At 48.4% G+C, this 61,259-nt stretch overlaps 3 protein-coding genes across 3 annotated transcripts; 2 read left to right on the top strand and 1 right to left on the bottom strand.

Annotated features, from left to right (window-relative positions):
* Window positions 1-2,065: 2,065 nt before the first annotated feature.
* Window positions 2,066-10,312, top strand: ZYX (zyxin). Its single transcript, XM_008153949.3, has 10 exons — window positions 2,066-2,147; window positions 2,267-2,486; window positions 2,918-3,117; window positions 3,257-3,349; window positions 3,447-3,977; window positions 7,474-7,594; window positions 7,725-7,894; window positions 8,027-8,205; window positions 9,047-9,167; window positions 9,695-10,312. Exons 2-10 carry the CDS (start codon window positions 2,279-2,281, stop codon window positions 9,797-9,799), a joined length of 1,728 nt encoding a protein of 575 aa, XP_008152171.2. The 5' UTR covers window positions 2,066-2,147; window positions 2,267-2,278; the 3' UTR covers window positions 9,800-10,312.
* Window positions 9,459-25,284, bottom strand: EPHA1 (EPH receptor A1). Its single transcript, XM_054725961.1, has 20 exons — window positions 25,145-25,284; window positions 24,152-24,216; window positions 19,718-19,999; window positions 18,406-18,796; window positions 18,026-18,181; window positions 17,401-17,745; window positions 17,141-17,268; window positions 16,539-16,689; window positions 15,997-16,093; window positions 15,719-15,777; window positions 14,766-14,903; window positions 13,730-13,915; window positions 13,493-13,554; window positions 13,165-13,371; window positions 12,841-12,990; window positions 12,369-12,562; window positions 10,802-10,957; window positions 10,611-10,720; window positions 10,253-10,334; window positions 9,459-9,538 (listed from the first exon to the last, which is right to left on the bottom strand). The coding sequence occupies exons 1-18, from the start codon at window positions 25,236-25,238 to the stop codon at window positions 10,642-10,644; spliced, it is 2,940 nt and encodes a 979-aa protein (XP_054581936.1). The 5' UTR covers window positions 25,239-25,284; the 3' UTR covers window positions 9,459-9,538; window positions 10,253-10,334; window positions 10,611-10,641.
* Window positions 25,285-40,377: 15,093 nt separating this feature from the next.
* LOC114227195 (40S ribosomal protein S29-like) lies at window positions 40,378-40,654 on the top strand. Its single transcript, XM_054726416.1, has one exon. The coding sequence runs from the start codon at window positions 40,378-40,380 to the stop codon at window positions 40,618-40,620; it is 243 nt and encodes an 80-aa protein (XP_054582391.1). The 3' UTR covers window positions 40,621-40,654.
* The last annotated feature ends 20,605 nt before the right edge of the window (window positions 40,655-61,259 follow it).

Here is a 61,259-nt window from a genome sequence, read left to right as displayed (position 1 = left end):
TCACTTTTCCCCAACAAGTGGGTATATTTTGAAGGACTGGCAAGGAGACTTTTGGTCTGGAAAGCCCAAGACACCATTTCCAATCTGCACAGAAATCCAGCATCAAATCTCTAGCCTATTTTCATAAGGACAAGCCCAGGACCAGCTGATACCTGCACGACGGGCTTTATATCATACGTGGCCACACATGCTTACGGCAGTGTGAGACACCCGTGACCAAGACAGTGAGACACCAGAGAAAGGACAGATCAGTGGGTTCTGAGAAGGAGATGAAGATGTAGTGTTGGGCATAATTAAGTATTTGATAAGGTTGAAGGAAGAAGCAGGCATTGCATACCCTAAGGCCCACGAGAGATTGGCTTGTCACCTCAGAAGGGAACATACGGAATAACGCTCTTAGGTTAACCTGTCAGAATTTCCATTCTGGGCAGAACTGGGACATGAATAATAATATCAAGTATTATATAACACTTCAGATATTGAATTTCATTTACTTCCCCATTTAATGCAATGAAGTAAGTAGATTAAATATCACCACTCTTTTACGCACGGAGAAAATGAAGCGGAGAGAATGAAGAGACTTGCCACTTAGTTTGGACACTCAAGCTAGTCGCTGCACCCTGACCTCACTCTGCATTCCTGTCTCCAGTGATGCTTCATCTGACACCAGGGTGTAGGGGAGTGAGCTCTGCTGACTTTAGAGCCCTCAAGACAACAGTTCTAGCCTAGACTTTCCTTGGGGCTGACTGGGTGTGACCCCAGGCCCCTCTCTTAAGCTCCCCGCCTGATTTCTTCTGGTGAATGTCAGGGGTGGGTCTGGATGATCTCTCCAGCAGAGCCCAGATGCTCCTTGACAGTAGGCTGTAGCCGATTTGAAGGGCCAAGGAGCTGGAAACAGAGTAGGGCATGCGCAAGGGAACTGCCTTAGAAGGCAGAGAAAAGGCAGCGCCCGAGGGTGATATATTGGATTTACAGGCTGAGAGGCCAAATGACTCCATAGTTTGTAAGTAGTGAGTGTGCAAGAATTCAAGCGGCGGTTTGGTTAATTTCAGTGTTCAATGAACCCAGGTCTATCCTTTTTTCGTAGCCTTGGGCTCAGTCCAAGGCAGAGGAATCAGGTCGGACCAGTGGGGGGCTCCACCGAGCGCAGTCTCCGAATCTCCCGAGGGTCACCCGGCTGCCCAAAGGCTCCTCGAGGGGTCACTGCGGGCGCTGAAAAACTGTCGAAGACGTTTCGCCCGCGTCCACGCTCTTCCTCCCTAGCCGGTTACCCTCCCCCCCGCCCAACCCCGCCTCCGCTTCCCCCCACCCCCATTCCCGGGGTCCTTGGTCCCCGCCTCTCCCTCCCGCAAATCTTAAGAGAGATCTGCAGGCGGGGACATGGGTGATGCAAATTCCTAGAAGCCTCAAGGGGCTGCTCCATAAGGTGCGTACACACACACACACACACACACACACACACACCCGCGCACGCCCACCCACCCAGGTCACGGAAGGGCGTGGGAAGGGAGAACGCCCACTCACCCTCTCCGTCCACCCTGGAGCCCAGTTTTATCTTAGTCTTGCCAATCCGGGCGACCCGAGGGGGACTTAGGGTGCGGGGCTGGCAGCTGTGTGGGGAGGTGGCGGGCGCAGGTAGCGGGGGCCGGGAGAGGAGGGGGCTTGGTCGGGGTGGAGCGCAAAGGGGCTGCTTCGGCGCCTCGGAGACACCCGACTGACCTCGCCGGCACCTCCCGGAGTGGGGACGGTGAGTCAGATCTCGGGCACCGCGGGTCTGGCCTGGAGGGGGGCAAGTCAGGAAATGACATCAGAGACTTGTGCACGGGGAAGGGTGGTCCTCGGCGGGCCGAGCGGCGGGGGCGGGGGCCGGGGCGGGAGGACCTTGACGGAGGCTGTGGCCCAGGGGCAAGACCTGGGCCCCTTCCTGGGGGAGTTTCCTGCCGCGTCGGCCCTCCCGCTCTCCCCGCCCCCCTCTCGGGGCCGCTCCTTGTATGGTCTGGGCGCCGCGCTCTCCCCGCCCCTCTCTCCTCCCCCTGCTCCGCGTCCCTCCCCCGCCAGGATAGAGGCGGCTCGGGACCGGGGCGCAGAGTCCGCGGACCCGGCGCCCAGGCGGCCACTGAGACGCGGCGCGCACGCTCCGGCCCGCGGTGAGGAGCCGGGAGCCGCTCGCGGGGAGGGCACGCGGGGACGCCGCGGGGAGCCTGCCCGCCCGGGGCGTCCTCCGCCAGGCTTGGCGCCGCATAACCCGGCCCCCCACGCCCCGCAGCCCGGCCTGGCCATGGCGGCCCCCCGCCCGTCTCCCGCGATCTCGGTCTCGGTCTCGGCGCCGGCTTTTTACGCCCCGCAGAAGAAGTTCGCCCCGGTGGTGGCTCCAAAGCCCAAAGTGAATCCTTTCCGGCCCGGGGACAGCGAGCCTCTGCCGGCCGCCGGGGCCCAGCGCGCACAGATGGGCCGGGTGGGCGAGATCCCGCCGCCGCCCCCGGAAGGTATGCGGCCGGGCTGGGGGCTGGACCAGGGCGGGCGCCGCGCTGGGGGCAGTGGCGTAGGGGTTGGGGGTGTTTGGAAAGGTTGCCGCGGAGGGGGCTGGGCGCAGCCACCCTGTCCCGAGCAGATGTTCTTACCTCATCGCGGAGCTCATGGCTGGGAGCCAGGGCTCCTGGGACAGGTCCAAGTCCCCGCCTGGGGGTGGGAGGTGGGAATGTGGGGCACGAATCTTGCCTCCGGGTCCGTTTTCCGAAGTGTAACGGGAGCTGCACCACTCCTGCGCGGAGCCCCCATGCTCCCCCGTTTCCTTCCCGCACGCCCCGGGACCCTCGAGAGTTCTTGGGTGAGGGGTTAGGGCTGTGGAAGGAGGGGAACTTAGAGAATGGGGTAGAGGGGCGCCTGCTGACTGCTCTCTTTCTCCTTCCTACCCCAGACCTTCCCTTACCACCTCCTCCCCTCCTTGGGGATGGTGAGGACACGGAGGACACCCTGGGAGGTGCCTTCCCGCCTCCCCCTCCCCCGATTGAGGAGTCTTTTCCCCCTGCACCTCTGGAGGAGGAGATCTTCCCCTCCCCACCGCCTCCACTGGCGGAGGAGGGGGGCCCTGAAGCTCCCATCCCGCTCCCACCACAGGTACGGGGCCTGGGAGGGGCAGCTAAGCCGGGACACGCTGCAGGGAAGGAGAGGGGGGTCCTTTCTGACCTCCCCCGCACCTCTGCCCGGATGGGGGAATGGAGGACTGGGATGGGTGTTCTGACCCTTGACCTTCTAGCCCAGGGAGAAGGTGAGCAGTATTGATCTGGAGATAGACTCTTTGTCCTCACTGCTGGATGACATGACCAGGAATGATCCCTTCAAAGCCCGGGTAAGGAACTGGAGAGGAGGAAAGGAGTGGGGACAGAACTGGGGAGGGCTGCACCCTCCTTCAACCACACTTCTCTCCCCCGGCCCTCCCCTTGCAGGTATCATCTGGATATGTACCCCCACCTGTCTCCACTCCATTCATTTCCAAGACCAGTACTAAGCCTGCAGCTGCGGGCACAGCACCCCTGCCTCCTTGGAAGGCCCCTTCTAGCTCCCAGCCTGTGTCCCAGGCTCAGGCTCAGCCTCTGAGCCAGGCACAGTTCCATGTGCAGCCTCAACCCCAGCCCCAGGCCAAGCCTCAGGTCCAGCTCCATGTCCAGTCCCAGCCCCAGCCCCAGACTGTGCCTTTGGCTAACAGTCAGCCTCGAGGTCCCCCAGCCCCACCTCCAGCCCCTAAGTTTTCTCCAGTGACTCCCAAGTTTACTCCTGTGGCTTCCAAGTTCAGCCCTAGAGCCCCAGGTGGACCCGGGCCACAGCCGAATCCAAAGTTGGGGCCCCCTCAAGCTCCCTCTTCCACTGGCACAGGCTCCCCTCAGCCCCCCAGCTTCACCTATGCTCAGCAGCGGGAGAAGCCCCGAGTGCAGGAGAAGCAGCACCCAGTGCCCACACCGGCTCAAAACCAAAACCAGGTGAGGCGGGGTGGGAGGACCAGGCTGAGTGAGACCTGGGTGCTGGGGACAGGGGATAAGTCAGGAGCCAGAGAATGAGGGCAAAGATGAGTGGGTGGGGATGGTGGGATAGGAGTTTCCAGCCTCTAGGGTTGGACTGGTGGGACATGGTAAAGACAGCTCATCTGGAGCCGGGGCTGGCAGGGTCTGGGGCTTGGTGTGGCCTGCTTGGGAGTGGGAGCAGCACAGGCTCTGAATTAGGCGGAGGGTTTGGTGGACCATCCCTTCCCCCCTTCCCCAGTATGTTAGAGGGGAGGATGACCTCATCACCAGTCCAACCCTGGTCCTTCCCCCTTCTTGGATTCTTGAGTTAATCTCTCTTTCTCTGAGCACTCTCACTGCCTGAGGGTGATAAGAGTGGCTGCACTGGCTGAGCCAGCATCTGCTGAGTGCCAGGCACTGTGCTCTGTGCTCAGGATGGAAGAGATCTCTCAACGAGGTTAAGCCTGAGGGAGTCAGCTGGACCTGGGATAGAATTCCCAGCTCCCATCTCACAGGATCCTAGGCAAGTGAGGTGAACTTGGAGCCTGTTTCCGCCCTTGAAATAACATGATCCACCTCATACAATGATTGTGAAGCTCAAGGGAGCTAACGTGTAGAGAGTGCTGAGGGTCTTTACCTAGCACATGAGTGCCCCAAATTGAAAAACTCTCACTCCCACCTTTTAGTTCAGGAGCCGAGAGCTTCTGAGTTGAAGGGACCCCGATGGTCATCTAGTCCAACCAGCGACAGAGTAAACGGACAGCAGGAGCGTCTGTCTCTGTATGCGCAGGCATGAATGGGGCAGGAGGAGACGCCAAGTATCTGTGAGCTGTGCAGACTTCTGTTTTACGGAAGCTCCAAACAGGGAGTCAGCATGGGGCTGGCCAGTTGGGAAAGGCGTCCTGGTGCTGGTGTGCTCTGAGGGATGGCCGGACTTAAGAATCCAGAGAGGAGAGTGAAGGGCTCTGGGACTGGAATAGCATGAGCAAAGCCCAGGGGCACAAATACACCAGTGTTGGGAGACTAGAAAGTAGAAGGTTCCTCTGGGAAGTTATAGAGCCACCGAGAGGTAGGTGGGAGCTCGAGGGAGCCAGTCAGTTCTGGCACATCCTTCATCGCTTCCAAGTAGGTGTGTGAGTGGGTGGGAGGACCTGTGGCAGCCATGCTTTTGGAAGCTTTGGGGATAGTGTTTGCAGCAGACGTGTGTCCTAGAGGTTGGAGATTAGTGACAGATGAGGGGATAAGAGCTGTCAAAGCAAATGCCTCTAGGACCTGGTAACTGATAAGCAGTTGGGAGAGGAAGAGGAGGGGTAAAAAATGCCTGGGTGTGTGGGGGGAATGAGTGACAGAAATGCTGACAAAATAGAGAAGTCCAGAAGGGGAAATGCTTTGGACGGGAAGAGGAGGGGTCCAGCTGTCGGCGTATTGAGCAACAGGTTCCAGGAGGACTTTCGTTCAGCTGGAACTGTCACTCAGTTAGAAATGGAGGGCCAGGGTTTAGGAGAGGCCCAGGATTCAAGGTTGTCATCAGTGGTACTGAAGCAGCCCAGGGTGCTTGCACAGCAGGAGCTGTGGGCCTGGGAGGAACCTGGGTGATGCTCCCGCTGGTCAGGTGGGAGGGGGAACAATGGCAGAAGGAGGAGGAGCGTCATGTCAGGATGGAATCTTGGGGGACAGATGTGATGGCTGAGGAGCCCTTCGGTAGGGGTTTGAGGAGGATGAGGACTACAGGAAGGTCACAGATTTGACTATTTGGAAGTCACCTAAGGCTGTGGGATAGTCCATTTGTGCCCTTTGATGGGGACAGTGAAGGGAGTTGTGGACTGCATGGGTGGTGAGGAAACGGAGTTTCCAGAGTGGCCTGCTCTGGAGGGTTGGCAGAGATGGACTAGGGCAGGGCCTGTGTGTGTGTGTGGTTTTTCAAGTTAGGGGCCAGGGGCTCAGGTATGTGTGTGAACCAAGAGGAAGAAGCTGGTGCAGGGGGGTTACAGGTGCCTGCCTGAGAGTAGGGGCTGCTGCTCCATGGAGTCTGGAGGAGAAGAGGTGACGGCCCCCCTGCCGAGGCGTTCCCACAGAGCAAGGACAGAATCATCGCAGTGTTTCTGTGGAGAGGAGGAACACTGAGGGAGCTGGAGCTGGCCAGCTTCCATCTTCTCAGTCATGTAGGAGGTGAGGTAATTGGTGAGAGCGAGGGGCTTGAGGGGATGGAAATGTTTGAAACAATTGCTGTGGGGAAGGAAGGCCACTGGGAACCCGCAGGAGCCGAGAGCCAGACAGCCGAGCAGCTAGCTGCGAGCTGATGACGGGCTGAGGTCACCGAGGGCCCTGCTGTGTTTTGTGTTTTGTGAACTCACTCTGCAGCCTCTATGCCTACTTCTGTAGCCTGAAGGCAGAAACAGGAAGCGGGTGGTGTGGCCTGGGCTGAGATTGGGCCAGATAAGGGATGGTGGCCCAGGGTGGCTAGAGTGGCTGGGAAAGCCTTGTAAAACTAAGATGATCATGGGCCTTCTGTGTGTCTGCATCTCCAGGCAGGCACAGCTCTGGATGCAGAGGGGGTGAGGGTGGGGCCCAGGCTGAGGCGGAGGGGGAGAGGGGTGAAGGTGGCTGTGGGAGAAGGTAGGTAGCTGGGAGACTGAGGCTCCAGATGTTATGGGAATGAAGGCATGGGCAGGCAGAACCTTTAGTGACCACACGTGGACTTTTCCAGTAACGCAAGACCAACCAGCGTTCCTATCGGAGCGTCTCATGGTAACGCTGGTGGTGTCAGACAGTGCCTGTGGTGCTTCCTCCTGGTACTTGTCAGGGTCCTGCAGTGCCCCCTAACCTCATCCCACCCCCACCCCCAAGCTCTCTCAGGATCCCCTAAATAGTGGGATCCCCAGTTGTGGGCTGGCCTAAGATAGGCCCTTCTCTGAGGCCTCCAGGGGAGGAAGTGAGGTCAGGAGGGACCCTGGACCTCTGTGTGGAGGGCTGGGGGCTGGGCTGCCGCAGACAGCCCTGGGGGTTTAACTTGTGATTCCTGCCTGTGTTGTATCCTCACGCTGACAGAGCAGCTCAGCAGCAGGCGGGACGGGTAGGTGTGTGCGCACCTGGGTGCGCAGCCCATCGCGCCGACCTCTTCTGTGGGGGGCCATGTCCGAGCATGCTCTGTGGAGTTGATGCGTGGCCTGGTGTGTTCGGTGCTTCAGTGACCTGAGCTGCTGTGTGCGTGGCCTCCGTCCGCTCAGTCATTCTGGCCTGTCTGTGGCTGCCCAGGGGTGTTTGAGCAAAGTGGGTGGAAGGTCATCCCCTCCCCCTTATTCGTGTGGTGCTGGGGTCTGGGAGGGGTAGAGAGGAACTTTCAGGGTCAAATCTGAGCATCTGGGAAATGGGAGGAGAGTTAGTCCTTCCTGGAAGAAAGTGGGTAAGCTGGTTGGGGAATGTTCTTGGAGGGGGTGACCCTATAGAGGGTATAAAGAGAGTGTTGGGGTTTCAGGTGCGCTCCCCTGGGGCCCCAGGACCTCTGACTCTGAAGGAGGTGGAAGAGCTGGAGCAGCTGACCCAGCAGCTCATGCAGGACATGGAGCATCCTCAGAGGCAGAACATGGCCGTCAGTGGTGAGCCCACCGCCCCCTTGCTGGGTTGTCTGTCCCCCCCTTCATTACCGTGTTGGCCAGTCCTGTGGCTCCACTCCCTCTTCGAGGGATCAGCTGACTCCTATTTATTTATCTTCTTTGGCCTACGCAGAATCCTGTGGCCGGTGTCACCAGCCCCTGGCGCGTGCGCAGCCCGCAGTTCGCGCTCTGGGACAGCTGTTCCACATCACCTGCTTTACCTGCCACCAGTGTGAGCAGCAGCTGCAAGGACAGCAGTTCTACAGCGTGGAGGGGGCACCATATTGTGAGGGCTGCTACACTGTGAGTCAGGTTTGGGGCTGAGGGCCACTGTGGGGCTCAGCCAGGGGTTGGGGTGCGGACATGTGGAGACCTGCCTTGGCAGCTGACTGTTGGGTACAGTTCCCTGCCAATCTCCTACTGCTCCCTCCTCAGGACACCCTGGAGAAGTGCAACACCTGTGGGCAGCCCATCACTGACCGCATGCTGAGGGCCACGGGCAAAGCCTACCACCCTCAGTGCTTCACCTGCGTGGTCTGCGCCTGCCCCCTGGAGGGCACCTCCTTCATTGTGGACCAGGCCAACCGGCCCCACTGCGTCCCTGACTACCACAAGTGAGGACCCACCACTACTTCTGGGCTCTTCTCTGGGGCCAACCATGGTTTGTCTGGGAGCCAGGCTGCCCCTCTGATCCCAGGACAGCGCCAAACCCCTAGTCTGGTTTTCTGGCCGCACGTCCTATTAGATGGCAGGGACGAGTTCATGTGGACTAAGTTGTCCAGGAGCCTTAGATCTGGGTAGCAAGTCTTGCTCCTGGCCAGTCCCCTGGCCCTTGGCTCACTGAAGCTTCTGGTTGTGGTCTGGGGTTTGGCGACATGTGCTGGAGTGACTTCATTTCACACAGGCCAGGTTGTCGATGTGCCTTTGGAGGTCAGTTGTTAGGAACTCTGGTTCCCCCTAGAAAGTATTTATAAGGTGGCTACTTTCTCAGGCCAGCAGCAAAATCCTGTAAGGTATCTAGAGGGTGGGACAGGGACCCCACAGAATCTGGCTCCCACCTCTGAGGGGTGCGTTTTTAGGATTCCTTGGTGGCCAGGGCTGCCTGTCCCTCTGTACCTCCCAGCAGTCGGGCAGAGACACCTGCGTGGTGGGGGGTGGACTAGGGTCAGGGGTCCAGGGATGGGACCATCAGGGCTCCTCTGGGTGTGCTTTCTGCAGGATGGATGTGATGGGTGAGGACCTGGTGGTAGTGGGTTTGGGGTGGGTAGGGTTTTGGGAGAGCCAGGTGGCTGGTCTTAGGCCTTTCTGTTGGGCTTCCTCTACCTTGAGATGTGGGAAAGATGGGCAGAGAAGTCTGCCTGTTGCCATGCCACCACCGTCTGCTCTCCCTGTGCTCTGGTGAAAGCACGGTGCCTCTCCCCACATCCCGACTTGTACCGCCTTGCTGCCCTCCAGGCAGTACGCACCCCGGTGCTCTGTCTGTGCAGAGCCCATCATGCCTGAGCCTGGCCGGGAGGAGACGGTGCGAGTGGTTGCTCTGGACAAGAACTTCCACATGAAGTGCTACAAGTGTGAGGTCAGTGTCCCTGGGGCCTGAGGGCTGGGAGGTGTGGGGACATTATTCACTGGCCAGGTGGTGAGCAATGCCAGCCTGTAGTTTTGAGGGTGGTCAGTGGCAGTGTCCAGGCCCACCCAGCCCGGATGCTTTGGTCACTGCATGACGCGGGTAGTGGGGTTTCTGTGGGGTCACTTAGTTGCAGATAAACCAAGATAGGAGACTGAGCAGTGGTAGGGAAGGGTGCTATGCTTTGTGGTGACCAGGATGGTATCTCACTGAGACTCAGAAGAAAGGAGAGTGAGAATGGAGTTGAGACATGTGGGAATGGCCCCATATTCTTTATTGGGATGGGTGCAGCTCTATCCACTGCCCATCCTTGTACTGGATGCCTAGGGGACAAAAGTGAAAGTGGGGGATGAGTAGGGTTGTGGGGCACCATGAGGATATCAACTCTGAGCTATTAAGCACTTGGCCTTGCTAATGTAAAAGTGGGGGTGTGTGCACAGGGGCCCTTCCCATCAGGGAGTTCTTCCACTTTCTCCTAGGACTGTGGGAAGGCTCTGTCCATTGAGGCGGACGACAATGGCTGCTTCCCCCTGGATGGCCACGTGCTCTGCCGGAAGTGCCACACTGCCAGAACCCAGACCTGAGTGAGGACCGGCCCCTTCTTCACTGGGAGTTCATTCTCCATCAGTGGACCACCCACACTGAGACCACCCTGCTCCTCCACTGGCCCCGCCCCAGGTTATTTTTTGTCTAGCCCCTCCCTCCATTCCAAACACCACCCAGTATCCCAAATTCCCTGATCCAGGGTCCCAACAGAACCCAGGATGCAGAGTCCCGGTTCTGGGTTTCTAGTCCCCTCTCCCATCCTGCAGGGACCTCTCACCACCCTTCAGGTACCCCACCTGAGGGTCGCCAGGTTGAGCGCTGCTGCTTTCACTGCTGCACAAATGCCCTCAGCTGCGTGCGCCCCCCCTCTCCCCCCCACCTCTCCCCCAAGCCTCTACTCTGGTTGCTGAGGGCCGAGTCCCCTGAGCCCCGGGGAGGCTGGGCTGGGCTGGGCTGGGCTGGGCTGGGCTCACTGGCCTGGACGTTCCTACCTGCCCCCATGCTGCCAGGTTGTGGCTACAGCTACAAATAAAAAACCTTGTTTTCCAGAATTCTTAGCAGTTGACTCTTGTGCTACAGATGGAGGAGACGGAGGGATAAAAAAAACCAGGGGTCCAGGTGAAAACTCAGCTCCTGTTTACTTATAAAAATATATATGTGTATAACTATATATATATATTAAACCCTCCTCCCAGCACGGTGATTTTACTTATACCCCAACCTCCCTTTTGAAAACAAAGAGGCTCCCAGGCTCCAAAGGCAAGTTTCCCAGGGAAGGGTGGGCCAGAACAGCACCAAGGCCTGGTAGGCTGAGGGAAAGGACTTGAGTGACCCTGGCCCCATCCTTACTTCCTGAGGACAGGATGGGGGAGGGGAGGGCTCAGTCCTTGAATCCCTGAATACTGCAAAGAATGCGCTTCTGGTGTCCTGGCAGCGTGATCCCCATCTGCACCAGGTCCCTGTGGTCAAGGAAAGGGGTTCGTGAATGTGCAGGCTCAAACCCCAGCAACCCTCCCCTGCCGGGTCCCCAGGGTCCTCACTCGGCCGTCAGGTCCAGTACACACTCCATGGTGTCCAGCCCAGCTGAGCGGAAGTTCAGAATGTAGCGTTTCATGCGAATGGACTCCAGCCACTCAGGGACGCTTCGATAGGGGATCCCGTCTGAGCCGCTCAAGCTGGGCAGGCGAAGGGTTACCCTGTGGGATGGGACGGGGACTCTCTCAGTCATGTGAGGAGCGGGAAGGGCTGTCCTCTGCTCTCCTGAAACCTGGGCCTAGCCTGTGAGCATCTGGGGCCAGCATTCAAATTGGTGTCTGGGCACAGAGATTATCTAGACTTTGCGGATTAGCCAGGCCATTGTCTGTGAACCCATTTCCTGGCCTGTTTCCTGGTGCACTCACAGCAGAGGGCAGGCTGACAGTGCTGGGGGAGGTGGCAGCCCTGAAAAGTCCCCGACACAAGGTTACCATCAGCCCATCTCCGCTGGGGTGGCCAGTTCTGGGAACGGATCAACTATCCCAGCTGAGAAGAAGCGGAGGCAGGAGAGCAGAGGCCTGGACCTGGGTGTGGTCCTGCCTCCAGGGTGGCCCCTGGAGTTCGGGGAGCAGCCCTGATTGCCACCTCCAACCTTGGCTGTTACTCTTGCACTCTGACACCCACAATACAATGAGTGTTCCTGTACGAAGCCAGCCAGAGCCAAGAACCATTAGCAAAGTAAATCTACTGGGGGAAACATATCCAGCATTCCAGAAAGATTAGCACATGCAGTCTCCAGTGTACGAGGGAGTTGTGCTCCAAAAGATAGTTGCAGAAGTTGGAACTTGGAGCACATTTTCTCCCAGAAACAAGGTTATATATGGTGGTTTGATACAGAGGCCAGCACGCCAGGGCTGGTTTACCCGATAAAGCATGTGAAGTCCAGCCTTGCCAGTCTCCCCCTGGCCCCACCAGTTCCTTTTCTACATCCTGCCAATGTTTTTAGTAAAATGCAATTCTGACCATGTTCCTCTCATGGGCAGTTTTTTAAAAAACTGGTCAATAGTTCTCTGTGCTCAGGATAAAGTCCAAACTTCTCAGCAGAGCTTGTACTGACCCTCCTTGTATTGACCCTCCTACCTCTCCAGCTTCATCTCTGAACACTATTCCTGAACTGGGTGCTGTTGTCACCCTGCATTATTTGCAATCAGCCCACCCACAGCTCCCCACACCCATGCTGGGCACGTGATCTGGGAGCCTTTCCAGACCCCACAAGGCTGCCCTTTGCAGTCAGGAAACTCAGTCTACTGTCCATCACTTACCAGATTCTGTCTTCCCCACCCCAATCTAAGTGACCAAGCTCCCTGGAGCAGGTGTCAGGTGTAAGCCCTGCTTATATTTGCTTCCCATCTCACTGTTTGCTTCCTGTCTTCTATCAAACTACAGCTGTCTAGGGTGGGGCCAAATCTTCATCAAGGTGGCCACTCCCCCAGGTTGCACACTGCAGTTATGCCTCCTATGCTGGACTCTGTCCCGAGGTTTGCAGGCCCAGCACTTGGTGGGTGTGGCTGAATGCCCAGTTTCATTCTAGATCTGCCCTCCGGATCCCATTGTCCTCCCCAACGTAGTTACTTGGGATCAAAGTTGGCCATGGTCCGCAGGGTGTGAGGAGTGTTCAGCAATCGCTCCAACTGTGTCTTTAGCTGGTGGAAGTGGGGCCGATGGTCACGGTTGTAGGCCCAGCAGTTCTTCATTAGTTCATAGAGAGCAGCAGGGCAATCCACAGGAGGGGGCAGCCGGTACCCATCCTCGATGCTCTTCATTACCTGCGGCAAGCGAGAGGCGAGGGAAGCCCGAGGTAGGAAGCTAACCTGGCAGCCCATAAGAAATCTCTGTTCATGCAAGATCATTGCAAAGGAGCCTCTAACCTCCCTCATCCTCACCCCTGAGCACTAGTAAGAAGAACAGGGTGTGAGGCAAAGGGGACCAGAGGGAACAGAAGTGCAGAAAAACTGTGGGTGAGGAAGAAGAAATAAGGCTATGTGCAGGAAGAGCCATGGGAGGATTTGGAGAGCAGACCACTGTGGGGAGTACCCGGGCTCACCTCCTGATTGCTCATCTCCCCATAGGGCTTGTCCCCAAAGCTCAGCACCTCCCACATCACAATCCCAAAGCTCCACACGTCACTGGCCGTGGAGAAGGTCCGATCGGCAATGGCTTCAGGTGCTGTCCAACGGATGGGGATCTTTCCTCCCTAATAGGGCATGTAGGACAGAAAGGTGATGTGTTTCAGGGCATGGAGGATAGCCACCATGAAGTCATTGTGTCCACAGGAGCATGCGCCCTGTGTTTGTTGTAGAGGTGTGCCTGTATGCATGGCATGAAATAGCGTGTGCAATTGTGTACACGGTGAATAAAGGGCTCTCACCTGAGTTTCGTAGGTACCATCCTTGTTGTTCAGGAGACGGGTAAGGCCAAAGTCAGACACCTTGCAGCACAAGTTCTGACTCACTAAGATGTTCCTGGCTGCCAGGTCCCGGTGGACATAACTGTGGTCACTGAGGTAGGTCATACCAGATGCAATGCCCAGCAGCATGGCCACCAACTGCGCAGGGACCAGCTGGTCCTCCCGCTCCTGCAGCAGGGTGAAGGGGAGGGTTAGGGAATGGGCAGGGTTGCCTCTTCCCAGACCAGGAGTCAATACCCAGGACTTCATGGTGCACCCCCCTTCCCAGCAGGTCCTCTGCCCTCCTCACCCTCAGGAAGGCATCCAGGGCTCCGTTCTCCATAAACTCCGTGATGATCATGATGGGTTTTCCTGAGACACAAAGCAGGTCACCATGGAAGCCTTCATCCCATCTCCACCCAAAACCACCAGAACCAGATTTCCTACCCTTGGCAAAACAGCTTCCCTCCACTTCGTATGGTCTCAGCCTCTCCCCCCGCCATCCCACCCCCCTGCCCCACCCACTCATGGAGACCAATCCTCATACTCTTTGTCACAACGCCTTCGAGGTGCAGAATGTGCGGGTGGTTAAACTGGCCCATGATTGTTGCCTCTCGAAAGAAGTTCCACCACTGGCCATCTGGAGACGTGTCCTTCAAGGTCTTAATGGCCACAGTCTTGCAGTCCTGGCTGGGGATTCTCAGGGTCCCTTGATACACTTCCCCAAACTCTCCTGGGTGGAAAAAGAAACAGGATCGTGGCCCAGGGCACTATCAGGGGGCTGGATGACATCCTCTAGTCCCCCAGCTCTCTTCTCTTCTCTGGATCAGAAACCTGCTGTGCCCTTTCTGGGACAAGGGCTACACTATACTTCCTGGGGAAGGAGGCAGGAGTCCAGGACAGAAGTACATTTCTATAACCTGTTCAGCTAACCCACTGTCTCCTGGGTTAGCACGGTTCTTGGAGAACGGTAGGTGCCCAGTAAATGCTGGGTCAATGGGCGCTGTGCTGTTGTACTGGGGTGTGTTCATGAAGGGCAGAGCACAAGTGGCCAGAGAGGCTGACCATTGCCACTCTCTTCCACGAGTTCCTCTGGACAAGCTTGGCTGGCGTGGCCGCACAATCAGCAAGGACACTGCCAAGCTTTGTTCTCTGCTCAGTTCCATTTCCCCTGGTGACCCAAGGGATCAGGGCAGCCCAAGGACACTGGGCCCTGGTGGGGTAGAATGTGGAGTGAGGGAGGCTCTGAACCTCTCCCACGTTTGGGAACCATCTGAGAAGAGCCTGATCCTGGATACAGTGACCTTCCCCCCGCCCCCCCACATTGACAAGGATGATGTGTCTAATGCTCTTTATCAAAAGCTCCATAACCACAGAGGCAGGCTGTGTATGAGGTGGGAGCTATTCCAGGACACTCAATAGGGGGGCTGTAACGTGACCACAGCAGTTCAAGGAGACAGGGTCAGGCAGAGAGGAACTCATCTGGGAGCTCTGGGGCCAGAGCAGAGGCCAGCGGGGCTCCGCAGGGAAGGCCAGAAGGAAGTAGCTCTGTGCTGCCACCCAGAGGAAACAGCAGGGCTCACCTTCCCCTATGACAGTGTCCACAATCAGCCAGGCTGGATCCAGCTCTTGGGTGAAGTCCAGGGCCCCCAGGGCAGTGTCCTCGTCCACCACGGGTTCCGCCAGGAGGTCCACGTAAGGCTTCAGCCTCTGCTTGTCCCCTGCAGGGAGATCAGGGAAGGCTCGGCCACAGGAGCGCCAACTGCAGGGCTCAGGAGTAAGGGGGGAGGGGCTGGCAGCAGACCTCGAACTTCTCCTTCTTCTTGTTCCCTGAGGAGTCCTGTTTTGGTTGAAGTGGGAGAAAGTCTCTATCCTCAGCAATGAAGCCTCCACAGCCAGCTTTTCTTCCTCCTGTCTATGCGCAAAGCTCCTGTGTCCTCGCCCTCTGAGGCCCAGAGCAGCGGGCCAGAACCCAGACCCAAGAGTGTTCACGGCCTCAAGTGCCCCAGCCTTCCCCTGGCTCGTTGACCCAGGCTTCACATGCCTTCCCTCCTCCTCGCCTCTGCTTGCCATGCTCCTCCTGTCACTCACGCCTCAGTTCACATTCCCAGGCAGACCTCACTCCCGCCCCATTACTTGACTCCCCTATTTGGGGACACTTAATGAGGTGACCAGCAGGAAGCCCATATGCCTTGGAGGACTTCAGGGAGCCTGCCAAGCAATCCCCTTTCCGCCCAGCCTCAGCCCAGACCAGGGTGGGGGAGGCTGCCTAGAGCCCGGGTATTGGTACAGTGGCACCAACAGCTAACAGGTAATTGCACAGAGCCTCTGGGGCACCATCAGTACAAAGTTAATTAACCAAAGTTAATTAGGTAGCAAAACACAAGAAGCCTAAAGATGATAGAGCTCACTTGTGCCCTCAGAACTGAGTTCCTTGATTCTATCCCAGGGGCACCTCCCAACATATATGCAAGTGCACACACACACACACACACACACACACACACACACACATACACAGCTGCTCCTAGCTCACCTCTGTTCACATTGGTGACACGATCAAGCTGCCTCTGCTGCTGTCGCTGTCGACGTTTCCTGTGGGTGGGGATAGGGGTGCGACAATTTATTCAGGGTCGCAGTACCACATCAGGGGCCCAATGGCCTTGGCTGAGTTTTCCCCAGGGTGCAGGGTGAAGGTGGGGGCACAGTGGAGCTTTGGTATTAGGGGGTGGGAGGGTGGTTGGGGCTGCATTCAGGGCCTTCTGACCAGACAAGGGACCCAGGATGGTAGCTGGGGAGGGGCAGGAGTAGCACCTGGAACGGAAGACAAAGATCCCGAGCAGCAGCCCCACGCCCAGCAGCATCCCGAAGATGATGGCCACGATCTCGCCTCCAGTCAGGCCCCTGGAAACTGTGGCACACAGGTGAGGAAGTCTGGGGGTCAGAGCCCACGGGGACGAAGGAGACCAGAAGGGCAAGCCCGGGGAGACAGGTGTGTATGTTGTGTGTGTGTGTGTGTGTGTGTGTGAGAGAGAGAGAGAGAGAGAGAGAAACACGTGGAAAGGGCTGCCACAGGGGTGGCTTGGGCTGCCTGCGGCTGGGCACTCACTGAGCCTTTAGGAGATCTGAGGGTGCTGGTGTCAGAAGTATCCAGTATCGGAAGGTGTGTGTGAGATCACCATGGGAAGGGGCTGGTGTGAGTCTCCCCTGAAGCAGCTTCTGCATGAGTGTGGTGTTTGTGTGCATGTGTGCGTGTGTAGAGAGAGAGGGTCACTGACTGGAACAGGGTCTCAGAAGCCTCCCTGGGATGACAGGTGCCTGTGTGTTTGGGGCAGAACAAAAGATAAGCCACCCACCTGGTGGGCTGGTCCGAAACTCATGGTCAGGGGAGAATGGGCCGGGGCCCAGCGGGGTCAACATTCGGACCCTGATGATGTACGTGGTGTCTGGCTGCAGTTCAGTCAGCAGGACCCTGGGTTCTAGTACCATCTGGTACCATTCTTCATCCTGTGGGTGGGGGACTCATGTTGAGTGGGCTGGGTGGAGCCAGACCTGGTGGAGGTAAGGGGTGGTCTTGGGAGCACATGGGAAGGGGGAGGGTTGGCAAATAGTCATGGTAGGGCTCTGTGTAGGCCAGTGATGGGCAACCTTTTGAGCTTGGTGTGTCAAACTTCGCCAAAAAACTGAGCATAACTCGGGTAGTGTGTCACTTTGAGGAAAAAACATTATTTTGCAAATGTTTCATCCTCAGGAGCAGCAAATGTTTCATCCTCGGCATGCGGCCGCCTCAGCGGCTGCATGTCATCAGAAATGGCTACGCGTGTCAGTGCTGACACGCGTGTCATAGGTTCGCCATCACTGGTGTAGGCTTTTGTCCCAAGAGAGCCATCCTGCACCCCAGGCTAGAGTGTTGGGGTGTGCAGGGCATGGACATGGAGACTCTCAGCTGTGTCCTCACCTGGTTCAGCACGTGTAGTTCATAAGTCAGGTTCCCGCCAGGGCTTCGGGGTCGGGACCCCGCCCAGGTTAGCTCCAGCTGCCTGGGCTCCTTCCTCACCAGCCTCAGGGACAGGCCTAATGGTGACTCTGTAAGGCCAGAGGGTGCCAGCGCATTTGGAAGGAAAGAGGAAATAAGTTGAGGAGCTGTTCGATGGCTTCCTGCCCCTCCCTGTGCTCTTGCGGTTCCCTCCGGGGCCAACCCCTCCCCAGGCCCCTCACCTGTGTGCCCCATGTGGACGCTGAGCCAGGCGCTGGCGGGCTTGGAACTGCCCAACCCTGACACTCCATTGTGGGCTTCAACGTGAAAGGTGTAGTTGGCGTAGGGTTCAAGGCCCTCGACGCGCACAGCAGGCATGGTGAGCTCGCTGGCCCCGGGGGAGAAGTGCACATTTCCCGCACAGGGCTGGCAGGGGGCTTCACCTTGCGCTGCTCCCCGACACTGAGAACACCCCACGCTGTATCTCACATCCTGGCGCCCCCCCATATCTGCTGGGGCTGCCCAATGCAGGGAGAGCTGAGTCCCCGAAACAGAGAAGCTCAGGTTTTGAGGGACTGAGGGGGGACCTGTGGGAGAAGAGGGGCCATCAGTTAGGAGCCCAAGCTGCTGGCTCCCCACCACCCCGATTCTTGAAGTCCCTCAAAGGCCACCGGAAATTTTACTACTGCTGAGGAAATTTTACTATGTCTCTGCTTTCTCCCAGGGGGAGAAGGGGCAGGGGAGAGTCTTGAAGTGACTGGTTCAGTGCCCAATACCTGATCAGCTCTGGGCAATTCCAGCCTAACCCGGGCTGAGCAAGGGTCCCATACCTCCTCGCAGATGGCCAGGCCCTGCGCCAGGACTCACGTGTGCACGCCGCCTGCGGGCCCTCCCCGGGGGCTCGGTAATGGCCACTCTCACAGGTACAGAAGGTGGCCCCCTCAGACTCGGCCATGCTGTGTTGCGGGCACTTGAGACAATGGGGTGAGTCCACATTTGCCCGGTAGGAGCCGCTTGGGCAGGCTGGAGAGAGAATGAACAGAGCTGCGGTTGTCCCATGCTTTTACAGGTAGAATCGCATCCTCCCCTCATCCCTGTAGTGGAAACACCCCTGCATGTGTCTCTCTGGGGCCCTCAGACACTCACCCAGTTAAATAATCTCTTTCCCTCCCTCCCTTGGCAACTTGGACACTGTCTCCCTCCCCCAAGTCCCTGCAGGCTGTCACCACCTCCTTGAGTCTCCTTACCATGGCATCTCTCTCCGCCTTCCTCATAGCCAGGCTCACAGTGGCACCTCCCCACTGGTACCAACCACTCGCCTTCAGAGCTGCAGTGCATGCGGGGTGCTCCTGAGGGGCTGGCCTGGGCGTGGGGCAAGCAGGTCCCCGCCACTTCTACCAGCCCGTTAGGTCTAGGGAGAGTGTCGGGGAACTGGGCTAAGCCATGCACAGCCTCGGGGCAGCGCAGGTAGAACACCCTTACGGACACCAGGGCCACACAGGCCCCCGGGTTGTGGAAAGCGAGGTAGAGGCCGCGGCGGGTCAGGAGGCCCAGGGAGCAGCGCTCCGTGTTCATTTTCACCAAGCCTGACGCAAGGTCTCGAATGGTGAAGCTCTCGTCTGCAGCCACCGTGGTGACCTGGGAAGAAGGTGGGGGCAGAGGGGAGCAAGCACACAACAGAAACGATTGCTTGCTTAGTACTTTATAATTACACAACCATAAACCGGGGTCTTGTTACGTGTGAGTTACTGAGCTAAGCATTTTGTGTGCGTATGCTACCGAGTCCATGCAACGATCCTCTGAGGTGGGATGAACAGCCATCCCCGTCTAACCGCTGAGGAGACCAAGGCTAGGAGAGGTTCAAGACCTTGTCTGAGACCACACAGCTGGGTTTGGAACCTAGGCAGTGGGGCTACAGCTCATATAACTTCTGCTATTTGAAGTTGTGGTCCCGCCTCAGTGGCAATGGGGTGATCAGTTATAAAGTGTGTCATGATTAATTTAGTACTAATAACAAACTTTATAGCATCATCTCTTTGGGAAACAAATGTGAGCACATCCTATAATCATATGCTCCTAAGTCTCCAGCACTTCAGCATATTTTTTTGAGTAGGAAAGGAAGCGGTGATATGAGAGAGAGCCTGCAGAGGACTATCTTCCTACACAACTCTAACAATACTCCTGGGGATGGGGCGTGCAAGGACGTTGTGGATACTAATGGAAGAAGCTGAAACACCTCTCCCCTGCCTCCACCATGCTGTTATCTCAGTGGATGCCTGCAAAGCCTCTGCAGTCGACGAGGCACTATGATCACTATGCTAAGACAAGGAAACCAAAGCTCAGAGAAGTTAAGTACTGCACCCAAACCTGGGACACAGCAGAAAGGGCACTCAAATCCAGTTCCCCTGAACTCTAGTCCCACTGTCTTTTCAATATGTGACACCTAGACCCTCTTCCTGTTTCTGGCACCTTCTCTTTTTCTTAGCTGAGTGGGCACATGGAAAGGAGTGAGTCAGGGATCAGGGTTAGGACCGAAATGGCACTGAGGAGTAAAAGTACCTTCTGGAACATGAGCCGTCGGAGCTGAATGCCCACGTCCTGGTCACTCTCCATGTACAGAAGGTTGAAGGTCTCCTTGCAGCCCAGAGGCCCGGCTCCCCCAGGGAAACTCTTACAGTCCCGCACGGTGAACTGAAGCTCCACGTACACTTGAGAAGCCTCCTCCCCCCGGTAGATCCAATTGGAACGAAGCCAGTGGTCAGTGTCTCCTCCTCCTTGTACTGCGCAGTCTTGGTACATGTAGAGGGGTGTCCCATTCAGCATCTGCTGCATCCCGCTCCACTGCCAGAGGAAAGTCAAAGTCACATTCCCAGTTACCATCTATCATCTACTCCCCAAACCCCTATTTTCTAGATCTGACGGTGGGAAGGTCGGTGTCAAAGTCCCCCAGGTTCACACTATTTGTCCTGCCTGCTCCTCACCCCTCATCCCCAGGATAGTAGGTTAAGTGTTAGGGTCAGGGATTTATTTGGATATAGGACAGGCAATACTATACCCCCCCCCCACCTCCCTAGCCAGCCATTGTCCCTTCTGTTAGCCCAACCCAGGTGCAAGTGTCTGAGCACCAATGTTGACCTATATCATCAGTAGAGCTGTAAAGTACCACAAGGACAGACTTTTATAGCAAAAGCTTATTCACAAAGCCTTTCTGCCTACTTGGTGAGCAAGAGGCAGCAAAGAACTCTTCTGTATAAGGGACTCTCTGTCCTCGCTGGTGTGGCTCAGTTGGTTGAGCATCCTCCAATTTACTGAAGAGTCACCGGTTCGATTCCCAGTCAGGGCACATGCCCATGTTGCAGCTCGATCCCTGCTGGGGGATGTGCAGGAGGCAGCTGATCTGTTTCTCTCTCACATCGATGTCTCTCTCCCTCTTCCTCTCTCTCTGAAGAAAAAAAAAATCAAAAACATATTTTAAAAAACAATAATAAGGGAATTTCACCCTCTCTAACATGTGTTCCAGGAATGGTCACCAGTGAAATCAGCAACTCCAAGACATCCTCCCCCCTTAATTTCTTTTACATTAAAATAATTTTTAAACTTTGTTAATAATGGCTAGTTCTAATATCATGCTTCCCATGGGCTAGTCACAGTTGTAAGCACTTCCAATGAGGAAACTGAGTCACAGCCAAGTTATATGACTTGCCCAAGGCACTCAGCTATTATGAGGCAGAGCTGGGATGTGGACCCAGGCCCTCTAGGCTCCTGAGTTTATGCTATTAATTATTATGTTTTTATGTGATTATTATAAAAAGTCAAAGGACAAAAATTTGCATATATTAAAAAGTGAAAGTTCTCCCATCCATCCACTCCACTGCCAGAGGAAGCCACTCTTAACAATTTGGAGTAAAACTTACAATTTTCAGTACCTCGCAAGCATGTCCAACTCTTGGCCGGCGGGTTTGAATGCTTGCGTCTAAATGTTTTACTATGTGTGTATGTGTTCAACATAAATGTGTTTTTTTAAACATACATGTGTTATTCTGTAAGCTACCTTTTGTTTTTTGAAAGATGTCCACATGAGTATATATAGATCTATCTAATTCTTTTCAGTAATCCATAAAATACTTGTCCATTGTATAGATGTACCAGAATTTATTTAATCATTCGCCTATGGTTGCACATTTAAGTAGCTTCTAGGGTTTTGTTTTGTTTTTTTAGTAACCATGTACGGATTTCTATCAAAACTCTATAGAACTGCTGTATCAAAGAGTAAACGTATTACACATTTCATAAGATAGTGCCAAATTGTCCTCCAAAAAGGCTTTATCAGTTTATACTTCCACCGACAATGCCTGAGAGCTCATTTTCTCCAAAGCTCATCAACACTAGATATTAATAATTTTCTTACTTTTGGCCAGTCTTATGGACAGGACATAGCTTCTTGCCATTTTAATTTACATTTCTTTGAGAGGAGGTTGTATGTTTCTTTTATTCACTGGCTATTTGTATTTTTAAGCAATTACCTGTTGTCTGATATTCTACTGTTTTATTTATTTATTTATTTATAATGGAATTCACTGGGGTGATCTATTGTTATCTTTTGATTGTTCATTTGGATGAATTAAAAAAATATTATAGACATTAATCATTTGCTTCAAATGAATGTTTCAAATATTTTCTCCCTGTCACACCACTTTATTTTGCGAATATCTCTGATGTTGACATTATTTAACATTTTCCTATAATAACATCTATAATCTTTCCCTTTATAATTTTGGAGTTGTGTGTTTTGTTTGGGAAGCTCTCCCATCCCAAACTTATAAAGATATTCTATATTTTCTCCTAATATTTTTGTAGGGTTGGTTTTTAGGTCTAGATTTTAATCTCCCTAGAATCTATTTTTTTTTTTTTTTGTATAGTGTGGAGATGTAATTTTGCCTTTTTTATTTAATTATAGGCATCCAATTTTATACTTTCCACATTGATTTACAATTCCAGTGTTATCACATACTAAAATCTCATATATGTGGACTTGTTTTTTGAACTTTCTATTCTGTTCCATTGACCTGAGTATTCTTGTGCAATGACACATGCTTTCATTATAGTTGCTGTATAGTATGTTCTGGTGTATGGGCAAGTCTCCCATTTTATTATTCTTTCTTTAAAATAAATATTAGCTATTTGTAAGTATTTCCCCTGCTGTATGAACATAAGAAACTCCAAAATTCTATATTTTGGTTGAAACCCCCTTATTTTATAAAGAAGAGACGACGAGGCCCTTACCTGAGAAAGTTCACTTTCCCAAGGGCTTTCACTCCAGTATAAAGCAAGGGCATTCATGGCTACTCTCAGCTCTGGGAAAAGGAATTTGGGATGGCGTGGGGCAGGAGCAGAGTTTTGCATTATGCTAGGTAATTCACAGACTGGGCAAGGGGTGTGGAAGCACTGAAGCTGGGAGGATAGAAGGCACCCAGCGCCTGTTTGTAAGAGGCAGCTGTGATGAGGAAGCCAAGCGTAAGGCATGCATGCGGTGGAGGGCAGGTGGGAGGGTGGTGGGTGGTTAATGTGCAGCTCATTAGCTCGCCTGCAGCTGGAGCCAGGAGAAGCAGATGTTCCCAGCTGTAACTCGCCTCTCCTAGTTCCAGCGGTGAGCTGAGCAAGACGGAGAAACAGCTGCCCAGGATCAGCCACAAGGATCCTTTCCCTTATCACTCAGGCGCTGCTGGCTGCTACGTGTGTACATTCTGGGGAGCCTGGACCTGAGTGTGTGTTTTGAAAACATGATGAGGAGGAGAGAGGACAAGCAAGACAGTGGGAGTGTGTAACTGCTGCTGTCTTCTGGTCCTCCTAGTGTTGTTTAGCCTGAGCTTCGAAAGGCACCTGGCTTCCACTCTGGCCCAATTAGGGAAGAGTTATTTGGGTGGAGGTGGCAGGGGCACAGCGAAGGCCCGTGGGAGCCAGCAGGTGGACCTGTAGCCCTCATTGTGGAGTGATTAGCTGGTTTATGAGATGAGGCGCCTATTAGGGTTGGCCTTATCCAGGATTTTCCAAGCAGCCCCTCCTGTAGGATACATTATGGTTTAGACTATTAATTCTAATTACAGGCTACTCTGTGGGAGAGCTGAGATTGAGCCAGGACCCTAGGACCCAGAGGGAAAGAATGCAAGTCACACCAACCCCAGAAATAGAGGCCGATTCCTGCTGGACTAGAAAAGGGAAAAGGGGGTACCCAGAGAACAGGGTTTAGGACCAGAGGGAAGAGAGACCTAAGGTGAGAGTCCTGGAGGCTGAGGCAACTGGGCTGGCTTCCCATGGTTCCTGGACAGGTTTGCAGAGAGGCCAACGTGTTCTGTGGGACTCACAAGATCCTACCTCTGCTCACTGGGTTTTAGGAACACCCAAGGGACTTGGAGCAGACTTAAACAGCTGGAATGCATGGTGTGCCTGCACTGGGGAGGATGGAGGAAGTACCACGGGCTCCGGGACTTTTACTGAGGCAGCTTCTAATTTTGGGGAGTCACAGACCCATTGAAGAATTTAATGAAAACTCTGGTTCTCCTCTCCAGAAAAAAAAAAACGTCCACACACACAATTTTACCACTTGTAACCTATTTGTGCAATTCCATGGGGATGAATGGACCTCAGATTGAGGATACTTCTCTGTTTTGTCTTAAACTTCAGCCATCCCCAAGATGGTCCAGTCTCTCCCCAGATGGTCCTCAGAGGTATTCAGTCCCCTCCTGCCCCGCCTCACTGGGGCAGAAAGGGGAGGAGCCAGGCATTGAAGCATTCTCCATGGGGTGAAGCCTGACCCCCCCCCCCCATCATGTCCCATTCAAAAGGCTCTCTGAGTCATCTCCCCTCCCCCTCCCAGAGGAGACACTTCCAGTTTTTCCTGCTCTTTTCTCTGTTCCTCCACCCACCTCTCCACCCCATTTCCCACTGGCCCTCAGCCTTGAGCCATCCTAAGGCCTTCCCTCCCCTGACACTTACCCCATCCTCCGGATCCAGCAGCCAGCCCAACTCGCCCTGTGCGGTGCTTGTGTCCATCAGAGTGACTGAAGGTGGGGAGGAAAGAGGCCTGTCACCTCGGGGGAGGAGGCCCCAGAGGTGCAGCACACATTCCTCATTCTGGGCCCCCAGCCCCCCAGGCTCCCACACCCTGTTTCTAACAGTTTGGACTTCCTGAGGCTTAGGGGAGTGAAGCGCTCCAGGGAGAATAGCCCGTTGTCCTCGAGAGTGTGACCGGAGGAAGGCAAAGCGGGACAAGGGTTGGAGGGCTGGATCTTTGACCCAAGGCAGGAAGCATTAGGAAGAACTGCTACGGAAGACTTGCACCCTCTCACTCAGCGGGGGAGCCATCAGCTGCAGATGGAAGGGTGCATGGGTGAGACAGTTGCTCAGCCCCTGGGGGTCCTCAGCGGTGGTTCCTGGGTAGGAGGCTCCCACCACTGGCAAAGGGTCTGCTCTGCTTGTGACTGGGGTTGTGGAGTGGGGTACAAGGCACAGCTCTGAGTCTAGGAAGTTGGGGTAGCAGGGCTGGGAGACTTGGCCTCCTACACCCCGAATTCCAACCCTTCCCCCAGAGGCAGGTCTCTCTGTCACCCGGCTTAGGTTGACAATAAGGCGCCTTCCCACCTCGGACTTCAGAGTGTTCCGATCTCTGGGTTGGGCACCTGAGGCTGGGACTATCTGGGCACAACCCCCCGACCCCCCGCATTGCTGAGGTGGGGGTCTGGACGCTGCTGCTCGCACCCCACCCCCAGGCGTAAACTGCTGCCCAGCAGGGGCGGGGATGACTGGCCCGTGAAAGCAGCTGTTTGGGGTCAAAGACCAAAGATTGGCCTGGCCAGTCGATGCCCTGGCGACGGATGAAACGGGAGCGCTGGAGAGGGGCGCGCGGAGGGGCCTCCTCAGGAATGCCGGCTCCAGGAGGAGGGTGCCAGCCCGGCCAGGGGAGGGGGGATCGGGAGCTGGGGTCTGTACCTTCCTTGGCGCGCGCCCCCGGGGGCAGCGGGGTGCAGAGCAGCAGCAGCAGCAGCAGCAGCAGCCCGAGCCCCAGGGGCCAGCGCCACTCCATGGCGCGGGGCCGGGACCCGGGACAGTGGCCCGCACGGCTGGCCCAGGTCGCGAGGACTGAGCGAGCCAAACAGGCCTAGTGGGGGCGGGGGGCGGGGTCGGCGCTGGGGGCGGGGCCCCGGCCTCACCTGGATCACCTTCTTAAAGGGACAGTAGGGCAGGAAGGAAACTTGTTAGACAGGTAATAAACTTCAAAAACCGGAGGCGTCTTGACTGGAATGAGACTGCCGGCGCCGCCTAGTGGGTGGGATTAGGATGGACTAACCCATACCTAGTTCTAACCCTACCACCCCAGTCTTGATCCAGCCTTTACCCTGATTCTACCTCGAACTTGAACTACACCCCTGTAACCCTCCCTCTCCCTTTCTTCAGGGCCCTGCAGTGCAATAGACACCGAGGAAGGCAGGGGAGGCTTAGATAACCACAATGCAGAGCGGGATCCGCCCTCAGAGAAGCACCTGGAAGGCTGGAAGAGGGAACCAACTCAGCTGGCAGGCACTTTACCTGAGTCTTCAGGAAGTGGGGGTTGTGACTTGGGTTTTGCGTGGCAGAGATTGGGAAAGGCATGAGCAAGGGCCCGAAGGCAGGGAGCCTCAAGGTGCGTTCTGGGAGTGGTGAAGGGACCAGTTTGACTGCTGGGGCACAGGATTTGTCTTGGGAGCCAGGCAGAAAGGCAGGTGTGGGCCAGAGCAGGGAAGGTCTTGGTAAACACGTTCAGGAGTTTGAACTTACCTTGCACTTTACAGAGCAGACAAGAGGAGCGCCTGCTTTAGCCCTACCTGGTGGTGTCAACCCACAGACCTCCCAACTGCACGGAGAGAGCCTTATATTATATTTAATAGCTGCTTATTCAGTTTCTACTTTCCATGCATTAAGCCTGAAAACATCAAAGAAGAGTAAGATAGTCCTTGCCTTGCCCTAAACAAGTAATTAGTTTGAGGAGTGTTGGGGGCTAGGGCATAAGCAAGCACACTCAGGGATTAAAATGTCATGCAGGAGTGGACCCCAGGGGAGGTGCAAAACAGGGGTGACAGTGGCTCAAAGGTGAGGGATGCATTCACTGAGAATGGGCAGCGGCCTCCACTCTCGGGGCCCTTGCCTTCTACGCCCCTCCCTGGCTCCCTCTGTTTGGGTGAATCATTCATAGTTCTTCTATTATTTAAGTTGTTGCATGTTTCGGTCGCTGTGGAGGAATGGAGGAGCACTCTAGGTGCTTATTTCATTTTTGAAAGTTAATACTTTTCAGAGGTTCTTTTAAAATCTTATTTTAAATACAGATAAATATAAGAAGAAAAGGTCTCATAATGGCCCAACCCAGACTATCCCCACTGACATAAAAAAATTAAATGTAATGCATGTATATTGGTTGGAAAATTTACGTGGAACAGAAAAGAAACAGAAGGGAAAGTCAAATTCTCCCTCTTCCCATCCTCCAATTCCTGTCCCCAAAGTTTCGCCCCATCAACTGTTCCTGTGATTCTCCCGGGACTTTCCCCCCCTATATACACACCATCATGTTTCTCCCCCACACACACACACAGCGAGGCCATGGGATCCAACCGCTCTGCACCAGAGGCCTCCTAACAGAGGACTTTGGGGAAGGAGGCGGAGGCCCCTGCAGGCTCACTGGGGTCAGAGCTTGGTGATTTCAGCGGGGAGGAATGGGTGAAGGGTGCACAGCCAACAGAAGGGGGAAATGGAGCAAGCTTTGGACAATTGCTGCTAGGAAAGCAGCCAGACTGTGGTGAGGTAATGCATGTGTGCATTGCTGTAGTTGTTAGTTACAAGACTCTGGGGACCCGAGGGGGTGGGGTGGGGGCTGCTCCTGGCAGGCAGAGGTGGAGTCAGAGGAGCCTAGCTTTTGTTTAAGATTGCTTCTCTGTCCCGGTTGGTGGTTGGTCGGTTGGTCGGGGAGTATTGCTGGAGGGGAGTGAAAGGTGAAAGCCCACCTTCTAGCTGCATTCAGCCAGATCCCAGCTGACAATTCCTCATTCCGGTTGCTGTGGGAGGAGGCACGCCTTCCATCTGGCCTCTGTCCTTAACTAGCAGCGCAGCTCTTGTCAAGTTATTTTACATGCTCTGGACCTGAGTTCCCTTAGACCTGGGTGATCTGTGAGGCCACTTCCAGGAAAGATGGTGGGATTCGGAGTCAGAAGGCTTGGGCGTGCTCTTTCAGCCAGGTCGTGCCTCTGTTTCCTTAGCTGTAAAATAGGATTCATTGTGCCCACCTCCTCGGGTGGGGGTGATGATTCAAAGAGGAGAAAGTGCTTTGCTAACTGTAAGTACTGGACAGATGTTAATGTCCTGGGAGAATGATGGGGCTGAGGGGGACCAGCGTTTCACCACCCTAAACTATGCCTTTTGGGAATTTGATTTTAAGCTGGTTATTAAGAAACAAAAGACTCAGAAAGTATCTTTGAACCCTAGCCGGTTTGGCTCAGTGGATAGAGTGTTGACCTGTGGACTGAAGAGTCCGGGGTTCGATTCCAGTCAAGGGCATATGCCCAGGTTGCGGGCTTGATCCCCAGTAGGGGGCGTGCAGGAGGCAGCTGATCAATGATTCTTTCTCATCACTGATGCTACTATCTCTCTCCCTCTCCCTTCCTCTCTGAAGTCAATAAAAAAATATTTTTAAAAAGGGAAGTATCTTTGATCTTTCCTTCTTACCTACCTCAAGGACTTCGGATAGAAAACCTGCGTAAAGGAAGAGAGCATCACGGTAGCCTCACAATCCGTGTAAACAGACTGGCAGACAGGGGAAGTCTGGCAGAGACTGCTTGCTGAGCCCTCTGTGTCCCTCTGATTTTGGGTGGTCCTGTAAGAATTTCTTATTGTCACATTTGCTCTTTCTCATCTACCTGTGAATTGCCTGCTACCCTTTAAAATTTCTGCCACCCCCCAACCTTTGTCCAAAATTGCATATAAACCTCAACTGCCCAGTGGGTCTTTGGGTCTCATATCTTATGGCACTCTCCCCCCGTTCCCTCCCCCATCCCCAATGTGCATCTGTAATAAATTTTGCACATTTTCTCCTGTTAATCTGTTTCATGGTAATTTGATTTTTAGCCCAGCTAGAACTCAGAAGGTGGGAGAAGAGTTATTTTTTGTGCCCCCACAAGACTACAGACGACTTACTGAGTTGCTCCTTACTGAGGCCTCCCTGGTCACTCCCAAAGTGACACAACCTCTGTGACTAAGACATCCATCATTTTATTTTTTCTTTTAAAAGCAATTATATTACAGGATAATTTGCATAAAATAAATTGTACCCATTCCAAGTGTACAGTTCAATGGGTTCTGACAAATGCATATGCCCTGATAACCATCACCCCCATCAAGTTAGAGAACACTTTCATCACCCAGAAAGTTCCCTCATACTCTTTGCAGGCATCCCCACCTCTGGCCCCAGGCTTCCTGTCGGTCTAGATACCTTTTCCCTGGTCCAAGGCTTGTCTGGCGTTGTCCCTTCAGCATAAGCCCTAAGGCCCGTCCACATTGTGGGCATCAGCAGTTCGCTCCCTCTGCTTGTTGACCAGTAATCCCTCTGGGGGGTGCCCTAGACTTCCCTGGCTCCTTGCCGACCAGGGCTAAGGTAGATTACATCCTGCCTGGGTCAAGGCCTTGTATGTCCATAGGCTCTGGTGAAAACCCTGCTTAACCAGGAGGGTAAATCCAGTAAGCTGCCGGCACCCAGGAGGAGAGCATCAGTACAAACTAGTTTATCCGACTAGCCTCATGATAAACTAAAGGGCCTGCATGAATGGGACCAAAGCGAGTTTGTTTGGGTTTCAGGCGGGCTGGCCTGCGCTTGTAGGCAGCAGTATTCAGGAGACCTTGTGGGCGGTGGGGAGGGGAGAAACGGCCCTCTCCATAGAGCATTCGGTGGACTCTGCATATCATCCGGCTAGCTTGGTCCTCCCGTTTGCTTCTGCCTCACTCTTTCCTTTCTGTTCTCTGACCCTGCTCTGCCATGAGCAGCAGGGGAGGGATGCTCACAACTGCCATTTATTACAGCGCCTACACAGGCTGCTGGGCACTTCACATGCATGTTTCATTGACTTCTCACACCAACACTTTAAGGAAGGTATCATTAGCCTCATTTTATAGATGGAAAAACCCGAGGCACAAGGAGTTGAAGCTACTTGTTCAAAATCACTCAGTTGCAGAAGCAAGGTTTGAACCCAGTTCTGTCTGACTCTGAGGCCTGTGGCCCCATCAGGGTCTCGAGAGTCCAAGAAGGTAGTGAATGCCTCATTGTTGTCTTACTCCCTGTTTCTGCCCCTCCACCCGCCCTACCCAAGGGTAACCAGTATTTTGCTTTAAAACACCACGGACAGAATTAAAAAAATAAAAATAAAACACCATGGATTAGGTTTCCCCATTCCTGAACTTTATAAAATGCAATCATCTGATATGTGTCCTTGGTGTCTGAGTTCTTTCATTTACTTATGTTTGGGAGATTTATTCATGTGGTTGGTGCTGATTCATTCTCATTGCTATATGCTCTTCCATTGTATAAAGAACACCTTATTTTTTAAAGACCTCTTGCCTTGTGGTTAGGCATTCTCCACTGGGCAACTCCCTTGGTTTATCCGGCTAGTCTGGGTGTCTCTGAAGGAGGCTTAATCTTCCCAGAAGGCACTTCCGTTTTTAAAGGAGACTTTTTGTTAGCCCCATGGCTCCTTAATTGCTTAAATACATGCAGAGATGGCTGTGAGCAATGCCACCGGGTCGCTGTGATCCCCCTCCACCTCCCTCCCTTCCTCCACATAGTCCCTTTGCCAAGAGGAAAACAGCTGATATTGTTAGGCAGCTGCAACTCTTCCTAGCAGATATAGGACTATTTTGAGATAGAAGCAGTTCGAAATTTTCTCTGGGATGTCAAGAGCAAAGGTTCTAATGTTGTCACTTCATAGCCATGCAATCCTTGGGCAAATCATCTAACTTTTTTGAGCTTCAGCCTCATCTGCTAAATGGGGGAAATGGTGATAAATACCTACCTCACAGTATATGAGGCAATTATAAATATGAGAAGGTTTCAAGCAAAAATTCCTAGTATTGCCATACAATCTGTGTCCTCCTGTACAGGGTTATTCGCAAACGAGGTCTGAAGAATAAAAGGAAGTGTTTGCTGAAGAAGGAGACTGAATAGCATCAGCCCCTGAATTAAAAGAGATGCTTGGTTGAAGCTTGGATCTCAAGAAGAGGCAAAAGAAGAATGAAGAAAGAGCTAAGAGAAATCACTCATAGATGATGAGGCATTGTGGGGATAAATGCCACTGTTTAAAGTATTACGTATAGTAGTACATATTTGGGACATATTGCAACTCTTCCTGCATTTGCTCTTTAAAAAAATATGTCTTTATATTTGCCATATTAAAATCCTCCAAAACATTCTGTTTGTTTTAGGGGCAAGAAGGCAGCGGAGAAGCTGTGAGCCTGCATTGCATTCTAGCATGGACTCCAGTGTAGGGGAGACCCAAGTTGAAGAATGGACAGTAAGTAGTAGCCACAAAGGAGGAGATGGGATGGTTCCTGGTGCTGATGGGAGGGATTAAGAGGGCGACACGGGAATTCACTTGGGATTATGCATTACATCCAAATGTGTATTTAGGTACCTCAACACCTTCTGCACCCCCATTCTTAACTGATTTTACTCTAAAGTATAAATAAAACCAATTCACAATCCTATGATTTCATTTGATTTCTGGAGTGGAGACATGAAAACATGGAGGGTGTCAGTTACATGAAGGGGCCAGAACCCAAAATTTCTCATATTAATATATTTGTGTGTGTCTCAGCAGAAACCATTGTGTGTGTGTTTTTTTTTCATTTTTTTAAATTTATTTTTTATTGTTTAAAGTATTATGTATAGTAGTACATATATCTCCTTTTTTTCCCCATTGACCTTCCCCCATCCTCCCCTACCCCCTGTCACATATCCTAAACACGCCCCCCCCTCACCCCCAGTGTCTTGTGTCCAAACCATTGTGTTTCTACCTTAACTTGTTTTCTTGACTGCCTGAGAAGTGAATGTGGCTAACCTGAGAAATTAAAACGCTGCCTTAAAGCTTGGGCAGGTAGAAGGGAGGCAGAGAAAGGATGAGAACAAATGTGGCTCAGTAAACTGGGCATGTCAGAAATTTAATGAGAACAAGTTGAGACAAGTGTTAAACACCAGGTCCTCGGGAGAAGAGCATTAGCTTGGTCCTTGTCAAAATGTTTACTGGTTAGATGGAAGGAAGAGAAAAACTGGAAAACCAGCCATGTCTTAAAGTCAATTTCAGTTGGGCTAGTGTGAGAGAGGAGAGGGCTTTGCCTTCCGGATTAGGCTAACTTGGTTTATTTGGAAAATGTACAATTTTATTGCTAGTCTAGGCTGGGAGTTCTGGGAAACTAATCTCTAGAGAGGACTAGGATGTAGATTGGCATAACTCATACTTACAGTTTTAAGTTACTGGCCCCATGGTCTGGAGGTAATATTACATTGTTGTCTTATGAAAGAAGTATTTGATAAGTATGAGTTCTCTTAATTGGGCATACATTTGATTCCTTTGATATTTTGCTTAGAAGAAGTGTTTTTATGAAAGGATTCTATTAGGGTCATCTGTAATTTCCCCTAACAAGTTCTAGTTAGAAAGTTATTGTTATAAATGCAAACACACAGACACATACACATTTGAAGATACCAACCACCTCTTTTAAGAAATTAATGTACATTTCTCCAAATATATCCTTGAGTTTGGAAGGAATCCAGGCCCTGGGTCATAAATCTTGGCGCCACCTGGTGAGGAAAGTAGGTAACTGCACCTTGTAACTTCAAATTCCAGGTGTGCTTTCCAACAGGTATAATTACTGTTTATAAAATCTTAGAATACCATGAGACGATTTATCCACATGATATGAAAGTGGCAGCCATTATCACATATTCTCATCGTTATGAAAACGGGGAGGCTTTAGGCTAGAAAGAAGCTTTCTTAGTTAGCCATGCGTCCCAGTAATGGTGGCCTCTGACTGGAGAGAAGGGAAGGTCCAGGTGGGAAAGGAAGGGGGAGAGGGGCTTGCAATGGTGTGATGAAGGGCTTCTCCTACTTTCAGTCTTCAGGACCAGACACACACAAAAGAGCAGAAACCAAGTCATGTGGGAAGGGCTGTCTGAGAGGAAAGGGGGAGCATTATTTGTAATGTAACTGTTAGGTAAGAGCTAGAGAGAGATGCTTCCACTCCGAGTAACCCTTCTGCTGAAGTTGCCTTGTCATCTGGGCAGAGCACCGACTAAGAAAGTGGTGGCATTGTTTCTTTTTCTTTATTCCTTGCTCCCAAGCCTCCCTCCCTTCTTTCTTTTAAAATGATTATTGGAAAGTGCTCTTTCTTAGACCAAAATTAAGACACTTGAGGCACCAAGGTTAGTGGAAAGTGTGAGAAATGCTCACCTGTCCGAATTCAAATAACAGACATGGAGACAGAAGTATGGAGATGTTAACGTAAAAACAAACAAACATTGAAACCTGTAAAGAATTTTTGTGAGTTTATTTGAGCCAAACTGTCAACATATGCTGGGAAGCAGAACCTCAACGAATTGAGATAATGCTCCCGAGAATGGCGGGTTACATTTGTATTTATACATTGCCATCAAAGGAGGGACGTAGGTGGGTTACCTGGAATTCATTGGTGATAGATTAAGGAGGTGGGATAAAGCAAAGTGGGGGAAACCCCTGGGATTGGATAAAAAGTAAAATGATGGACACATACTTAGGTGGGTGCAGGAACAATTAACATGATAATGAAGGAATTTGTGGTATCTGTCCTGGCACCCACCACATTTGGTTGTGCCTCAGGGGCTCCAGAAAAAGGGAAGTTACAAGTTACCCAGACATTTCAAGGGTATGTTACCATAGATGCAAAAAGACAGATAGGCTCAGTTAAGGTAAAGGTTGACCTTGTCAGTGAAGATACCAGCCTAGAGCGTAACTGCCCACCATAACTGCTTTTAGTTAAAGTTTAATTTTAGAGCATCCTTTGTGGTTCCTTTAGGTCTCTGAGTTTGCTAGACTGCCATGCAGGCCTCCCCTGAGCTTGTCAGGTCAGCATGTGGCCCCTTTCGTCCACAGAGAACACAAGACTTTTAATACATCTTTGCAAGAGCAGGTGTCCGGTTGTACAGGCACACATGGAGTAATGAGCACATGCTATTTAGGTGTGAGAGTCCCTCCTCTGGGTTCCTCATCGGCTGAGTACTATGGGGTTAATAGTTTCCTCATATGTCTCCTAGGTCTTACTGTCTTTTATTGGGTTATTTAAAAAAAAAAAAAAAAGGTTGAGGTCTTTTCAAGTTGTTGCCACCTCCCCCAGAGCCGGGTAAGAAATAATAAGGGCTCAAACTCCGTCAGTGGGTGAAAGGAATAGATGAGTGGAGTCATATTTGTGATTAAAACAAACACACATTTCTCAATGTGAAAGTAAGTGTGCTGGAATGAATGACTGCCCCCTGGGAAATGCTTTAGAGATAAAGGTGACAAATCAGCATGATATTGTGATTTACAAGAAGAAATATATATTTGGTCTTAGTACCCTTTTCTGGCATTGAGCTTCTAAAACCATTGGAATTTCCTGTGATGAGAGTGACTAGTTAGTGTCTTTTGTTGTGTTAATGAGGTGACCTTTGGAGATCCCTAGGGATGGGGGCTGGTTGCCAGGGAACCCAGCCACCTGATTGAAGGGTTGGAACTTTCAGTCCCACCCCCCGACCTTTGGGGAGGGGAGAGATGAGGGGTTGGAGGATGAATTCATCACTCGTTGGTTTAACCAAGTATGACTACCTGATGAAGCTCTGGCAAAACCCAGAAGGGCAAGGCTCGGAGCACATTCAGGTTGGTGAACACATGGAGATATGGGAGCGTGGCTCCCCTGGAGAGCCTGGGAGCTATGAGCCCTTTCCCTATACCTTGCCCCTTTGCATCTCTTCATCTGGCTGTTTCTGAATTACATGCTTTAGAATAAACTGATAATCTAGTAAGTAAACTCTTCCTGAGTTCTGTGAGCTGCTCTAGCTAATTGATTGAACCCCAGGGAGGGGGTTTTGGGAACCTCTGATTTGTAGCTAGTTGGCCAGAAGCACAGGTGACCATCTGGACTTGCAACTGGCATCTCCAGTGGAAGAGGGGAGTCATGCAGGGCTGAGCCCTTAACCGGTGGGATCTGATGCTACCTCTGGGTAGGTAACGTCAGAATTGAGTTGTAGGACACCCAGCTAGTGTCACAGAATTGCTTAATGAAAGATGAAACAGAGGGCCGGAGACCATGGGATACCAGGACACAGGCTTTATTGGCGATCACCCTGCCGGCCGCCTTCCAGAGGAGGAAAGGGAGAGAGAGAGAGAGTGCCGGGGTGAGAGTGCCTTTTAAGGGGAGGAAAAGAGGGGACGGGGCTTAGGGCACTCAGCACATGCTGATTGGTGGTTTCATGTAAGGTACATGGTTAGGGGCCTAGGGAATTAGGAATCGGGGGCTTAGGGTATATGGCAGGTGCTGATTGGTGGTTCAATGTACAGTCCATATAAGGTGTTCAGGAATGTCCGGCTGCAGGTGGAGTTTACGTCATACTCTGTCCATCAGTTGGGGGAAGGGAGGCTGTGGTCTTTCCCCCCTGCCTCGACCTAACAGGAGGATCTATCATTCCAGGCTTTTGCTAATATTAAAAAAAAATTGAGAGTCCGGGCAGGGTCAGGGGATGAAGGTCCGTCTTCCATAGCTACTTCCTGCTGAGAGGGGGCGTCGTTAGGGGCGTCTACCTGGGGTCTCAAGGATTCTGGTGTTAGGTTCTGAATTCAGTGCCAGATAGATCTCTCCCACCTTCTGGTTGGTGAATGCCTGCAGTCTGTTCTGCAAAAGACTAGTGAAACAATGCATGAGACAGGGGCCAAAGAGTAAAATTAGGAGTATAGATACCAGTGGGCCTAATAATGGGAGGAGCCATGGGGTAGGTGAGCAAAAAACAGGTAGTGTTTTCCATGCTGGACAAGGGGTGCAGCAGCATGATTTCCCCAAGAGACTGATTGGTGAAGTCTTGAGAGCTATCCTGTTGAGTCACTTGGGAGGTAAAAGCTGGTCCTGAGGCTGCCACAGCGTCACTTATCTGGTTTTGCTGCTTTTCTGGGCCTGGAGCTGAAAGACAGCTGAGACCTAGATGTTATTTTTAGGGGGGAAAAGAGTAGGGGTTTCAGTTGCCTCACTAGTGATATGAAAGGGGAGAATAGGTTACCCTGGGAGTGAGGTTCTTGTGTTTTTTGCCCCTTTCTGGGCATCCACAGACAGGGTTTCAAAGTATGGGTAGAGCAGTAGTTAAGCTCCCTGTGGCAGTTCCAACTCCTGCTGTGATGCTGAGGGTTAGGAGGAGAGGGATGATCTGGACTCCTCTTTTGTGTCAGATATGATGGGTTACGGGACAGGTAAAGACTGATTATTGGGGCTGCATCTACATTGGGTGAGAGATAGAAGAGAGTACAGGTTCCTGTCCAGCTGATGGGGAGACAGATGTATGTGTTTTTCCCACAGGGGAAGAAAAATCCCTGATCATGGAGACAAGCTAAAAGGTGTAAGGAGAAGAGGTGGGCTAAAGGGTATGAGATTCCTTTTAGAGGGTGGTCACCATGGCGCTGCCAATAAGGGGTGACAAATGAGTGATTGAGATTGTATTGCAGTGAAAGTGGGGGGGGGAAGGGAAGAAAAGGAGTAGTGAGAGCCAGGGACCTGGATGGTTGGATAAGAGGTTAGACACTGAATATTCTGGTTTAGCTTAAGAAGTATCCAGCAACCTTGTCCTGCCAGGCTTGGAGACTGAAGCCTCACTTTCTTGCTGCGAGTTCCTTCTTCCTTTCTTTTTATCTTTCTTTCTCTTCTCCATCTCATCACATGCACAACCTTCACAAAAACCTTCACAATTTCAAATTAGCCTTCAAACTTTCTTTCTGTGTCCTTCAAAAATGCATAACCATGCCTCAGACCTTCTATTAAGTATTTCTAAACATGGCTAGCAATCAATGTTTCAGTATTGTATGCTAGAAAAGGCAGCGGGGGAGAGAGCAGGCTCCGTAGCCCGTTCCCAGGCTAGCCAGGCCTCTAGCCGCTTGAGTCCCAAACCGGCGCATTCTTCCTAGAGATAATGATCATAGAGGAGATAAGGAGATAAGGCGTTTACAGTCCAAGGAATGGCTCTGCCTTGTGGGGTAAGAGAGTGAAACTGAGGTAGGTGACTGTGGTTTGGGACAACTGGGTTTTAAGAGGGGATGCATGGTAGCCCTGGCCGGGCACCAAGGTAGAATGAGAAAAGAGTGAATGGGGGAATTTAGGAAGATGCAGTGTAGACGTGAGGTGGCTAATGGCTGTGAGACTGATCTGTCAACCCCCATAATAGAGACTGAGGAGGGGACAAGGGTCCCAGCAAATTAGGAGGGCAGAATAAGGGGCCCTAGTGTCCATTAAAAAGGAGATCGGCTTACCTGCCACCACAGTCGTTACCCGAGGCTCTGTCCTGGCGATGTAAGTCTGTGGGGCCCTGTCAGGGCCTGGGCAGCTTCTTCAGTGGCCAGTCCCAGGAGGTCTGGGAGCTCCAAACCGGATCCAGAGGGCGGCCATGCTGGACTGGCTGAGGCCAGACCTGGAGGAGCCAGACTACAGTCTGAGTTCCGCACCTTGGGCAGGGCCCAGGCAGGGGTCACGGGTTTGAGTAGGACTTGGCTCAGTGTCCTTCCTTGTTGCATTAGAAGCATGGGCCCGGAGGAGGCTTAGCCCTTGACTTACCCTTGGTTGGAGGACCGGCACTCCGTTTGGGGTTCGTGAGAGCGGTGGCTAGGAGCTGGAAGGCCCCCTACTGGGCCTGAGCCTTGGCTGATCTCGCTTGATTTTGGATTTGGGTCTCCTTGTCTCTATTATTAAAGACCTTAAAGGTTAGGTTAACGAGGTCTTTTTGAGGGGTTTGTGGACCTGCAGTTGCGGCGTATGTCAGAGAGTAAAGGTGGTCAGGTCAGTGGGAAAAGAAACCTGAGATGCCTCTCAATCTGTGAGGCTGGACATAGAGAATTGGACATGGACTCAAAGAGTGTGCCCTCAGCTCCTGCTGCATTCCTCAGGGGTAGAGTGGACGCGAGAGTAGAAGAAGCTGTTGAGGAAGGCAGTCTTTGGGCCTGAGAATGAGTGTTAGATGGGAAAGGCTGTTTTGAAGCTCAGGTTCTCAGGATTTGGGCTCAGGGACTGGGGAGAAGGCGGCTGCTGGTTAAGAGGGTCTGAAGAGAAAGAGCCTAGACGTTTTTCAATTTGAGAAAGGTCAGAGAGTGAGAAGGGAAATGGCCAGCCACCTGTGAATTTGTTTGCTGGAGGCCACAGGAATGGAGATTAGGCAGAGAGCACAGGGCGGGGGGGGGGGGGGGGGGGGGGGGGGGGAGGTTAGAATTCTCAGAGGTAGAAATGCCCCATCCTGCCTCCCATAATGAGGGCGGGACCAGGAGGGGCTTTGGATGGAGACTCAGGAAGCGAACACCCTGAGGGAGAGGAAGGGCCTGTAAATGCCACCACAGCTGCCGCTGGTCAGTGGGCGGGACCAGTGTGTGTAAAGGAAAAAAAAAAAAAAAAGTTAAACGTACTCCTGGAGTCCTCCAAGGACTCCAGCACTCCGGCGTTGACCTGGGAAAAAAAGTGCTTAGTCAGAGAGGGACAGGTTTAGGATTATAAGGAGGTGGCGAGATTGAGACACGTGGAGAGAAACGATCCGCTGGGTTGAAAGAGTCAGAAGACAGAGAAAGGGGTTTGAGAGGGCAAAGAGGACTTCCAGAGGAGGATCTGATGGGTGGAACCTGAGTAAAGCAAGTGGGGAGAGCGGGAGGGTGGGTGCGGAGGGGAAAGCCTGTTCATAGGAATCTCGAATGCTTCCCAATCCGGTGGCAAAAATTATCTAGATCTCGGAGGAAATTGGAATTTTCAGGCCACAGAGAGACATTGTCGAGTTTCTATTGTGGCCAGGTAGAGCTTCTTTGAAGTTACGAGAGGGTTTGGATTGAGGGGTTCCCATGACCGGATGGAAAGGGCCACCGAGAAGTTGGGGAAGGAATAAGAAGCGTCCTTCTTTTCCCTCTGCCAACCTGTAGAAAAAAGGACAGGAGAAGGTTGCAAGGTCGTCACCCCGAACCTTTCCCGTGGAGTAGAACAGAGTTTTCCCGGCCAGGTACCTGGGCTTTCGTAGAAAGTAGAATGTAGAACGTAGAACGTAGAACGTAGAACGTAGAACGTAGAACGTAGAACGTAGAACGTAGAGCCGTGTACGGGAAACTCTGAGGCCTTTCCAGGTCAAGGGAACCAGGGGTGGGGGTGGTTGGGAAAATCCCTGAAGCCTACCGGTTAGAAGGAAGCGATGAGATTCCCACGTGTCCTGGTACGGCAGGGTTTGAGGAGTGTTCTGAGCAGGCCAATCGACTCAGAACCATGCCGCCGAGCAGAGCCAGAGCAGGAGTCAGAAGCTTGGGGCTAGGTTCGAGGATAGTCCATGCTCACCCAGGTAATTCGGCACCATGATGAAAGATGAAACAGAGGGCCGGAGACCATGGGATACCAGGACACAGGCTTTATTGGCGATCACCCTGCCGGCCGCCTTCCAGAGGAGGAAAGGGAGAGAGAGAGAGAGTGCCGGGGTGAGAGTGCCTTTTAAGGGGAGGAAAAGAGGGGACGGGGCTTAGGGCACTCAGCACATGCTGATTGGTGGTTTCATGTAAGGTACATGGTTAGGGGCCTAGGGAATTAGGAATCGGGGGCTTAGGGTATATGGCAGGTGCTGATTGGTGGTTCAATGTACAGTCCATATAAGGTGTTCAGGAATGTCCGGCTGCAGGTGGAGTTTACGTCATACTCTGTCCATCAGTTGGGGGAAGGGAGGCTGTGGTCTTTCCCCCCTGCCTCGACCTAACAGGAGGATCTATCACTTAATGGTATGTGTGTGTGTGAAACCCACACATTGGAATTGGGTGCAGAATTGTAGTTTGAATGTAATCATTAATCAGGATTTTGTTTGACTCAGTGGGATGTGCTGGGGAGACTGATGGGGTTGGTGGTGGCAAGTGAGAGGCAGGGAACCAGAGACGTCTGGAAGCTAGTAGTTTGAGAGAGGACAGGAAAGTATGTCAAGATAAGGCATGTGCGCCCAGCTGGTGTGGCTCAGTGGTTGAACATCAACCTGTGAACCAGGGGGTCATGGTCAGGGCACATATCTGGGTTGTGGGTTTGATCCCCGGTAAGCATGGAGTTCTATTCCCGCTGTCTGCTCTTCTAAGCCCTGTGTTTTTGTCGTATGCTCCTGCTCCATGACATAGGTTGTGCTTTATAGCTCCCAACAGTCCAGCTGGATTGAAAATAGAAGTCTCTACTACCTACCGCTCCTTTGTTCACCAGCAGTCTCCCTCACGGGGGATCTTCAACTGTTCTTCCCATGGCTCTGGCCTGTTGCTCAAAGTGTATTTGTCCAGAAGAGGTGCCCAAGTTTACTCAGTTCTTGACTTGTCTTTAATTTCCCCGATGAGGATTTGACTTTGTTCTCTCTTCCTTTATCACTGTTCCAGCTTGAAAAACATCCCTCGCTGTCATTTTGCAATTCACAGAACTGAAAAGAAAACTGATAGGATAACAGAGAAGGGCATTGATCTTGTCATTACCATAATTGTCCTCTTTCTTTTTATTGATAAGACTCGAGGAAGCATTAATTATAACTGGCCCATGGGGACAGCATGGTCATTGTCCAGAAACTCTCTTGGCCCTTAGGGGGTGGAGAGTTTGACAGCAAGAACCATGAACAATGGAAGTGATCAAATGTCTAATTTTATTGGGTAAATCCTAACTTCCTTCGAGCCCCCATCCTTTACTAGCTATGACCTAGGCAAGTCTTTTGAGCTCTCCTGGCCTTGAGTGGGGATAAGATGTCACCTGAAGCTGGGCAGGATCACATGATCTTCTAAAGGCCCTGCCAGTATTAAGATCTATGATTCTAGGAATACTATTAACTTGAAGTTCCCAGAAACAAAGTCAAAATTAATCCAGCATAATGTCAGAATTTCCTCTCTTGCCTTTTTTTCCTGTTGCCTCGTTGCATTTGAGAGAGCAACATGGGTCACCAGCATCTCTACGGGATCCATCTGAGAAAATTCAGCCAGGCTTCTCCTTTTGGCCGCGTCTGCTCAATCCAGTGGGGTCTGATCTGGAAACGTGGTCTCAGTATGTGCCGCCAGTGTTTTCATCTGTATGCGAAGGATATAGGCTTCATCAAGCAGGATCAAAGGAACTTCCTTGAATGGGTCATTCAAGACATCTACTATACCCGAGAAACAATGCTAGCTCTTCGTACATAAAATAAAAACTTCAATCATGGGAGTTTTGATATGAATGGAATAGGTATGTGATTTTAGAAATCTCTTTTTAAGATTTACTATTATCTTCTCAATGGATTAATCTTTAAAATTTGCAGCTTATTTTCCCTGATTATATAAAAGTATTCATGCTGAACTCTGGTTTAAAAAAAAAAAAAAAGACTTTCCACTCTCTACAGAAGTATTATAAGAAGGCAATCCTAAAGAAATGAGGCAGAATGTAAGTCAGAATACAGGCCTTTAAAATGTACATCTATGTGTAGGAAAGTTGTAAGTGGAGCTTTATCTGCAGATCGCCCCCCCACCCCCCAGGTGGCCCTGTGTGAAGCCCATCGGGTACATCCATTTCATCTTTATGGCAACCCTGTGGGTATGCTCATTTACAGCTCAAGTTTATCCAGCTAGTGATGGTAGAGGTGACCTTCAAACCCACAGGGTGTAACATCAGAACTCACTCTTGCACTACATTTAATGCTTGTCTTTTTGTATTTATATGAAAAGCTTCTTAGTGATGGCCAGGTTCTGGGGACTCTGGGAACACTGTATAAGAACATAAAGAAGTAGGAAGAAATGTCACCTGACTGGATGCCTGGATGGCAGGGAACTTGCATCTGGGTTTGGAGAGAGTGAAGGTGTGTGAGCCACCACGGGACACTGGTCTTTCATCAAGGAAGCTTTCTCAGGTGTCCTGAGCTACCTGCTCAATGTGTCTCCTGAGGGAAAAAAGACTGGTATGATCACTTACAGCAGTGGTCGGCAAACTCATTAGTCAACAGAGCCAAATATCAACAGTACAAGGATTGAAATTTCTTTTGAGAGCCAAATTTTTTAAACTTAAACTTCTTCTAACGCCACTTCTTCAAAATAGACTCGCCCAGGCCGTGGTATTTTGTGGAAGAGCCACACTCAAGGGGCCAAAGAGCCGCGTGTGGCTTGCGAGCCACAGTTTGCCGACCACGAACTTACAGGCTTGCCTTTCTATAAGGTTGATGGCAAGAGCATGTTCCTCCGAGGTGGGACCCACCCTCTCAGTCTGGGAGCTGTGGGGTGTGGGTGTGACTCCAGGACATGGGCAGCAGCCAGGACAGACAGCAACAGCAGGAGCCCGACAGCTGTGGGAGCAGAACCCTGCACAGCTGTGTGGGGGCGTGAGGCCCAGGGGTGCTGAGCGAGCGTGGAGATCACAGACCAGGCTGTGAGGTGTTATTTGTCCCCCAGGCCGCTGGACCTGGGAAATAGCCGTGACTTCTGCACACAAACATATCTTTCAGGTTTAGAACATCTTCCTCCAAATTGGGCTGTATAATTGTGCTCGTCTACTGCTGCTGTAGCCCCATGAGACCCAGGAAGGGGCATTTTTGCTGACCATAACCCCTGAGATCGCTATGATTTAGCCACATGGGACCGTGGGGTGAGATGCCCACTTCTTCAGAGTGTACTCAGCCCTCCACCCCCCGGTGATGGCAAAAGGCCCAGGAGTTCTCCCTAACTCTCCTCTGATGCCCCTGCCCCCTTTCTGTTACGTGTCTGGGGTCGCCGAATGCTTCATAGAGTCTTGGTCTGGACCTGAGGGAAGGAGCTCAGTTTGGCTCAGTCCTATCTTGTTGGCTACATGAAATTGGCCTTACTTTTCTGTATGTAAACCCCAAAAGCTGAGTGAAGGTTTGGCGCCTCTTGTATGGCTCATGGTGACAATGCAAGGCTGTTCCCTAGAGTGGCAGACCTTTGGGTTGGAGTTCCCACTTCCTACTGGTGCACCCACAGTGGAGGACCCCACCTGAACTGGGTTGGGATCCAAGTTGAAGTGCATTCTTTTCCTGTCCCCTATGCAGAAGGATGCAGGAATCCAAGCATGGCGGCCCTGAAGTTCAGGCCACCAACACAGGGGTGACAACTGTGAGAACTTGGGCATAGCTTTTTTTTCCCCCCCTCAGCGATTCTTTTCCAAATGTTTATTTTAAAAATTTTGAATTATGTAATGAATATCTGCATACATTCTCTTGTACACATTCAAGCGTTACAAAAAAGTAGAAAGCCACCTTGACTACCATTCCTGATTCCATCCCCTTATTATCAGCTCATTTTGTAAACTTTCAGACATTTCCTCCATGCATTTTCTCTATAGGTATATCATATATAATGTGGTTTTGTGCATATATGTTTAGATAATTGATATCAGCTATATATGCTGTATAAATTTCTCTGAAACATCTTTCTTCACTTAACTATGTATCTTAAAGATTATTCTATAACAGTATATTAGACTTAGCTAATCCCCCAAACTGTTGCAGAGTACTTCATAGTGTAATGTATCGTATTTTATTTAATTACAAATACTCTGGACCAATGGCCCCCTTTTATAAAAATATTAGGGAATATCCCCCCATACTATTCTGAAATAAAATTCATAAATAAAAGAACTTACTTAAAATATGATTAAAATCAATATAATGTTCTAACTATAATATGAAGACATAAGAAAAAGCAATTTATAATAAACTAATGCAAATTTTGATATATAAATAGCTTGGGCGCACTGAGGCAGATGACATCAAAAGGTAGACAGATGCTTGTCCCTACATGTAGACTGGAGTGCTACAGCGCCAAATGCAGACAGATTTAGCTGTGTTTTGTTGTTGATTTAAGTACTTTGGGTGATGTTGACATTAATTTTATAATTTTTCTGAGATGATGAACAACTGGTAGAGATTCAAATCAAACAGAATTCCACAATGTCTCAATGTATTCGTTTGCCCTATTCTTAGAGAAATCATTGTACTATATTGAAATTGTGCAAAAATTACTTCATGTTTATATATAGTGGAGTTCAGTTCTTGGCTCAGATGTTTTCACCACATAAGTAATGTTAGGCAAGACACCTGAAGTCCTTGCTGAAATTCTTCATTGTGTGGGATACATTGTGGCCCCCAACCAATAAATGCCAATAATAACCCCAGAGATAGTGACATAAAAAACAACCACGTAAATTTCCTAAATATCTATTACTGGGTGGGGAGGCGGTGGCACTGTCTTTATGAAGGACTAGTGATTAATGATGGCATTTGTGCTCCGCCCTCCCTCCCCCCGATTTTTGCTATTATAAAGTAGCAAGACGTATCCTTATAGCTGCCTTTTTATGCACATGTCAGAACAACTCCTCAGGGAAAGATAAATCCCCAAGTCATTTAAACTAAGGTGCCCTCACTGGGAAGCTGGGGCACAAAGTGTGACTTCTTCAGAGGAGGGCTCTATGTCGCTTTTTTTCTCTTGTCCAGTGGCTCTGGTCAGAGCCTCGTCCTCCCTTTCCCCTGCAGGAATGCAGCCTCCTGTGGGCAGACCACTCTTACCTGCCCTTCGAAAAGGGGCGGCACCATAATTTCTACTGTGGGGTGTCATCTCGGGTGGGACACTCCCTCCGTGGGGATGCCACTACTGGCTCAAATGTCAGATTAGGAGCTATTATTATTAGATTGAAAGTTTTGATTAATGAGGTATCTTAATTGTGCATATTAAACATTATGAGTGGCTTGGCGAGGTGGTGAAGTTGGACTTTCTCACAGAGACACTGATGAAAAAAGAAAGGGGTAAAAATTCTCAGGCAGCGACTGACTGGGAAAGAGAGAGAAGAGTCAGAAACAGGTCATCTGGGCTGGCAGGGAACTTTGAGGACATTTAGTTCAAGGTCTTGGATGCCCATTGCACAAGAGGAACCAACCGTTAGGAAGCCGTAGGTGAAGCAGGAATGTTCTGAGAGAAAGAGCAAGGATTCAAAACATTACAAAGAAGCTGTTACAAGATTTGAGATTTGTTCATTAGCAAGAAATAGAAAAGGCATTTAAAAAAAAAAAAAAAACAAGGAAAGACTTAAGAGCAAGAATGTTATAGGAGTAAGTTTCCCTTCAGAAAAGGAAAACAATAGGTAATTTAAGGAATTTGCATTTTTTTCTTTTGTTTTGTCTACATTCTTTTCTGGGTTGTGCCTGTTTTTACTAAATAACTAACATATAGGGTTTAGCAGTGGGCAAAAATATGTATATATTTCCTTGTCTAACATTCACAAACTTGTCAAGTATTTATGATGACAATTGTACACACGGTGGGTGAGAAAGAGGGAGAGACTTAATCTCAGGTTACATGTTGAGAAAATGACAGAAACAAAACTCAAGCCCAAGTCTTCTGAACTTAATTATATGCCCTTGAAAGCAAAGTAGCTTGAAGTTAATTTAAACGTGTAGAATGTTAAGATGAGCATTTTGGTTTTGTAACTCCCTTGGGAATATCATGATATATTCTGATTCTCTCTAATGTTTGCATGCTTAGGTGTAGTTACTCATTGCTAGCTGGTGGTAAATAAATATTATGGGAAAGAGGAGAAACAAGGGATGCAAAAGCACTTGTTACTCAGAGCAGCATTCCTGGTTCAGAAATTTGAAATGTCGTCACTGGAAAGTGGCAAGTGGATAAAGCTGGTTTCTTTTGGCCCCACCAGGTGATGGGAAACACTGAAGCCATGTGGTGTCCTGATCTCCCATTCAGGCCAAAGGCAGAGCTGTAGCAAATTCACTATATTTTCCACTAAAGCATCGAACAGACTATCAAATTACAGCGGGAAGGCTGGGGAGTGTTGGGGAGTGGGGGAAAGAGATCAACCAAAGGACTTGTATGCATGCATATAAGCACAACCAATGGACACAAGACACTGGGGGTGGGGGGTTGGGGTGGGGATGAGGACATGCCACAGGGGTTAGGGGAGGCTGGGGGAAAGTCAATGGGGAAAAATAAAGAGATATATGTACTACTATGTGTAATACTTTAAACAATAAAAAAAATTAAAAAAAAGAATTTTAAAAATTTCACTATATTTTCCTGATAGGGAAAAAAGAAAAACAAACAAACATCAGAGACATAGACAGTGTATCTACACTAATAAAAGAGTAAGATGCAAATGGCCCGTACCTTCGCGATGCCCACCAGCCAATCAGGAGTGAGTGTGCAAATCAATCCAACAAAGATGGCAGGTTAATTTGCATATGCAGGTGCTGGCGGGGGACAGGGCGGGACGCTTGCATCATTGCCATGGTGACGACGCAGGCATTCCACACTGCCCCAGCACCTCTGGGCCTCTGGGCAGCGTGGGAAGGCGGAAAGGCGGCTCTGGGTTGGAGTGAAAAGGCGGCTCCGGCCAGAGCGAAGGCGGTGCCAGCAGCCAGGGGAAGGAAGGCCCATTCTTGCATGAATCTTCGTGCATCGGGCCTCTAGTCTAATAATAAAGAGCAAACTCTGAAGCACATATGACATCCTTAAATCAGATGAAATGTGAAAATGATGTATGCAAGCATGCTGAGCATGATGCCAACCACAGATTAGGTTTTCAATGAATGTTGCTTCAATTTGAGAACTCCCTACTTAATACCTTGTGATTAAAAAAGTTTTTTTTTTCCTTCTCTTTTATTAACATGGCCTGATGGGGAGATACTAACTAATCCAACTAACCTACCCACCTGGGAACCCAGTGTGTAGTGTTCCTAAAGGCATTCTACAATCCTTAGGTTTGCTCAGTTGGAAACTGCTGTGCAGCCACACTGAAATATCTCTGTTTCCCTCTTTTCTGCACATGCAGACATAATTATGGGACTTTCCTGTGGGGATTGTTGGGAGGAGCTGACTGATTGGAAATGTCTTTCTTTCTTTTTTTTTTTTTTAATCCTCACTGGAGGATATTTTTTTCCATTGAATTTTAGAGACAGTGGAAGTGAGAGGTAGAGACACAGAGAGAAGCATTGATTGGTTGCCTCCCACACCGGGGATTGAGCCTGCAACAGAGGTAGGTGCCCCTGACTGAAATTGAACCCGTGACCCTGCAGTCCACGAGGTCCATGCTCTATCCACTGAGCCAAACCTGCTAGGGCGGGAATGCCTTTTAAACTCCTCCACTGAGTTTATGAGGGAATGTGTGAGTGTCCACATCCTTTTGGGAACAGAGTGGATGCTATGCTATGTTCTTTGTTTGCCTCTTTATTTTATCCTGAATTCCAAGCACCATCATACAATTCCTACTATATATGGGTCAGCACATTTTGGCCTCGTGCTAAGAAGTCTCTCATCATTGATGCCATCAATGTTCCCATCATCCCTTATGCCTCCAAGAAGGTGTATGGTGGTGAATGGTAGGTAGGGACTGATCAAGGATCTGAGGAGGGACAAGATGAAGGGGGATGGAGAGGGGAAAAAAAATCAAGAAAAAATGGTCATTTAAAAAATTGAAATCTTAGATTATGATTTTTTTTGGGGGGGGGTGTTGATTAAACCATTATAGAAACATGACTCATATACGGCCTTCTACCCTTTCTTCCTTCAAATGGTTATGAAAAGCACATGCTTGGAAGACTTTAATAAAATTATGAGTAATATTAGATCATTATAATTCTGTTTACAGAGGACAGCAGTCCAAGAGTTAATTGCAAGAGGAAAATGAATCCATGCTTTAGGAGGCACTGCCATATTAAAAAAACAAAAACGAAACAACAACTAAGGAAGAATAATTTGGCTGTTTTTGCTTGTAGCCCTCTCCTTGTTGGCTATTCTCATTTCTGTCTTAAGATTTCATCAAAGTTATATATGCATGTAGTGTTTGGTGGTTTTTTTTTTTTTAATGTCTCTTAAGTCATTTTTAATCTACGGGTTCCCCTTGTCCCATTTGTCCTGTGGTTTCTTACAGCCTAGATCCTGCTGCCTGCATCCCGTGGCATCCTTCAACATCCTTCAACTCTTCTCCATCCTCCCTATTCTCTGTAAATTGGTAATTGGATTTAGAGGCCCTGGGCTAGTTTTAGGAGGCTAAAGATATCCATCTCCACTGGCCAGCCCCGCTGGACCTGAAAGGCAAAGCTAAGTCACCAGCCAAGTTGCTTGGAGTGACAAAGACACCCTTTACACACCTAGGTCCATCACTACTAAGGTGGCGATGGAGGGAAAGAGGCTGGGTGGGACTACGTGGGAAAAGCCCTTTGTCTGCTTTCCATCTAGCAAAATTACCGAAATAAACCTGCGGGGTGGGGCCTTTGGCAGGAAGTCTGCATCTAGTTTAAAGAGCCAGGTATTTGTACTAGTTTGTTTCGGAAAAACACTGATTCTTGCTTTCATCCTTTTTCCTACCCCTCTTTCCCAATACTAGTTTTACTTCCTTTAGCTGATGTGTTTATGTATATATGTGTACATGCCTTTGTATCTAAATTGTATGCTTGTGTTTTTACATTAAAAATGTTTTTATTGATTATAGAGAGAGGGAGAGAAAGGAAAGGAGAGGGAGGAGAGAGAGAGAGAGAGAGAGAGAGAGAGAGAGAGAGAGAGAGAGAGAAATATGCATCGATGAGACAGAAACATCAATATCAATTGACTGCCTCCTGCACGCCCCTCACTGGGGATCGAGTCTGGAAGCCCAGCATGTGCCCTGATCGGGAATTGAACTGGAGACCTCTTGGTGCATGGGTCGACTCTCAACCACTGAGCCACATGGACTGGACTGTGTGTTTTTATTTTTTATATTTCAGTTTTGGGCACACTTTTTTTCCTCACCTCATTCCCATGGCAGCCCCTTTCCGTCTCACTTTTCAATATAGTTTTATTGTGATGGCTAAATCAATATTCACAGTTTAAAATATCATGTCTATGATAAAAGATATATGTATTTGGTCTCTGCCTCTGGTTCCTGACTCAGAACTCCTAAAAACCCTTGTAATTTCTTTGTGAAAGGAGCATCTTTTATTCTATTACAGTTCATGGTTGAACATCACAGGGATTGGCGGGGGTGATCCCACAATAGTTGAAAATTCCCGTATAACTTTTGACTCGCCCAAAATGTAACTATAGCCGGCCCTTAGCATTCGATGATTCAACCAGGCATGGGATTGAAAATTCGGTGGTGGTGGTGGTGGTGGTGGTGGTGGTGGTGGTGGTGTAGGTGGTGTAATTTGCGGTTGGGAATCTGCTGTTGCGAATGCGAACATACTGTTTTCGATCTGCGGTTGGGAGTCCGCAGTTGGGAAACCGCGGTTGGGAATCTGCTGTCGCGAATGCGAAAATACTGTGAATCTACTGGCGATTGGTTGAGTCCCCGGATGTGAAACCCCTCGGATACGAAGAGCAGACAACATTTATTGGAAAAAACAACAACAACAAAACCAAACTGTGTACACGGGGACCGAGCAGTTCAAACCCGAGTTGTTCAGGGTTCCAGTTCCTGACAAAGAACTTGAAGTCCGGGGACTCCTCGGAGCGCAGGAGTGTCTTTTTGTTTGCTACGAAGATGACAGGCTGCTGGGGCCTCGAGTTGCCAGAAGGCCCGAGGCGTGAAGCTTGGAGAGAGGCCTGGTGATTGAGGTTACCCGTGGCCCATGACTGAACCAATCATACCTACGTAATGGAGCCTCCATAAAACCCCCAAACGAAGGGGTTCAGAGAGCTTCTGGGTGGCTGAACACGTTCATATTCCAGAGAGTGGGGGACCCCAATGTCAAGAGACAGAATCTCCCGGGCGGAACTCTTCCTGACCTTGCCCTAGCACCTCTGCATTCTGAATAGACGTAAGTGGTGTTTCTCTAAATTCTGTGAGCTTATCCCGAATGATCGAACCTGAGGAGGACGTGTGGGAACCCCCAAGGGAATGGGGTGAGAACTAAGTACAGGGGACAGTGTAGGACTTGGGGCTGGTGCTTGAAGTGGGGGGCAGTCCTGTGGGGCTGAGCCCCTAATGTGCTGTCTGCTCTAAGTTTGAGTAGTTAGTGTTAGAACTGAGCAGTAGGACATCCAGTTGGTGTCTGGAGAGCAGAGAATTGTTTGGTGTGAGAAAAACTGCGGCCCGCACGTGTGGTGTCAGAAATGCGGTGAGTAGAGAAACAAGTTTTCTTTTAATGACAATGTAAATACTATTCTTGATGGAACTATGTAATTAAACAATTACTTTTTTCTTTCCTGTACACATCCTCTCCCCCCCCCACCCCCCCTTTTCTTGGTTTAATAATTGCCTTGCTTGGTTTGCTCTCAAACGCTTCATCAGTGGTCTGAATCTTTCTCAACAAAATTTTGGGAGTCATCAGCATCTGAGAAAGTTTCTCCTGGAGCCTCTCGTCCCACTCTAATCTGGACTTGTCCCCTTGCTTGGTGCACCTCCCTTCATCCTGAGCTCTGTCTTTACTGTCATCCTTGGTCTTTGCCTCTCTCTCCTTTCGGATCCTGTATTGACTGTACACCATATTGTCCTTCATCATGGGAATACTCTCTAGCTTTGGAGGAATATGTTCTTTAGCAGCTCCCTCCTCCCCCCTTCAAAAAAAATAGTACATAAAAAGTAAAGTTTTTTTGAGACTTGGCTTGTCTGAAAAGTTTTTATTTTGCCCTTGCCCCTGAGTATTCAGATAGAGAATCTAGGTTAGAGATAATTATTCCATTGCCTTCTAGCTTCCAAAATTACCTTTGAAAAGTGTAAAATCTCTCTTTCTTTTTAAAAAAATAATTATTGTTGAAAATATTACATATGTCCCCCTTTCTCCCCCATTGACCCCCTCCAGCCCACCCTGCCCACCGCTCCATTGTCTCTGTCCATGGCCATGCATATATGTATATAAGGTCCTTGGTTGATTACCTCCCACTCACCCATCCTCCCCCCTTGCCTCCAAGGTTCCGCACTCTGTTCCATGATTCCATGTCTCTGGATCCACTCCGTTCATCAGTTTATTTTGTTACTTAGATTCCACATATGAGGGAGATCATGTGATACTTGTCTTTCTCTGACTGACTTATTTCACTAAGCATGATACTCTCCAGGTCCCTCCATGCTGTCTCAAAGGGTAAAATATTCTTCTTTTTTACTGCTGCGTAGAATTCCATGGTATAAATGTACCACGGGTTTTTTTTTATCCACTCATATGCTGCTGTGAACATAGGGGTGCATACATTCTTTCTGATTTGTATTTCAGGTTTCTTAGGATATATTCCTAGAGTGGGATCACTGGGTCAAATGGCAGTTACATATTTAATTTTTTGAGGAAACTCCATACTGTTTTTCATAATGGTTGCACTAGTCTGCATTCCCACCAGCAGTGTACTAGGGTCCCCTTTTCTCAACATTCTCGCCAGTGCTTGTCATTTGTTGATTTGTTGATGATAGCCATTCTGACAGGTGTGAGGTGATAACTCGTCATTTTAATTTGTATCTCTCTGATGATCAGTGACTTGGAGCATTTTTTTCATATGTCTCTTGGCCATCTGTATGTCCACTTTTGAGAAGTGTCTATTTAGATCCTTTGCCCACTTTTAAATTGGATTGTTTGTCCTCCTTCTGTTAAGTTATATGAATTTCTTATATATTTCGGATATTAACCCTTTACCAGATGTATCATTGTCAAATATGTTCTCCCATATAGTGGGCTCCCTTTTTGTTTTGTTGATGGTTTCTTTTGCTGTGCAGAAGCTTTTTATTTTGATGTTCCATTTGTTTATTTTTCTCCATAGTTTCCTTTGCCTTAGGAGATTGCCTTATCCATAAACATATTGCTGCGAGAGATGTCTGTAAAATCACTGTATTTCTTAACATTTTGAATTTGGTTTACCCCCTCTCCTAGAAACTTCTTCTTTATGCTCAGTATTCTGAAGTTTTATGATGATGAGCCAGATACTAGGAGGGTCCTTTAATATGAAAACCTATGTACTTTAGTTCTGAGAATTTTTCTTAAATAATTTGTAGAATTTTTTCTGTCCTCCATTTGTTCTCCTTTTAGAATCCCTATTATTTGAATATTGAATATTCTGGATTAGCATTCTCTTGTTTTTCACCTACTTTTTAATTTTTATTAATTGAATTTAGTGGGGTGACATTGGTTAATAATACCATACAGGCTTCAAGTGTACAATTCTATAATATATCATTTGCATAATGCATTGTGTGTTCACCACCCAAAGTCAACTATCTGCCACCATTTATTCCCCCTTTGCCCTCTTCCACCTCCCCCCAGCCTCCTTCCCCTTTGGCAATCACCATATTGTTGCCTGTGTCTGTTTTTTTTCTTCTTCTTAATTTTTTTTGCCCTTTTCACCCAGTCTCCAAACTCTAATCCCCTGTGAGAGCTGTCAGTCTGTTTTTAGTGTCTATGAATCAATATCTATTTGGTTTGTTAGTTTATTTTGTTCATTAGATTCCACATATAAGTGAGATGATATGGTATTTGTCTTTCTCTGACTGGCTTATATCATTTAGCATAACACTCTCCAAGTCCATCCATGCTGTTGCAAAAGGTAAGATTTTCTTCTTCTTTTTTTAAATGGCCGATAGTATTCCATTGTGTAAATGTACTATAGCTTTTTTATCCACTCATCTACTGATGGGCACTTGGGCTGCTTCCAAATCTTGGTTAGTGTAAACAACACTGCAGTGAACATAGGGGTGCATATACTAGGTATACCAGTTAATAATGCGGATTGTTTTCAGAAGATGGAGTTCCACATATGTTGATATATATGCAATTTGATATGTATGCTATTTTGTTGTATTGAAAGCAAGCTTCAAAACTACATATGTCAAATTTGCTGAAGGTGTTAACATCATAGATATTTTTACGCTTAAAAATGTCGAATTTCATGCCAAAAAAAGAGCATTTGCGGGAAGTTTTAATTCATTATTTTGAAGAAAAAGTTATCATATACTTTGGGAAGCTTATGGTGAACATGCTCCTTCTCAAGATACTTGTGAACGCTGGTTTAAACGTTTTAAAAGTGATGATTTTGATGTGAAAGACAAAGAACGTGCAGGTCAACCAAATAAGTTTGAAGACCAACAATTACAAGCATTATTGGATGAAGATGCGTGTCAAACTCAAAAGCAACTTGCATAAAGATTAATGTTGCTCAGCAAACAATTTCCTATTGTTTACAAGCAATGGGAAAAATTTTAAAGGAAGGAAAATGGTGCTACATCAACTGAATCAAAGACAAATGGAAAACCAAAATGTCATCAGTAAAATGATGCTTCAGTGGCACAAAAGAAAGTCTTTTTTGCTTCAGATTGTGAGTGCGATGAAAAGTGGATTTATTTTGAGAATCCCAAATGCACAAAATCATGGGTTGATCCAGGTCAATCATCAACATTGACTGCAAGGCCAAATCACTTCGGAAAGAAGACAGTGCTCTGTGTTTGGTGAGATCAGGAAGGTGTGGTGTATTATGAGTTTCTAAAACCAGGTGAAATCATTAATACTGATCGCTACCAACAACAAATAATCAATTTGAACCACACTTTAATCATGAAATGACCACAATGTTCCAGAAGATACGGCAAAGTAATTTTGCTTCATGATAACGCACCATCACACACTTCAAAACCAGTTAAAGACACGTTAAGAGATCTTGCTGTGAAGTATTAACCCACCCGCTGTATTCACCAGACTTTGCTCGTTCAGATTTCCACTTGTTCTGATCGATGGCACACATACTTTTTGAGTAGCACTTCAAAACGTACAAAGAAGTGGAAAATTGGGTCTCTGAATGGTTTGCCTAAAAACAAGAAAATTTCTATTGAGACAGTATCCACAAATTACCTGAAAGATGGGGGATGTATAGCTAGCGATGGACATTACTTTGAATAAAGCACTTTTGATGTTTCTCTTGAAATTATCGTGTTTTTGTTGATTATAAAATCCACCATTATTAACCAGTACACCTAGTATTTTTTTGAATGTTTCAGGGTTGTTCAGATATATTACCAGAAGTAGAACCACTGGATCATAAGGTAGTTCCATTTTTAATTTTTTGAGGAAACTTCATACTATTTTCCACAGTGGCTGCACTAATCTGCATTCCCACTGACAGTACATGGAGGGTTCCCCTTTCTCCACATCCTCACCAATACTTGTCATTTGTGGATTTATTGATGATAGCCATTCTGACAAGTGTGAGGTGGTATCTTAATATGCTTTTTAAAAAATATATTTTTTTATTGATTTCAGAGAGGAAGGGAGAGAGATATAGAGATAGAAAAATCAATGATGAGAGAGAATCATTGATTGGCTGCCTCCTGCACTTCTCCTACTGGGGATCGAGCCCACAACCCAGGCATGTGCCCTGACCGAGAATCGAACTGTGACCTCCTGGTTCATAGGTCGACGCTCAACCACTGAGCAATGCGGGCCAGGCTCATTATGGTTTTAATTTGCATTTCTCTGATGATTAGTGACATTGAGCATCTTTTCAAATGTCTTTTGGCCATCTATATTTCCTTTTTGGAGAAGTTTTTATTCATATCCTTTGCCCATTTAAAAAAGGTTTTTATCGATTTTTATAGAGAAGAGGGAGGGTGAGAGAGAAACATCCATCAGCTGTCTCCTGCATAACCCCTACTGGGGACCTAGCCTGAAACCCTGGCTTGTGTCATGATTGGGAATCGAACTGGTGACCTCTTGGTGCATGGGACAAAGCTCAATCAACAGAACCACACCGGCCAGGGCTTGCCCATTTTTTAATTGGATTGTATTTTGGTGAGTTGAGTATTTTATAAAATTTGGATATTAACCCCTTATCACATGTATCATTGGCAAATGCGTCTTCCCATTCAGTGAGTTGTCTTTTCATTTTGTTGATGATTTTCTTTGCTGTGCAAAAGCTTTTTAGTTTGATGGAGTTCCATTTGTTTAATTTTTCTTTTGTTTTCCTTGTCCAAGGAGATATATCAGAAAAAATATTGCTTAGAGAAATGTCTGATCTTTTACTGCCTGTTTCCTTCTAAGGTTTTTATGGTTTCATGACTTACATTTAAGTTTAATCCATTTTGAGTTTATTTCTATGTCTGGTGTAAGGAGGTGGTCTAGTTTCATTTTTTTTTTTTTTGCATGTATCTATCCAATTTTAACCAACACCATTTATTGACTAAGCTTCCTTCACACCATGGTATGTTCTTGCCTCCTTTGTCAACTATTAATTGACCATAAAGTTGTAGGTTTATTTCTGGGTTCTCTATTTTGTTTCATTCATCTATATTCCCGTTTTTATGCCAGTACCATGTTGTTTTGATTACTACCTATAGCCTTATAGTATAGTTTGATGTCAGGTAGGGTGATAATTCCAACTTTGTTCCTCTTTCTCAAGATTGATGAGGCTATTCAGTGTTTTCTGTGGTTCCATATACATTTTTGAAATATTTTTTCTAGTTCTGTGAGCTATACCATTGGTATTTTAATAGAAATTGCATTGAATCTGTAGATTGCTTTGCGTAGTATGGACATTTTAATGATGTTAAGTCTTCCTCTCCATGACCATGGTATATGCTTCACTTATTTGTATCTTCCTCAGTTTCTTTTTTCAGTGTACTGTAATTTTCCAAGTATAGGCCTTTTACCTCCTTAATTAAATTTACACTTAGATACCTTATTATTTCTTTCTTTGATGCAATTATAAATGGGGTTATTTTTTAGTTTCTGATAGTTGATTATAAAAATGCAACCAATTTCTGTATATTTATTTTGTATCCTGCTGCTTTACTGAATTCATTTATTGGTTCTAGTATTTTTTTGGTGGAATCTTTAGTGTTTTCTGTATACAGTGTTATGTCATCTGCCAATAATCACAGTTTTACTTCTTCCTTTCCATTTTGGATGCCTTTATTTCTTGTCTGATTGCTGTGGCTAGAACTTCTAGTACTGTGTTGAATAAGAGTTCATCTATTTTTCCCCCCTCTACTTTCTCAGATATTTCACAAATTTTATATTTCAACTCTTCTATTGAGTTTTAAGTTGCAGATACCATGTTTTTAATTCCTAAGAGCTCCTCTTTAAAAAAATTTGAGGTGTCCTTTTAAACAACTTCTATTATTTAATGTGGTTTTGTTATATTATCATTTTCTGAGACTGTTTTTTTTGGGGGGGAGGAGAAGGTTTCTGCTTCTTGCATTGTTTTTCCCCTCCAAGTAGCTATTTTGTTTCTTTGTTTTGGTCTTATTGTCGGTCTTTTCTCAGATATACCTAACTTCTTGTTTTCTGCCCAGGTTGAGAAAAGAGATGGAAAGGCTGATTGGAATATCTGAACTCACCAGATGGGACTTATTAACTATAGGCTTCACTGTAGAGTGATTAGCTGGGCCAATTATTTGAGGAATCACTGATACCAGTTTTTTTTAGATCTTTCTCTTGGAATGTTCAGATTCTTGGAAAAGACTATACTCCTCTCCTACTGGCAAGTGAAGGCCTGGGTGCCAGTGTTTTGGAAGCCAAGTGAGGGAAATGATTTGTTCACCAAATTTCCCTGTTTTCAGTAAACCTTAGCCTCAAATGTGTTTGATACACACCCAGCTCAGAGATCCTGTTCTATCTGCTCCAGAATAAAGACACCTCTCCTAGAAAAAGACACTCCCGGTCTTTAACTAGGGAGGGGCAGGGATGGTTGCCCAGTTATACAAAAGAGGACAAATGATCCTGGAATCTGTATCTTAAGCTGAATTTTAACCAGTTTTTACCAGTTTTTCTCCACAGGTACCTGGTACTATAGTACCGTACTTTCTGGCGTATAAGATGACCTTTTAACCCAGGAAGATCTTCTCAAAAGTCGGGGGTCTTACACGCCAGAAAATACGGTAACCCACCCATCATTTGGCAATAACTCACTTTAATTCTAAATTGTAAATAGTAAATCCTGAATAAAAGTTAGGTTAGTTCTTGACTTTTCCTGCTGCTTGCATAGGGTTCAGTGTTCTCAGCCCTGATATATATATATATATATATATATATATATATATATATTTTAACCATTACTTTCATTTTCCAAATGGTTTTTTCTCTCTCATTTTTTTGTTATTGTGGATTGATGCCTTGAAAAGTTTTGAGGACAGAGTGAAAAAAGATGCATTGATTCAATCTGTCTTTTTTCCTTCTTTTGATGACTTTTGATCTAGGACAGCAGCTAAAAATTTTTTTGGGGTTTATTTTTCTTTTTGCAGTGGAGTCCTGTCTGTAAGTGAAATCTTATACAGAAGCTCAGTATCTAAAGTACCTGTTTGAAGAGGGGATGGTTTGTAAACTGCTGATTTGGAAGTTGGACATGATTTATCCCTCCAGTGGATATTAGATATTTAAGTGAAGATTATGGCATTATGGAAAGAACATTGATTTATTCCATTAGATATTTATTTCATTGCTTCCCAATTGCTCAAATGGTGTAAGACAGTGAGGAAAAACTGTTCTAAAACTTTTTGAATGGAAATAAAATTGGACTCTAAACTTCCTTGCAGTCTAACTTTAAAATGCTGTTTTTCACTTGAAAAGAAAGTACGTAAACCACCTGAGTATTGAACAATATTTAACTGTGCTTTCATATTTTGAAAATTGAGAATGTTGGAAAATCTGCAGATTCACTTACCAAAAGATAACATTTGTTTTATACTGGATTGCTAGTTGATCCATTATTTTATTCAAAATTACCTGAGTATTTGACTGAAAGGAGGTCTGTAAGACCAGAAAAAAAGTATTTAGATATTATTTTACATGAAAATAAATTTGTGCATGATTTAATTTATATTTACTCACAGGCTAGCCATTAAAACATTATTTCCTTCTTCTTCTACTTTTTTCTGGCAGGCCATCAGTTACCTGATGAAACCATGAAAACAGGTGGAAGTAGCAGTCTCTTCTTATCTACAGGTGATACATTCCAAGACCTCGAGTAGATGCCTAGAACCATGGGTAGTACCAAACCCAATGTATACTATGATTTTTTGTATACATACATATATACTTTATGGCTTTTCTTTGGCATATCCATATTTCTAGCATCACTACTCTTACACTTTGGGGCCATTTGAACACAAGCACTATGATTTTGTGACAATTGATCTGATAACCCAGAGATCTGCTAAGTAACTATGGGCAGGTACTAAGAGATGCTGGTCAAAGGGATAGTTCATGGCCAGGGCAGGATAGAGAACAGCATAAGATTTCATCATGCTACTCAAATGGCCTGCAGTTTAAAACTTAAGAATTTTATTTCTGGAATTTTCCATGTAATATTTTAAGATCACTGTTGACTATGGGTAATGAACTGCACAAAAGCGAAACTGAGGATAAGGAAGTACTAAGTATTCACACACTGCATGCCACTCTAAAGTCCAGTAAAGAATGGACACCAAGATTTACAAAAGCTGTCAAATGACATATATATTTTAACATATTTGTAAGATGACAAAATTGATTTTTAAATGTAATAAAGAAAAAATAAAACAAAAACTCATTAACGGAAACCACAAAGAAACTTTACTAGTGTAAAGAACCAAGTGTAAGTATGTATTTTCAGAATCATCCACTTGGAATCCAACCTTCTGCTATAACTTGTTTGACACCAGCATCTTTTCACAGAGGACTCAGGTATCATCATCCTAAAAAATATATTGCCATTTGTGCTATAGGAAAGAATTCATCAGCTTCATTGGCAGGCATGAGACACCTTCAGAAAAGAGACGCTTGACCCAGAATCTTGTGAGGAACTCCTAGTATTTTGATTGCCATTGCATATTGGATGGACTCTTGAAGACAACTAAAAGCATTGTTCTTCTTGTGGCCTCTTTTGGTGGCTGACTGTGAATGGGACATGCACCTCTCTAAGGCATATCTGGTGGAGCCTGAAGGATGGGTGAGCAGGTGCCTGAGGAAAGGTAGTCCTTCAACTTTCTTATGTAGGAATACTGAAACAGGAGAAAACATGGACTTTGTAGAGCTGTTAACTGTAGAAAAGGAATTCATGGGAAGGACTTTTTGTGGCAAAGTGTATGCTTTGATGACTGTGCAAGGTACATGGAGGTTGCCTGTGAATATACAGGGGATACTTAGTATATATGACCGCAACAGGGCGTGAGTGGTAAGGCCTCAACTTGCTTCTTGGTGACATCATGAGGCTGGACTTTTGCCAAAGGATTTGAAGAGCTAAAATGTTGTGAAACATGCAGAAGCCACTCACCACTACTGTCTTCAAGAAGAAGCTAGAGGAAAAAATACAAAGAACTAAAACTGAAGCTATGCTGCAAAACCAGTGATAGATTGATTGGATTATCAACTCTTTGATAATCTTTGGTGAGTTCACTGAAAATGAAGCAGCTCTTCAAGCAAATGCTATATTTGAGAGGTAGCTTAACCTCTTTTTCTTGAGGTCCCCACTGTAAATGTTTATCCTTGTTTATATTGTGTGTGTGTGTGTGTGTGTGTGTGTGTGTGTGTGTGTATTTATTTATTTATTTATTTATTCATTTATTTTTGTGGCCTGCACTGGATTTTTATTTATTTTTAATATTTCACTCATAGTAGAACTCTCACTTGTGGAATCTTGAGTGAGACCATATGTAAAGTGGTCTCGAGGGAGGACTATGACTCCAGGATTTTTGACATCTGAAGAGGGGACTCCCTTCCCTGTTTTTCCACCCACACCCTGTGTTTTCTCCTCTCTCTCTTCCCTGTCTCCCCTTTTGCTCTTCCATATTTAATGTTTACAGACATTCCTGCCTTTAACAATGCACCTTAGCGGGGTTGGCCGATGTGAATCAGGGTCACTTTGTGTGGTTGGGATGGAGGCAAAATGTAATGTGTGAAATCACTTCATAAATGGCAAGGTGTTTTCACAGGTTGGTTGTTATTATCTTAAGCATTGTTATAGGATGTGGCTCATCCTACATAAAGCAGCCTCTCCCTGTGGGCTTGTTCTGAGCTCTGTTCTGAGTTCCTCTTGTCATATCATTCACGCTCGCTTCCTCAGCTCCTACTATGATGTCAATTGGAGATCTGATGGCCCTGTTTCCTTGTTCCTTCTTTTCATTATGACTTATTTACTTTTCTCATTTCCTCAGAGTCTTTTAGGAAAGGATTAATTTTGGTTTGCTAGGCACGTTGAAGCTAAGGTGTTAATAACTAACAGACTTGATGGTAACATGTCAGGGAAATACACATTTTAACTGGAGATTCCTGAACTCCAATATGGCACCTTCCAGTGACATTTTAGGCAGCGTGAGAGGTCATTGGAGGAGAAAAGGGAGTTTTTCTTAGTGCTTCCAAGACTTCTGCATATGGATGACTCCACCCATTCAGAAGGTGGGCTTTAATATAATGTATTAAGGCTACTGAATAAAATATTAACCCAGGACATGAAGGGTCATGGAAAGTTTGTGGTTAGGAAACAAGAATAAGGACATCTTTTAAGGAAAAGTTAGGAAAGAAATAGTAAGGTAAGGAATGTAGAACAAAATATGGGTATTTTCAATCACCCATGGAAACTCTATTTTGTTAACATTTTCTTGTGTCTGGCTCGAAAAAAGACCAGACAAATACAAGTTATGCAAATTAAGTTATGGTGTCATTGATCTGTGAGTGATTTGCTTGCCAAGGGAAATCACAGGGATCCTCTTTTCAAATCCTAGAGAACTGGGGGTATTTTCTGGTAGCTAAGCTTTTGCATGAGTCCTAGGAGATGTCTTTCTGGGTCTCTGGTCTCAAGAGAGTGTCTTGGCCAGAGAGGTTGGTTTTCCTTGTGGATGTGTCCCAGAACTCGCAGGTAGAAGCTGAGTCTGAGCAGAACCTGCCTGGAGAAGATGCCCTCCTTGCTCTCATTGGTCTCCATGGTCATCTTCTTCCTGAGTCATTGGCTGTAGTGTTGCAGAATGGCTTCATGGTCACTATGCTCAGTAGGGAGTGAGAACAATGTAAGACACTGCCCGCAGGTGACATGATTGTGGCCTGCCTGGTCACCTCCAGTTCTGCCTACATGGGATGGCCCTCCTGAACAACCTCCTGGCCTCCTTTGAGTTTTGTTCTAAACTTTACCATTTCAACATCCCCTGGGCCTTTATGAACTCTCACTGTCTGGCTACTGCCTGGCTTACTGTCTTCGACTGTGTGAAGATCTCATTCTCTCACCCATCTTCTTCTGGCTCAAGTAGAGGATTTCTCAATCAGTGTTCAGGCTGCAGCTGAGCTCCATGATCCTATCTGGTCTGACAGTCATTTCATCAGCCACTCGGAATACAATTCTGCTGCAGATAATTGCCTCTCAGAGTTCCCATGAAAACGGCACCCTGGCTGATAGAATACAGACCTCTATTGGTAATTTTTCTACCTCATTAGTGCTGGTGACATTAATTCCATTCCTCCTGTTACTGGTGTTCACCCTCTTGTTCATGTTCATGTTCTCATTGCCTCGGCACTTGGGGCACATGAGGGATCACAGGCTTGGCCTCTATGACCATAGTACCCTGGCCCACATGATGGCCCTGAAGTCACTTGCTTTCTTCTTCATCTTCTACACATTGTATTTCATATCTCTGATAATTATTGCTATGAAAATGACAACCTTCCAGAATCACTGGCACTGGACCTTGGAAGTGCCAAGGGTGTCTGCATTCCAGCATCCTGGTGCTAAGCAACCCCAACTTCAGAAAGGCCCTGAAAGATGAAGCTTTGAACAAAAGGCACTTCATCTGAAGTTATCAGTATCAATAACCATTGTCAATGGACAAGCCCATGAGTGGCAAAGATACACAAGGTTTGGGAGCTTTCCTCTCTTTTCACTTCTTTCTTTCCTACTTCTTGCATGTCCCATGAATCTTTTTTCCA

The sequence above is a fragment of the Eptesicus fuscus genome, chromosome 14 (assembly GCF_027574615.1).
Source record: "Eptesicus fuscus isolate TK198812 chromosome 14, DD_ASM_mEF_20220401, whole genome shotgun sequence".
Taxonomy (NCBI): Eukaryota; Metazoa; Chordata; class Mammalia; order Chiroptera; family Vespertilionidae; genus Eptesicus; species Eptesicus fuscus.
This window is presented reverse-complemented; position numbering and strand designations above follow the sequence as displayed.

What these genes read in the sequence shown, in the direction of transcription:
- ZYX (XM_008153949.3), top strand. Translation starts at nt 2,279, where the DNA reads ATGGCGGCCCCCCGCCCGTCTCCCGCGATCTCGGTCTCGGTCTCGGCG. An exon ending in ATGATCCCTTCAAAGCCCGG is followed by an intron (nt 3,350 to 3,446) that starts GTAAGGAACTGG and finishes CTCCCCTTGCAG; the next exon opens with GTATCATCTGGATATGTACC. An exon ending in GCAGAACATGGCCGTCAGTG is followed by an intron (nt 7,595 to 7,724) that starts GTGAGCCCACCG and finishes TGGCCTACGCAG; the next exon opens with AATCCTGTGGCCGGTGTCAC.
- EPHA1 (XM_054725961.1), bottom strand. Translation starts at nt 25,238, where the DNA reads ATGGAGTGGCGCTGGCCCCTGGGGCTCGGGCTGCTGCTGCTGCTGCTG. An exon ending in AGGCGGAGAGAGATGCCATG is followed by an intron (nt 18,182 to 18,405) that starts GTAAGGAGACTC and finishes TTCTCTCTCCAG; the next exon opens with CCTGCCCAAGCGGCTCCTAC. An exon ending in GTTTCGGACCAGCCCACCAG is followed by an intron (nt 16,094 to 16,538) that starts GTGGGTGGCTTA and finishes TGTGTGCCACAG; the next exon opens with TTTCCAGGGGCCTGACTGGA.
- LOC114227195 (XM_054726416.1), top strand. Translation starts at nt 40,378, where the DNA reads ATGGGTCACCAGCATCTCTACGGGATCCATCTGAGAAAATTCAGCCAG.